Source organism: Diceros bicornis, chromosome 13, assembly GCF_020826845.1.
Source record: "Diceros bicornis minor isolate mBicDic1 chromosome 13, mDicBic1.mat.cur, whole genome shotgun sequence".
Taxonomy (NCBI): domain Eukaryota; kingdom Metazoa; phylum Chordata; class Mammalia; order Perissodactyla; family Rhinocerotidae; genus Diceros; species Diceros bicornis.
Window position 1 is genome coordinate 30,838,798 of NC_080752.1, and position 68,718 is coordinate 30,907,515.

At 55.3% G+C, this 68,718-nt stretch overlaps 3 protein-coding genes and 1 long non-coding RNA gene across 5 annotated transcripts in view; 3 read left to right on the forward strand and 1 right to left on the reverse strand.

Annotated features, from left to right (window-relative positions):
• The first annotated feature begins 11,732 nt into the window (after positions 1-11,732).
• On the forward strand, positions 11,733-23,015 carry DRAXIN (dorsal inhibitory axon guidance protein). Its single transcript, XM_058552014.1, has 6 exons — positions 11,733-12,190; positions 14,804-14,994; positions 16,268-16,379; positions 16,784-16,873; positions 18,432-18,521; positions 22,250-23,015. The coding sequence occupies exons 1-6, from the start codon at positions 11,740-11,742 to the stop codon at positions 22,360-22,362; spliced, it is 1,047 nt and encodes a 348-aa protein (XP_058407997.1). The 5' UTR covers positions 11,733-11,739; the 3' UTR covers positions 22,363-23,015.
• Positions 23,016-27,808: 4,793 nt separating this feature from the next.
• On the reverse strand, positions 27,809-35,540 carry LOC131412814 (uncharacterized). The gene is made up of 3 exons (XR_009221853.1): positions 34,952-35,540; positions 33,691-33,805; positions 27,809-30,315 (listed from the first exon to the last, which is right to left on the reverse strand). It is a non-coding gene; the product is annotated as an uncharacterized LOC131412814 (long non-coding RNA).
• AGTRAP (angiotensin II receptor associated protein) lies at positions 35,152-48,851 on the forward strand. 2 transcript variants are annotated; one of them, XM_058552898.1, is made up of 5 exons: positions 35,152-35,242; positions 42,242-42,276; positions 44,485-44,590; positions 45,452-45,647; positions 46,997-48,851. In XM_058552898.1, the coding sequence occupies exons 1-5, from the start codon at positions 35,216-35,218 to the stop codon at positions 47,110-47,112; spliced, it is 480 nt and encodes a 159-aa protein (XP_058408881.1). In that variant the 5' UTR covers positions 35,152-35,215; the 3' UTR covers positions 47,113-48,851. The 2 variants fall into 2 exon arrangements, with proteins under 2 accessions (XP_058408881.1, XP_058408882.1); XM_058552899.1 differs by having other exon boundaries at positions 45,452-45,626.
• A 9,269-nt stretch (positions 48,852-58,120) lies between these two features.
• Positions 58,121-68,718, forward strand: part of C13H1orf167 (chromosome 13 C1orf167 homolog) — a 21,964-nt gene continuing 11,366 nt past the window's right edge. The window contains 8 exon segments of the mRNA XM_058551921.1: positions 58,121-58,370; positions 59,391-60,857; positions 61,072-61,533; positions 62,214-62,350; positions 63,505-63,620; positions 64,087-64,237; positions 65,735-65,910; positions 66,396-66,585. Of these exon segments, the coding sequence (XP_058407904.1) occupies positions 58,218-58,370; positions 59,391-60,857; positions 61,072-61,533; positions 62,214-62,350; positions 63,505-63,620; positions 64,087-64,237; positions 65,735-65,910; positions 66,396-66,585 (2,852 nt within the window). The 5' untranslated portion in view covers positions 58,121-58,217.

Here is a 68,718-nt window from a genome sequence, read left to right on the forward strand (position 1 = left end):
CTTTTCTCCCTCTGCGCACTGAGGTCTCAGCTGCCTGCGGGAGCCGAGGTTTGAGACGTGAGGGCTCTTGGGTTTCCCGCCAAGCCTTCTTGCCTTCCTCCACTGGGTGCTCTCTCGGCCTTCACCTCTGTCGGGTCTCTCCTGCCCAGCGCACTCCACGCTGCCCGCCTCCCGGCCTGGGGGGACGCAAGAAGCGTCCCGGTACTGGTTCAGTACCACCCCTTTGGCGTCAGGCAGACAGAGGCTCTGGAAGAGATCTTGGACAAAGGAAGGCACTTCTTGGAGCCTCAGTGTCCCCTTCATAAAACAGGGATAATAGAACCTGCCTGTAGGAAACAGCCAAAAAAGCACACTGGATGCCAGCCCAGTACACGCTTTGTGGCCATGGGGGAGACTACAGTCCCTGGGTGGGGTGGGGCTGGGGGCTCTACAGAAAGGGGGAAATGGATCAAAAATACAAGGCTTACAGGCACTGCAGAAACCTGACTATGGCCCCCTCCCGCCTCACTGCCACCTCCCCCTGCCCATAAGGCATTTACTCTTACAGGCACTCTCTCTCTTTCTGTCCCTCCTCCTCTCTACTTGTCCTAAAATCAAAGTAAAAAATCAGGGTGAAAAGAGTCTGCTTTCAAAACGAGATCAGCATGGCTGCATCGATGTTGCCAACAGCTGGTCATTCATCATGATGCATCCGTATGACTCATTCCCAGTTCTGAACCTCTGTCTTGCACCCATTTCTTTTTTTATGGCGCTAGCTCACAAGCTATTTCCTTTCTTCTGGGGGGATTGTCTTGCTGGGTCCACGCCCTCTGACCATCATCTACGTCGTCATAAGAGGTGACAACCACCCCAGGAGTCCACAGTGATGTGGGCTAAGTGGCTTAATGAGGGCAACTCCGGAAGAGGAAACCTTCTCCCAGCTGGCAAGTTCTGGGCTCCCCTGGCTGAGGTTTTGTTTTCAGCCACAGCCAGAGCTGGCAACTAGAGCCTTTCTCCTTAGAGAGACAAGAAAGGGACTGGGGATCCCCCCCCCCCCCCCGCCACCACGTCCAGCCTCCTGCTGATGATCCTGCCTGGCAGACAGGCCCTGCTTTGGCAACCCAGGGCTTTCCCACCATCTCAGCCCCCGGCCTCCTCGGGCCACAGCCTTCCTCAGGACAGCCAGCTCAGCAGCACCTGCAACCCCCTAGGAACCTTGCTCCGAACCTCCTTGCCCCTCACCCACGTGGGAATGATGGCACCTTCTCTGCCTTCCTCCTCACCTTTCAATCCACCCCCTCCTCAATGGCTCCCTGTCGCCGCTAAATTAAGTGCTCTGCCTGCCTCCCACCACACCCCCATTGGCATCTTGGGTTTCAGCCGTGATGGAGGGCGGATCATCTCCATGCCCTCTGATTCCCTTCCCTCCATCTGAAATGTCTCCCCTGCCCCGTGGTGAGTCAAAGCCTGCCCATCCTGCAGGCTAAGGTCCCTGCCTGTAGGAAGCCCTCCTGCTCTCCCTTGCCTCCCTGTCTCTCCTGGTCTGCACTTCCCTGGGAGGGGCTGGGTCTTGTTCTACTTGTGGTCCCAGTGCCTGACCCACAGTAGGTGCTCTGTGCGCACTGGTTCTGTTGAATGGAATCCTGGGTCCAGGGGATAGGAATGAACTGAAAATTGCAAGCCACAGATTATCCCTGGGTTCCACTCTGTCCTGCTGGCCCTGGAGCAAAGGACCATGGCTGGGGAAGTTGGAGGGGAGCAAGCCGCCTGGAAAATCCCTGTGGTACTGCATCCCGCCAGAAGATGAGGATGATTTCTGTGGCTGATTACAGCAGAAGAAGCTGAGCCTAGACAGGGAAGCTGCTGCCTAAGTCCAACAGGGTGGGCATGAACCCCAGCTGACTGCATGGCAGCTATGTGACCTGGAGAGGGAGTTTCTTCACTTGTCTCAGCCAGGAATGTGGCAGAGCAGGGATTTGCATCCTGGTCTCCCTGACTCCTCAGCCTGGGAAAGCAGGAGCTCCCTCCAGAGAGGGGTCCTGGGCATGTTCCCAAGGGGAGAGGCGTCATGTGAGCATCCCTTCTCTGGCCCTCTCAGATGAGACCCGCCTCTCTTGCTGCTCCAGGCCCTCAGCCTGTCCTGCCCCAGCCCTTCCTGTCAAGTTGACCACTGTAGCCAATGGAGCACAGGCCCTCCCCAGGAAGGACATGGGAGGCGGCTGAGTCCTTGCCACTAGAGGCCCTGCTTTGGCAGCCCTCCACACTGCAACGCCATGGCCTGGCATTGACCATCTGGTGCATATCTTTGGATGGGTGTGGGGGTATGACGGATGAGGCCCCTGTCGGAATCCAGTTGAGAAGAACTAACTGTAGAACCTACGCATTTTTAGGGGCCCGCTCTGGGCCAGACTATGGGTGAAGGCCCCCAGCACAGTATCCCTGAGACTCCCAGCATCTGCGCTAGTATCGGTCATTGAGCGTAGCATAAGGAGTGGTCAAAGACCCTGCCTTTGGAGTCAGACGGCCGAGGGTTCAAATCCCAGCTCCACCACTTTCCCTGCTGTGTAACCTTGGGCAAATCCCTCAAATCTCAACATCCTGATGTTGAGCCATTGTTATCACCATCTGCAAAATATTGTCCACTTCAAAGGGCTAAATTAGATAATGCATAGAAAGCTCTAGGCCTAAATTAGTAAATGCCCAATAAATGATGCCCCAACACACATATTCACCCTTCAGATGTGGGACTGAAGCCCAGAGGACTTAATTGACTTGCCCAGGGTCACACAGCTATTAAGTGCTGGAGCCAAGATTCATACCCAGGCTTGTCTAACTCCAGATGACTTTCCAGTCCACACTGGACTGCCTCTGCCAGAGCCGACAGCAGGCGTTTTGTCACTTGATGATTAAGCAATGGGTCTGACCAAACAGCAAGTGGTGTTAAATTGTCTGGGCACCGAGATAATGAAGTTTGGGGAGTAGGGGGCAGGAGGACTGCTTAGGAGAGGAGGAGGAGGGGTGGCGAGTACCTGTAATATTGCAGGAGGTGGGACCCTGGCTCAGGAGGTGGGTGTGGGATACAGGGAGAGCAGACTTCAGAGCTGAAGCCTCCAGGTGGGTGGGGCCTCTGAGGACCGCCCCCCCTGCCAACAACACCCCTATACAGGTTTTCTGAGGTGTGAGGGCTTGGAGGGTGGGAATTCCCGAGGCTGCTGTTGGAAACAATAAAAACAGATGGGGCCGCCCCTGTGGGGAAGCCAAACCTCATTTGCCAAGACAATGGTCCCCTCCAGGCTGGCCTGGGCCCATCCTGCCCCACCCCACGGAAGCCATCGATCACTCCACCGAGGACTGAGGACATGGCCACCTGCGCCTGCCTCCCGCACACGCAGGCACAGATGCACAAATGCTTCTGGGAACCCCCCTTCCTCCTCCCCATAATGATGACAGCTACCATTTATTGTGCCCTTACTGGGAACCACTCACTTTATATACCTTTCCCTCCCCTCATCCTCACAACCACTGGCACTTTACAGGAGAGGAAACTGAGGCTCAGAGAGGTTGAATGACTTGCCCAAGGTCACACAGCTCTTCCCACTCTGCTCAGTGGGGCTCTCCCATGGCTCAGCTTCATGGGTTTGGGCTGACATCTGTGTGTTTGAATGGGTAATAGTTAGTCTGTGCCTCAACCTTTCCAAAGGCCTGTGGCCTCTTCGCCAGGTGAGAGTGGGGAACACCTGGAGGGCAGGGCTGTGTCTTTGCCTGCAGATTAGAAGCTCCTTCCAGCAGAGGGTAAGTTTTCCCCACGTTCTGGAACTTCCAAGGCAAAGCTGTGTCTCTCCCATCAGACTGAGAATCGCTAAGGGCAGCAGCTCGGTCTCCTCCTTTAGATTGGAGGCTTCCTTGGGGCAGAGGCTCCTTTTCTGGCTTAGACTGAGAGCTCCCTGTGGGCGGAAGCTGTCTCTTTCTAGGTCTAGGTGTCCTCCAAGCAAGGCCTGGGATCGCCCCTATCACCCTGGGGGCTGTTGTCCCCAGTGGGACTGGCAATTTCCAGGAGTGGGGACCAGGTCTCCCCCTTCAGACTGGAGCAGGTTCCCTTGCGTGGCAGCACCCAGAGGGGCTTAGCAAGTGGTGACCGCTTGGTTTCAGTCTCCCCAGCAGTCTCCACTGCAAAGAAGCTCCTGCTTCTCCGTGGGCTGAGAGGCAGAGTTCTCTACACGAGGCCAGGTTGGCACAAAGGTCTGTGGAGGGCTAGGCGGGGCTCTGGCTGTCCTGAGGCCTCAGAGAGAGCTGCGAGCCCTTCCTGTGGGACAGGTGGCACTTCGCGGGGTGCAGAGTGCATGGAGGCAGGGAGATAGGTAGGGATGAGCTCAGGACTGTCAAGACCTCAGTATGCTAGTGAGCACCCCTATGGCAGCTGTTTCGAGTCTCACCTGTCTCACCAGTGAGCTCATCTCCCCTACCTTCATCCCGCTTATACTGCCTGAGTCCCATCCATACCTGGAATCCCCCTCCCCCAACCACACACATACCACCCAGAAGTACTGACTTCCTAAAAAGTCAAATCTGACAGGCTAATAATCCCATTTCACAGACAGGGAAATGAGGACTCATGAAGATGTGTGGTGCTGGAAGGGATCATAGGCAGGGCGATCCCACTGTTCTAGGAACAGAAGAGGGGCCTGTGGTCAGCCGCCTCCCTTCTCCAGTTCTAGCTGTTCCGGGACGCATCTACCTGGGTGAGGAGTTGGGACCAGAGGGAAGAGTCAGGCAGAGCAATTCCAAGTCAGAGCATTCCTAGAATCTTCATGGAAGTATGGGAACATGAAATCAGAGGTGATTCTGCATTGAGCAAATCTGTCCTAAGCACTACTGATCCGAGTTCTGGGCCTACAGTCGCTGCCCCCAGGGCTCCCGGGCTGGGCGGGTCGAAGGCTGAGAGGGCGTGCGAGTTCTCTGTGTACTAAGGAGTTCATCTGTTGTCTGCTGTGTGTGTTGCAGAAATGTCCACTGAAGAGTTTTAAGCCGGAGAGCTAGTGCTCAGATTTGTTCTGACCACCAAGCGGAGAACGTTTGGTGAAAACCAGGGGCGAGGCAGAAGAGCAGTGTGAGAGGCTGTTTCGGTTCCCTGAAACCCGGCAGGGAGCATGGCGAGAGACTTGTGAGGAGGGGGCACTGGCACGGAGGCCGGGCCTGCCTGAGCCTGCTGCTCTGAAGGACAGAAGTCAGCCCTTAGTGCCCAGGGTCCCTGGAGGGGAAGCTGTGAGGTGCCCAGCTGTGGCCCAGCAGGCCAAGAAACCCCAGACCCATTTCCGCATGAGCCGGGAGGGCTCGTCTCCTGGGCCTGAGAATACCGGCTCCCAGATTGCCCCAGAGTAAGGCAGTGTGTGCGGGGCGAGTTCGGCGTGTTCTTTCCCCGCTGGCTTCTCTCAAGGGAGCAAGATCTCCTTGGAGATGTTTCTTGGCCTCTCAGGGGTCAGAGGTCCCTTCCGGTCCAGGTTTAGCAGAGGGCGGCTGCCTTCAAGTTCCTTATGAGCTGAAGAGGGTTAAGGTGTTTCCACGGGGAGGGTCATTTCAAGACCTGAGCTCCTGTGGCCAGGAGAGTGGCAGGAATTAGGACCCCTCTGTCTCCAGCCCCCCACCACCCCAGCACCTTGCATCCCTTTCTGAAGAGCCCTTGAAAAATGAGAGTGCCCCAGTTGTCCCAAAGAGACCCCCGTGCTGGTCTCAGGGTGCCCATCCCAGAAGCTTGGCGGGTTAGGGCCTCACTTGTGTCCGAGAGTCAGCCACAGGTGGAGAGATGGACAGAGCAAGGCAGGCCTCCTCCAAGAGCAGGTGAGAGGGAGGGCTGGCCCGGGAATGGGGTCATTATGATATATTGTTATGTTTTATCTTTTAACATTCAAAAATATTTCCTCTGAGTCCATTCTGCCTCAATATATGTCCTCAGCCCCTGGGGGCTAAGTCCCCAGTCCAGATCCTGAAGGATGTTCTCTGTCACCCCTCCCCATAAGGGGCTGGCAATTGGACAGACAGACAGATGGAGGACTCTTGTCACTGTGGATCATAAATTCCCAGACTCCCTTGGCTGACAGAGGCCCTGAGACCGTCTAACCCAACGGCCCAGTGGTCTTCCTCCACTATACTCTCCCCACAAAAATTTTTTGAGCAATGCAAATCTTTTCCCGTGAAATCTATCCCTCAATCCCAACATATAAAACCAATAAAGGCAGTGTCTTATGAGCAGCGTAACACCTCCCACCACCACCACCAGCAATCTGTTCCCTGAATCAAAATTTTCTCCATCTTATGCAGACACAACTGCGAGCGTCTCCTACATAGAGAGGCTGTTATGCCCCAATTTACAATATTGCCCTATTTTAAAGTAAATCAATGGGAAAAATGAAGCTGTCCTCAGTGTTATAAAAGAATGCAATGGCTGTCGATTGCACTTGTCGATATCAGCCTGAGCCTCTAACTGGCTTTGGTGGTTTGTGTCCAGAAAATCCTGGAGCGTGTAAATAAGTCGTCACAAACGGCAAAGAAGTTCTTTCAAACTGCTCGGCTTGCATCCCTGGAACACTCGTCAGTGATCCGGGAGAAGCCCACGATGTGATGTGCTGTGCTGGTTTTAAAATTGGGTAGAGAAGGCATTTGAGAGTATCTTATTTTTACTACAATTTTCAAAATAGTCTTAAAAATATTTTTTAAAGGTGTGGTTAGAATCAAATGCTTAGAGAACCCCTGAAACGTCCCTACTAAATGCCATCACTCAAATGTGTCACGGTCCTACACGAGGAGGAGACCCAGGGTCAGGGAGGGGGGTTGATGGACCCACATCCTCCCGGTGGGTGGTTGTCTGGCTCACAGCCTGGACCTGGCACCACAGTCCCTCGGCTCCAGCAGAGCATCACTGATATCCCTGGCCTGGGATTCCCATCGGACCCCCCTCACCAGCCCTACTGGCCCATCCCCCACCCCCGACCCCCACCAGCTTCCCCCCAACCCACCATGCAGCCAGTGGCCTGATCAGCAAGGCAGGAATTCAGGCCCTACAGCTGTCCTAGGATGCCCGGTGGCAGCCACGCTCCACAGTTGTCTGCCCGGCGGGTGGGGCAGGAGCCCCTCCAGTCTCCTGGCCCCCAAATGCGAGGCTGTTGTGGGGGAGGGGGCTCAGGAATCAAAGCAGGCTCCAGGCCCTATTAATTGCTTTCATTTGCATACGACGCTGCTTCCCCCGCAGCCTTCTGGATGGATGTTGCTCCATAGCCCAACTCTCCCCACAGTATGGGGACAGATAGGGACAAGAGAAAGCCCCTCTCCCCTCCTTGGTCAGCTCTCTCTTCCCAGCTGCCTGTGCCTGGTCCTCTCCCCAGGCCCTGACCGCACTCAGAAATGACAGGAGATTATGTGGGGGCACCAGGTGACCCCTGAAGAAGATGGGCAATGGAGTGCAAGGACTGTCCCGTGTGCACTGGGTGCAGAGAGAACCCAGGCCTGGAGGTGGGGCTTTGCCACCCATCGTGTCACCTTGGACTTCTGGCTTTCCCTCCCAGAGCCTTGGGTGCCTCATTTTAAAAATGTGGAAAACAACCTGACACACCGGGCAGTTGAGAGGATGCAAAATAAGAAATGGATGAAAGAAGCGTGTAAGAGCCTGGGCTTCCCAGCCGCCCGGGGAGTGGCAGCCCCTCTTATTACAACTGCTCTGGATTGGGTTTGTGTTTAAAGAGCCGCTCTTAGATCTCTGTGGTAGACAGCCATCTCTGGGCTGTGGACGGGCCTGGTGTCTCTCAGCAACTCTTGTCCGGGGCAACTCCAGGCTGTTGAATGTCCCCAGTCTGGTCAGATGCAGCCCCAGGAGAGCAGGCTTTGTGAGCAAGCCATAGGCAGAACCATCCAGAGCCGACGGGAGACGGGGGAAGTGGGGCACCTGCTGCCCCTTTTCGCCTGGATGCTCGGCGCTTTGTGACGCAGCCTCCAACTGGCTTCCAGAGAGATAGAAATGGATTGGAGCCCTTTGTCGCTGTGGATCCTTGGCACGACTTCTGTAGCAGCCCACGTCTCCTGAGTGGCTCTTTGCCAGGCTGGCGTCTTGGCTGCTGGGCTGTGCCAAGATCCGTGTACAAATGCTGTGGGCTTGGAGAGAGGGCTCCCTGCAGCCTTCAGGGCAAAGTGGTGCCAGGAGCCCCCGCCCTCATGCCAGCTCTCTCACTCACTCACACACACACACACACACACACACACATGCGCACACACATGCATACACCCTGGGAATTTATTTATGATTTTCTGCTCAGGGGTCAGTTCAATTGTGTTCAACCCACTTCCATTCCAATCCGTAGTTATCGGTGCCTTTTATTCACAGGATCCTACAGGTAGGATAGGAACCGAGGGAAAGTAGGATGGACCCCCCGAGGATCTTCCTTTCTAGTCAGGGGCTTTAAAAAGATGCTGATTGTCCAGCATGAAATGGCACGTGAGGTCTTCAAGAGCTGAGCAAAGCAGTGTGGGTACGGAGCGGGAGGCGCATCTAATTGGGGGACTGAACAAGGCTTCCTGGAGGAGAGGACATTTGGGATGGGTCTCAGAGGATGGGCAGGATTTGGACAGAGAGAGATGGGGATGGAGAGGAGAGGTTGTTCCGGGCAGGGGGAGCAGCCTAAGTGAGGATAGAGAGACACGAAAGGTGGGGTGTGTCTGGGGCCCGGGGAGTAGTCTCTGTTGGCTGTGAAGGGAGGAAGCAGGAGTCAGGGCTGCAGAGCTGGGCTGGGGCCACATTGTCCAAGGTCTGGAGTGCCAAAGTGAGGGCTCTCTGGGTAATGGGAAAGCTACAGGGAGCCAAGGACAGTTTTGAGCAGGCCAGGGTCATGATCAGAGTAATCTGGCAGCAGTGTGGGCTGGGTCCGGGGCAGAACAGTGCTGATAAGGTCTGGGGAGAGGGCTGGTGCCCCCCCAGATGCATCAGCACTGCACACTGAAATCTCTTCCTGCCCCAGGCTCACTATGTGCATGATTTGTGGGGTGCAAAGGGCAGGAGGGAACAAAGGCGGTGCTGAAGTTGGGGTTCCTGGGTACAGTGAACAGACCCGCGGCCATTGGCAGGGGCATGGCAACAGCATTTCAGTGGGAGAGAGAGATGGCAAGTACGGGTGGGGTCACGATGCATGGGGGTGTGGGGCCGGGGCTGTGGGGCTGGCCTTCATCTCCTGGCTCTGTAGGGGAGGAGCTGTCCCCTGAGACCAGTGCCCGGCCGGTCACTGAGCTCAGAGGTTGGCTCTGAGAGTCACTGGTTGGCCTTGTGTGTGTGCATAGGGACAGCAAGCTGCCCATACACGCCCGTGGGCCTGCCCACCCCTCACCCCTCTGCCAAGCCTCATCTGGTCTCTTTTATTGTTGCTATTGTTGAGGAAGATTGGCCCTGAGCTAACATCTGTGCCCATCTTCCTCTATTTTATATGTGGGATGCCGCCACAGCATGGCTGACAAGTGGTGTATGTCCACGCCTGGGATCTGAACCCACGATCCCGGGCCACAGAAGCGGAGCACGCCAAACTTAACCACTACGCCACCGGGCTGGCCCCATCGTCGGGTCTCTTGCCTGCACTTTTTGGGCAGCCTGCCTTGCACCTCTCTACCCCACAACGGGGAATCCCATTCATTGGCCAATGTCCCAAAGGTTCCCATTGATGGGGGTGCTCTGTGGGCTTCTCCCAGGCTGTCAATGTCCCTGCAGGACAGAAGGGCAGGGCTGGGTCACAGACAGCATCCGACCCAGACTCAGAGCCTTTCTCAGTCAGTCACAGGAAGAGGAGGGTAAATTCTGCTAAATGCCAGCCTGGAGAGTAGTCCGCATCTGCCTCAGGCCTAGAAACAGAGTTTGCGGGGTCCCTGGGAGCAGAAAAATGCTCCACTGACAGGCCTTTCGAAGGGGCCCCCTCCTCCCACCGGCTACCCCGGGAGTTCAGGAGTGCCGGCCCGGCTGCAAGAGCACCGGCCTCCGGGGCCCTCGCTATGGAAAGGCTGGAGGTGAAGTGCTGGGGCAGAAGCCTCTTGTTGCCAGTGGTGGACAGAGAGCAGGGCTGCAGAGTTGACAGTCTCGGGAATGGATGCATGTGTGATGAGATGGGGTTGTCACAACAAGCCCAGCCCTGTATCCCACACAACTCATCCAGGATGCGCAGTTGGCTCCTGAGATGGGGGACAAGACGGGGCGTGATGGGAAAGCCTCCTTCTCCCAGCCCTTGGTCCTAGGAAGGGCAGAGCTGTGGGCAGTGGAGGCCAGGGTCCTGGCCTCCCAGGGGAACAGGACACACCAGGCCGGGAGGAGGGGAGAGCAGGATGAAGGGCTGCTGGTGACCAGGCGAGGCGAGGGGAGCTGTTTCCCTCCCTTGGGCGCCTCCCCACCTCAGAGTGGGTCACCTGGTAGGGCTCCAGCCTCCCTGCCCCGCCTGCCCTCCCTGCCTGTTTCAAGGGCCCCTCACCTGGGGTTGGCTAAAGGTGACCCGGGGTGGAATGGTCAGGGTGGGGGCTGCGGGAACTGAGAGGGCTGGAGGGAGAATCATCACCAGCCCACCGACCTTCCTCAGCCCTGGGCAGTTCCTTGACCACAAATCACAAGGAAATGGTCATGTAAGCACCTTTGCGAGCCTAATGGAATACGCAGGAGGCCCGGGGAGGCCGTAAAAATGCAATCAGCCTGGCTAACCTGGTGCCGAACTTGTCTGGACTCAGTGAGGCTGGTGCGGGGTCGGGGCGGGGGGCACGATCTCCAGAGTTCAGCAGACACCCGTACCATGCCCCAGCTACAGGCCTTAGCTGGGAGATGCTCTGGACCATCAGGGGTCCACTCGTTCCCCCGGTATAGGGGGAGAGCACTGGGTCCCCTGAGGAGGCCCCACTTCTGGTGCAGAATGAGGGCCTGTCCCACCCTGCAGGGGTGAGTTAAGCTTCCAAAGCCAGCCCAAGCCCTCAGCCCCAGAGGGACAAGCCATGTCAGAACCTGCCCGGACCTCGGAGGAAAAGAAAGGGGCGAGGACAGACCATCTGAACACCAGTCACCCGGGACAGGCCCGGGACAGCCACGTGGGGTTCAGAGCACACGCTTACAATTACATAAACGCCACTTACTAGGTGTGACTCAGCCTCTCTGAGCCTTACTTTCCACTTCAGAGACTAGCAGCCACGTCAGAGAGCTGTTGAAGGGCCGTGACATAAGTTCCCGTGAAGCCCTGAACACGACTCCTGCGTGCGGCACGTGCCCAAATGCTATTCCATTTGTTTGAATTTAGGCTTTGAGTGAAGTCTCGGGGACTATGGGCGTGTTTCTGAGCTTGGAGGGTTCAGCACATTCCAGGGGACTTGGGGAAGGGCAGAGGTTTGTGCAGAGAAGGGAATTCTAGACTAATCTGGAACCTGGATGCTGCTTAAACTGTTTAAACCAGGGGTTCTCAGCCTCGGCCCCGTGGTCTTTCTGGGCCAGTGGGTCTGTGTCGTGGGGGGCTGTCCTGTGCATTGGAGGGCGTTTAGCAGCATCCCTGGCCTCCACCCACTAGAGCCAGTGGCACTGCCCAGTTTTGACAACCAAAAATGTCTCCAGATGTTGCCATATGTCCCCTGGGGGGCAAAGTTCCCCTCCCTCCCTGTTGAGAAACACTGGGATGTCATAATGTGAGTGAGGGGATTTGGGGGTGCGGGAGAGGAGGACGGGGGCTGCTGGGCCGCCCCTCACAGTGCTGCTTTTCTTGCAGGGAGGAGCCCATGGCTGGGCCCACCACCCACATTGCCTCCATGCTGTTCCTCACCCTCCTGCTGCTCCTGGAGCTGAGCCTGGCAGGCTCCCTGGGACCTGGAGCCCCTGCTCAGAACCTCCCTGAGAATCACATCGACCTCCAGGGCCCAGCACTGTGGACACCTCAGGCCAGCCACCACCGCCGGCGTGGCCTGGGAAAGAAGGAGCGGGGCCCAGGCATGCCTGGCCTGGCCCAGGATGGGTCTGTGGTCACCGCCACCAGGCAGGCCTCCAGGCTGCCTGGGGCGGGGGCGCTGCTGCCTGGGCAGAATCCTGCAGGCCTGCTGCAGGGCAAGGATCTGCTCCTGGGGCTGGCGCTGCCCGACCCTGAGAAGGAGAACCGGTCTCCGAGGTCTGAGAGGGCGAAGAAACGCGGCAGGGAGCACAAGAGACGCAGGGAGAGGTTGAAACTGCACAGAGGTAGCTGGGGGTCTGTGAGGGAGTGGGCTCCTGCAATGGAAGGGGGAGGGGGGCGGGGAGAGAGCTCAGACCAAATGGCCAAGGGGACTTCAGGGGCAGGACAGGGAGGCGGGGAGGGAGGTGTCAATGCTGTGAGATCCCTGGGAGGACATCCAAGGCCCCAAGGGGGCAGGCAGGGGATGCCCAGAGGAGGGGAAGGCTCTCACTAAGGTCAGAGGGGTCTGGTAAGAGGAAGAGGCTGGGAGAGGCCTGGGGGTGGAACACGGGAGGAGGAGAGGGATATGTGGCAACAGAAGCCCAGTCTTATCAGTAGATGATCTTCCTGAGTCAGGAAGTTCTACCTTGTATCTGACCTAAATCCATCTGTAAGTCCTGAGTGGAGATGGAACAGGTCAGTGCCCCCTAAGCACATCACTTAATGAACTCGGAAGCACAGAGCAGGGCCTAAGAGCTTAGACTCTGAAGTCAGATCTGCCCACGTTCAGTGGCCACACACCACTTCCTAGCTGTGTGGCCCTGGGTGAGTCACCTTTCTGTGCCTCAGTTTCTCCCTCTACAAAATGAGGATAATGGCCCATCTACCCTCAGTAGATTCAGACACGACCTGATGTGTAGAGTGCCGGGAACAGTGCCCGGCAAGTGTCAGGGGCAGGGAGCAGTCGTTACTGGTTGATTCTCGCTCTCTCTGGAGGCTGCATCAGTGTCCTCCGACCTGGACACAGGTGGCCCAAGGAGAGGCGTCGTCTCCTTATCCCGCCTTCCTTTGCCCTGCTTGTTTCATGGGGTGCCCCCTCCCCCTGCAGCCCTGGGAGCGTAGCCGCCCAATGGCCCAGCCACCCCCTCCCTTTGCCCGTTCAGTCTCTGAACAAACGTGTCCCAGCAGCGCCACCCAGATGGCTCCTCCCGTCCCCCTGGCACTGAGCCCACACAGCCAACCTCAGCTTCCAAGTCTCTTCACGCGACAACACTGCCCCTAGGGGCAGGCGGAGCGCCACAAACAGGGATGGGGCTGGGGCTCTGCGGGGGACATGGTGGAACTTCAGGCCCCCCTCTCCTGCAAACAGCTGGGGCTTGCTTCCCTACCAGGCCTACTGAGACCCCCCAATGGGCAGAACACAGTCAGGGGACCCCCACTTAGACTCAGCCTCCCAGCCCTGGAGGTCGTGTGTCGGGTTGGGGAGGGATCTGGCATCCTTGAGGACACAGAGGCACACATGGGCATGGACTCATCCCGGCTCAGCTCCAGCCCCCAACTGCAGTGGACCAACTGGACTCTCCTAAGAGAGTGGGCAAGGGGAGGAGGGGACAGCAGAGGTCTGGAGGCCCAGCCCAGCCCTGCTGACCAGCTGTGAGGCCTCAGGCTGCTGGGGCCTCAGATTCCTCATCTGCAACGTGAATGGAGCGGATTCAGTGGTCCCTAAGTCCCCTGTCTATGCCCTGGGGTTCATTTCTGGAGGGTGGGGTGACCCCAACTGACCCCACCGACCTTAAAGTCAGATCTTGCCTGAGAAAAGAGGCAAGGATGAGCCGGGCCCTCCAGATGCTCTCAAAGCCCCTTTGTTCCTGCCCCCCCGACCAACCTGCACACTCTCCCCCTCCCCCTGCCTCATGCCCACGTGTCTTGGAATTGGCACTGGTGGTTAAAAGCATTGGCTTTGCGGGGCTGGTGGTGGCGCAAATGGTTAAGTGCGCGCGCTCCGCTGCGGCAGCCCAGGGTTCGCCGGTTCGCACCGATGCAGTGCTTGGCAAGCCATGCTGTGGCGGCGTCCCATATAAAGTAGAGGAACGTGAGCATGGATGTTAGCACAGGGCCAGTCTTCCTCAGCAAAAAAAAAAAAAAAAAAAGAGGAGGATTGGCAGATGTTAGCACAGGGCTGATCGCCTCACAAAAATAAAAATAAAAATAAAAAGCATTGGCTTTACACTCAGAAGGACCTGGATTTGAATTCATTCTGTGCTACTCACCAGCTGTGTGCCCTCAGGCAAGTCACATAACCTCTCTGTGCTTTAGTTTCCTCCCCTGTAGATGAGGCTGCGGGAGCACCCACCTCCCGGAGCTCCTGCAATGTTAGGTGAAATAATGCTTGTACAGCAGGACCCAGCGCACAGCAGGTGCTCAGCACACGGGGTGATGATCACCACCACATAGGAAGCACTCACTAGTGTGTGACAAGCTTCAGCTCTCACCTTCCAGCCTTCTCAAAGGCCTCTCTGCACTGCAGTGCCTCTCAGCCTCATCACATTGCTCCCCTACTCAAACTTCACCTCCTCCAGGAAACATTCCATGGTTAAGCCTACTAGTTCCCATTTGTTGCACTTATACTCCTGGCTACACCCAGCCAACCCAGATCTGGACTTGCTGGAATGTTGGTTTAGAGGGAGAATCCTTGGGCCGTCTCCCCAACAACACTGCAAGTTCATCCAAGATGTTCTCCCCTAGTCCCCCGTTTTCACCTCCCCAGGAGGGTGGGCAGCGGGATGTTGGCTGAGCCAATGGATTGTCACATGGTCCCTGCTGCCGCCTTCTTTGCAGCAAGAAATGTGGGTTCTGCTGTGGGCTGATAGTGGGGGGCGAGCAGATAAAGCGCCTGTGTTTCCCACTCTGTGTCTCAGGCCGAGGCTTGGTCCGAGGTCCCAGCTCCCTGATGAAGAAGGCAGAGCCCTCTGAAGACCAGGCACTGGACGCTGCAGTGGAGGAATCCTCCACCAGCCTGGCCCCCACCATACTCTACCTAACCACCTTCGAGGCAGCACCTGCCACGGAAGAGTCCCTGATCCTGCCTGTCACATCCCTGTGGCCCGAGGTAAGGGGCCCTGGGATGGCCTCAGAGCTGGAAGGGCCATCTTGAGAGCACCTCGTGCAAACCCCTCTTAGTACATTTAGGGAGACCGAGGCACGAGGCGGGAGGGAGTAGGTGGAGGCCACTGGGGCTAGATGGAAGCCAGGTCTCCCATGCAGTGGGCACTCTGTCCTGAATTGCTGCCACTGTCCCACCAGTGGTCCTGGGAGCTCACTCTAGGGACAGCCAAGGATGCAAACGTCAGCTCAGCACACCGTCTCTGCACCGAGAAGAGCAAGGCCCATGGGGAAGAATTTTATACATACTGAAAAGTACAGAGAATAATAATTTTTAAAATCATGTCCCTACGACCCAGCATTAACAAACATTAGTTAACACTTTGACCCATCTGCTTCAGATCTTAAGAAAGACCTGTGGAGGGAGAGCGAGCAAGGAAATGTGGCAGATACGCTAACCACTGGTGATTCCAGACAAGGGGTGCAGAGCAGTGAATTGCAGCATTCTTGCAATTAACAAGAGGGCATCATCGCACCTCTTCTGTGGTTTTAAAATTTTTTTCAAAATAAAATCATTTAAGGTGGTCAATAAAATATATACGTAGAAGAAATAAAACTTTTTTTTAGTAGTAGATCTTATTCTCTTTTTGGGTCTTGCACCCCCTTGACACTCTATTAAAAGCTGTAGACCATCTCCGAGGACTACGTGGCTATCCACGCCATCACAGGCCCCCTGAAGCCCATTCGTTGAGAACCCAGCCCTAGAAGGTGCCATTATTGCCCACGTCCTCCTGTGCACAGATCCAGCCCTGAGACCGCTGGCCAGGGCTGCGAGGGGAACTGAGCCGTGGCCGTGGCCTCAACGGTGCCACGTGGGGCAGAGCCGATAACTGCTGTGGGGGAGGGAAGGGCAGGGGAGAGAGCAGTAGGCTTCATCCCACTCTCTCTCTCTGTGGCTGTAGAAACCCAGAGCAGGCACCATTGCCTTCCCAGCCCCTCCTCGGAGGGCCTGATGCATTACTCACCTGCCTGTGTCTGCTGCCTGTGGGCACCACCCCGCTAGAGTGGTGGCTACACAGTAAGGAAACTGCCCGAGTGGCTACTGGAGCTGGGGCCTTGGGCGGCCATCTCAACGTCCCCAGGCTGGGATTCCAGGCTGCCCAGCAGAGGATGAGCTGGCCTCTTGGGAGCCCCTCCTTTGCCCTCTGGTCCTGGAGCCCCACTTTCCTGCTTCCACCTGTTGGGAGCTCCAGGTTCCCTCCTCTCCACGCCTTCTGCAGGCTCAGCCCAGGCCTGACGGGGAGGTGATGCCCACGCTGGACATGGCCTTGTTCGACTGGACCGATTATGAAGACTTAAAACCGGAGGTCTGGCCCTCCACAAAGAAGAAAGGTACCTCCACCCACCCCCCCCAGACCCCCTGCCCGGGATCCCTCCCCCACCATCTGTTGTTGGGGGTCCCAGCGAGCCCAGCCTGACCTACGGAGTCTAGAGTTGGGGGGGCATGGAGTCTAGACTGCAACTGATGCCCTAAATGGAAAATGCTGTTGATGCTTATCCCATGCCAAACACTTTCCATGTATCAACCCATTTTACCCAGAAAAAAATATCCGTTAGGGCTGTACTAGTGTTGATCCATTTTAGAGAAGACAAGACTGAGGCAGAGAGAGGTATAGAGTCTTGTCCGAGCCACACTGCGGCAGTGGCGGTAGGAGCACTCGGACACCGAGTCCCTGTGCTTAGTCTCTCAGCTCGGCTGGGCCTCAGCTTCTGATGGCAGATCTCCTTGTCCCCAGAGAAACACCGGGGGAAACTCTCCAGCGATGGTAACGAAACATCACCAGCTGAAGGGGAGCCGTGCGACCATCACCAGGACTGCCTGCCAGGTACCGAACCTGCGTCGTGTTCTGGCACTAGGCTGGACGCTGGTGGGGACCAGTGTGGGACGGGGTGACATTCCCAGGCACACGAGCAGGGCCTGCGGGTCCATGATCCTTTAGGGATGATGAATAATAACAACCCCAGCCACCACCCTACTGAGTGTTGCTGTCATACCTTATGTAATCCTCACAGCAACCCAGACAAAGAGACCCTGTCATCTCCAGTTTTCAGGCAAGGAAATTGAGCCTCAGAGAGGCTACGTGTTTTGGCTGAGGTCACACAGCCAGGAAGTGGCTCAGACCTGAGTCCGTGTGGTTCTTAACCACTGCCCCACACTACCTTGAGTCAGGATGACCCCTCTCTCGACTACTTCCTCCTAACATCTGGTCCGGCTCAACCCTGTCCTTGTCCCATCACAACACTACTGGGCTTCTGGGGATACTTTCGATGACGTCTTCACCTGTTCAGCAGCCGCGCCCATCAAGACAGTCTGAAAATAAGGGGACCGATGTTTTGACTGATGTCCTCAACTGCTGGCTCCTGTTGGGTCAGTGGGGGCCTCCGGGAAGCAGACACTGAGGTGGAGGTAGAAGGACAGGAGGTTTGTGGGGTGGGGGGCATAAGGCCTATGAGCAGTGAAAGTGGGGGGAGGCGGGAATGGACAGGGCAGCCTGTGACGCGGTCTCGGCCAGCCCAGTGGGGAGCTCCAGAGCAGAGTGCCTGTTGGAAGAGGCCCCCGTTGGGCGGAAACGGCCAGGCCCTGGTATCCCTGCCATGCCAGTCGCTGGCTGGGCTGCTCGGGAACAGCGTGACATCGGTCCAGGTGGCTCCTGAAGGTGTTAACACCTGGAGGCCATCAGCTAACTGCCCTCCTGGCCGATGGACAGCAAGTGCCTTCCAGAGGGAGGTCCACGTGGCACACCTCCGTGGCACCTTCCTTGTTTATTCAATGGCCAGAATATTCTGCAAAGCAGCAACGAAACTGGCAATTTGGCGTTGTGTAAGCTGCACCATCAGCTCCCTGATGGGCTGTTTCCTTTCCACGCCGTTGTTTTGACCCTGAGTGGAAAGAAAAGGCTGGAGTTTGGGCCAACTGGACAGTTGCTTTGAGAGCTGGCTCCGTGGTGGGTGAGGCCGTGCCTCAGGCCTGCCCCGGGCGATCCCTCTGCTTCCCCGGGGCTGCAGTTTCTCCATCTGTCAAGAGGACATTGGCGTCAATGATCCCTGAGGCCCCTCCCGGCTCCAAGCTGATGCCACACCTGGCAGCCCCCAGCTGTTCCACCCACTATCCCTGGGAGGTGATCCCACACAGCCTTCGCTCCTCCCACGATCAATCAATTGCCCATCTGGGGCAGCTGGGGTCTCTGCCACCCGGCTCGGGGGCCTCGGCCCTGACATATATTGGTGGTTCCGGCTGGGAGCCTTGCGCACCAGATGGCCCACCCTGCCAGGGCACGGCCCTGCCACGGAAATGATGGATCTCCTGTCCGGTGGGACCGTGTGCAGGGCGGCGGGGAGGGTCCGCTCAGCTTGGCTGACCACATGTGCTTGCTGTGCCGGCAGGGACCTGCTGCGACCTGCGGGAGCATCTCTGCACGCCCCACAACCGAGGCCTCAACAACAAATGCTTCGACGACTGCATGTGCGTGGAAGGTGAGCCCGCCTCCCGGAGGAGGGCACTCCCTGTGCTCCCAGAACCACGAGACCTCCCTTTCTCCTAGACGCTGGTTCTGCACTGAGTGGGGGACAAGATTTCCCAGCAGAGGGTGGGCCGAGGGGTCTGCGGCAAAGGAGGGGGTGGGAGAATCCCTTGGGAGCTGAATACGTGAGCAGGAACAGCTTTGCGCGGTGCCTTCCCAACCTGTGACTTCATTCAGTCCTGCTTCCTGGCATGCTTTCTCAGATCTGCTTTTCTCCTCTCTTGAAATACAAGCTGGCACGATCTCCTATGATCTGGAGGCGGGAGAAGGGAGGAGGAAGGAGGGTGTCTCTTTAAATAAGATGGAATCTGAGAAGGCTGCTGCTTTCACCCCCAAATTCTATTCCAGGGAAGGCTTTCCAAGCGAGATAACAAGGCGTGGGGGTGGGTTTCCCAGCGCCGTCCCAGGGAAGGATGCCCTTGGCCAGGTACCTCTTTAACTCCTCCAAGCTACCACTGGAGCAGCCCTGCCCAGGTGTACACAGGTGTGCCGGGCTCTGCGCTAAGCACTTGACTCACATTATCTCCTGTAATCCTCCCAACCACCCCAGGAAGGGAGCTGTTATGATCCCCATTTTACACACGAGCAAACTGAGGCACAGAGAGCTTAAGTGACTTGCCCAAACTCACACAGCTAGGAAATAGGGGAATATCTTTAATTTTGTATTCTGAAAAAGTTCAAACATATACTAAAGCAGTCAGAATAGAGGTCAGAATAATGAGCCCCCATTGCCCGTCACCCGGCTTCAATAATTACCAACTCAGTCCATCTGTGTCATCTCTCCCCAGCCCGGTTCCCCATTCCCGTACAATTTTGATGCCACTCCTGGGAGTTTACGGATATTTCATCTGTGAATATTTCAGTATATAGATCTAAAGATAAGTACTCTTTTAAAAACAAAATACCAAAAATGAACAATAATGACTCAATATCATTCAATGTCCAATCAGTGTCCACATCTCCCAAGTGGGGGAATTTGGTCTCAGTCCCTCTATTAACCGTCTTGAGATAAAGGCCCTATTTTCACTCACATTAACCTCAAAATTATCTGCTATGAAAGCAATAAACCTACTTAGGTCCAGTTATGCATTCCTCAAGTCAGGAAGAACTATTTACTGAGTCCCTGCTATGTGTCGGTACCGATCTGGATGCTCAAGACTCAGAGACAAAGAGAACCGGCAAGTTCTGCACCCGTGGGTTCCATTCAGTGAGACGAGCAGACGATGAGCAGATAAATAGATAAGACGTCATTGGAAAGTAATGAGGGCTGTAGAGAAAATAACCCAGGGTGGTCGGATCAGGAGTCGGGGAGTCGTTTTAGAAGGGTTGGACAGGAGTGGACTGAGGAACCAGCCACCTGAAGACCCGGGTTGGGGGAGGGAGAGAGTCCCAGGCAAGAGGCGGAGCGGAGGCCAGGAGCTGGGGCAGCACCAGGCTGGCGCACTTGAGCGGGCCTGGCCCACAGTGGCCATGGGGGAAGGAGGCACAGGGGGAGGCGGGAGAAGGTGGTGGGGAAGATCACACAGGACCTTGTCGGCCTTGTCTCATTTGTGACTGGAAGCAGGGGGGTGACATGGTCTTTCAAAGCTCACTCTGGCTGCAGGATGGTGGGGGCAGGAGTGGAGACAGAGAGGACCACCCGGGAGGTGAGAGGGATGGAGGCAGGCAGGGGTGGCGGTGGGGGGTGCGGGGAAGCTGCCTTTGTTACCTTGTGCAGGTGGGGGCCCCATTTCACAGACGAGGAGACTGAGGCAGAGCAGGCAGGAGGGAACTCCAGTCCAGGGAGCCCAGAACAGCACTGGGGCTGAACCTCAGTCCTTGGCGTCCAGGTCCAGCCCGCCCAGGTGACGGGACGTGGCCCCACTGAGCTGCACACGCCTGGTCAGTGCCCGGCTGGACACCTCGTGGGCGGCCCCTCTGCCCAGGAATTCCTCCTCCCTTCCTCCCCACGTGCTCCTTTCCTCTGATCCCTCTCATACTGTTGGTCCCACCGAAACTCTTGCTTCCTCCCTGGAGACTCAGGCTCCAAAACAATGAAGAGAGGAAGTGACAGCTCAGCAGCTCATTAAAGATGGTCCAGGAGGAGGCTGTCACCAAGATGCCACACCAGAGGGATCCAGGGATGCCAGGAACCCTCATAAGGCCCAGGGGTCCTGAAGACTTCTGAGAAATCCCAAGATGTCCCAGGGCTGAAGTCCAGCAGTCAAGGCCAGCCTGGGTTCTGGAGGGTTCCAGAAGGGCTCCTGCTCATGAATCCCCTCACCCCTCCCGAGTGTGAATGGAGTGGCCACAGGTCTGAATGACGTGTGACCCAGGTGTAAATTCTAGGGTGCTGAGCACAGACATCACAACCACCCCTTTGTTCTCTTGACAGTGACACAAGTGGATCTTAAAGTAGCGATGTCCTCCCTCTGTGGTCACTCCTAGCCTGAAATGTAGGGATTGCTCAGGTCACACTGACACCACTTTCCCCCACCATCAGGAGGATGTGGCCTTAAATGAAAAACACACCTACCCATGTACCTCCTGGGATGCCTATGGCCATGAGAGAGAGAGCCACAGCCAGGAAACTCTCCCACTGAGGGGCCAGGAGGGCCACACCTACTTTAATGAGGGTGGTCATGGAGGTTCTCTTAGAGACCTGAGGGCCATGAAGGAGCCAGCTATGCAAAGAGCTTGGGGAAGGGATTTCTGGCTGAGAGAACAGCGAGTGCAAAGGCCCTGAGGCAGGAAATGGCTAGGTATAAGAGGGAAAGCAAGAAGACTGAGTGTGGCTGGAACTAGAGACTGAGGAGGAGAGTAGGAGGTAAAGAGAGAAACAGGAGGCGGGTCCAGGTCCCAGACAGTATTGTAAGCCACATTAGGAAGTATAGATTTCCTTTTGAGTACAGTGGGGAGCCATGGAGGTTTTGTAGGGGAGGGCAGAATCTGCACCCCTTTTTAAAAAAATTTCAATAGACTATTTTTTAGAGCAGTTTTACGTTTACAGAAAAACTGCACAGAAAAGAGAGTTCTCATATACCCTCTCTCCCCCTGCATTATCTTAGAATTCTCTTGCATTAGTGTGGTAATTCTTTACAGCTGATGAACCAATAGTGCTACATTATTCACTAAAGTCCATAATTTACTTGGGCTCACTCTTGGTGTTGTACATGGGGTCTTTTTTGTGGGTTTTTTTGCTTGTTTTCTGGGGGGTTTTTTGCTGAGGAAGATTCCCCCTGAGCTAACATCTCTTGCCCATCTTCCTCTTTTTGCTTGAGGAAGATTTGACCTGAGTTAATATCTGTGCCAATCTTCCTCTATTTTGTACGTCAGTCACTGCCACAGCATGGCCAAGGATGAGTGCTGTAGGTCTGAGCCCTGGATCCGACCCCTGGCCCAAAGTTAACCACTGGGCCACGGGGCCGGCCCGTGTTGGAGTTTTGATAAACGCGTAATGACACGCATCCGCCATTACAGCATCACACAGAATAGTTTCAGGGCCCTAAACATCCCCTGTCCTCCATCTGGTCGTGTCTCCTGTCCCCTCTGATGAGGGTGGGCTGGCTGTAGGGCAGGATAAAGAAGGGGGTGGTGGGGAGAGGGGGCAGGGGGTCCCGGAGGGTGCGGGGTGGAGGTGGAGGAGGAAGGGAAGGGGACTGGCCGGTCGCACCCCTGACCCCCTTGCCTCCCCTCCCTCAGGGCTGCGCTGCTACGCCAAATTCCACCGGAACCGCAGGGTCACACGGAGGAAGGGGCGCTGCGTGGAGCCCGAGGCGGCCGACGGCGACCAGGGATCCTTCATCAACGTCTAGCGGCCCCGCGCGAGGCGCCTCCCACCGGCCCGGGGACGGAGCGCGGAGGTTTGCAGAAGCCGGGCAATCTGTTCATAACTAGCGGCGGGAGGTCAAAGGGGGACCAGATGACTGAGGCTGCAGGTCGGGCCCAGAACGCGCAGCCCCGGCAGGGCAGCCCAGGAGCCCAGCAGCGGCGCAGCTGCGCCCACCACCCGGCCCCGGGGACGCACGGGCTGCGCCTGCCGGGGTCCCCGTTCTCCGCCATGGCAATGTCGAGAGTGCCCTCTACTGTCCGCCCGCACCACTGCAACAGCTTCCGGTTAAAAAACGAAGAGGTTGGTAAGCGGAAAAGACATGGAAACTGCTTGAGAGGTAGGGACCCAAGGGCAGGGGATGAATACTGAGCACCTGCTACGCACCAGGCCCTGGGCTAGGCGCGTGGCACACGTTGTCTCATTTGGTGATCACCTGATCTTGTAGAGCAGGCATTATCACCATTTTATAGGCGAGGAAACTGAGGCAGGGTTGGTTATATGACTTGCCCAGGGTCCCAGATCGATGCTCTTCAAACCTTAACCGGTGTAAGAATCCCCGGGGGATCTGGTTAAAATGCAGACTCCACCTCAGGCGATGCTGCGTTTCTAACAAGCTCCGGGGCCTGCTGCTGCTGCTGCTCCGGGGACCCCCGAGAGCACCCAGGCCCCGGGGTGAGTGGTGGAGCCGGGTTCCGCACCTGGGCCAAGCCCCACGTTCTTGCTCCTCCTCCACAGCCGAGGACTAATCCAGGTTCTCCTCTGCTCTGGGCGGGAGTGACATGTCCCCAGGTAGTTCCTGTCACTGTGGGGAAGCTGCAGTCCCTGACTGTCCTCCTCCTTCCCTGGACAAAGGTGGACCATCTTTAACAACAAAACAAACCGTGCCTGAAGCACCCGCCTGCTTGTAAGGCACGATCTGGGCGGATGGGCTCCTCCCCTAGGGGAGTTGGTGTTCCGAGATACCTCGTGTTTGGGGGAAACGATGATGCTGATCCTTCTGTTTGTGTGGCCCTGCTCGACCAGCCATGGGACACGCCCCTTGGAGGGGCCCTGATAGCTCCCCCCGGGACTCTTTCACTTTTGTAGCTCCTGCCCTGTGAGAATCGAAGGCAAGCATGAACTCAAAAAATACACACATTGCTGTGTGCACCCACTTTGCATACGTCTCAGTGGTCCCCAGGCCTCCCAGAGCCCATCCGGGACCCCCATCCCCCAGTTCTGCAGCAGAGCCCACTGCTGGGGCACCTCTGAGGTCAAGGTGCCATCTGAAACTAACTGCCCCCCACAGGCCAGACTGTGATGCCCACCCAGAACGTCCCTCCCAGCACATCTGGCTCTGGGGACCACCTCAGGAGAGCTGCTTACATCCCCACCTGCCATTTCACTCCTGGCCAACCCTCTGGTCCAGGGCAAAGCAGGCTGCACATGACAGAAGCCTTCCCCATCCAATTCCCCGCTGGCCTGGACACCTGGAGGAGGGGCCGTGCCCTCAGGGTGCCAGGGCTGCTGACTCCATTGGGAACATCAGTGGGAGTCAGGGGTCTGGCACCAAGGGAACAGAAGGATCTAGGAGAAACCAAACATGCTCAGTCTTTTCTCCCTATTCCAGTTAAATGGGCAAGGGAACCTTGGGGGATGGGTCAGGGGAACTGAAAGAGATCAAAGCCGGCTGTTTGGAAATCAAATCCGCCAACAGTTTTGTCTGAGACCAGACAACCCCCCTGCTGTGTGTACCTCTCATGGGGTGGCTGACCTGAGACTGTGACAGAATCCTAAGGGGGTGGCTGCAGGCAGAGAACCAGCATTACTTATGTCGAGGGCAGTGGTTAGGATGGCCCTGGGACATCAGCGATGGAAGACACAGAAGGTAGGGCAAAGTGAAAGTCCCCTCAGAACTGTCACTGCCTCCCAGGGGAGTCCCGTGGTTGGAAATTCAGGGCCTGTCTCTGCCCCAGCTCCATCTGTTTTGCATTTGCAAAGGGGGGTGGTTGGGTGGAATCCTCTTAATTCCAGAGTTAGGTATCCCAAAGCGCCCTCAGTGTTTAACAAACCTCTCTGCCAGGAAGTTCTTCCTTAGGTCTATCTTAAATTTCTCTTGCTCGTACAGAAGCCAAATTCCTCTAATCCAGGGTTCTGCAAAATTTTACCATAAAGGACCAGAAAAATAATTTAGGCTGTGTTCCAGTAAAACCATTCATGGACACTGAGATGTGAATTTTATATAATCTTCACATGTCACAAACTATTATCCTTCTTTGGATTTTCTAAAACGCATTTAAAAATGTAAAAACCTCTCTTAACCTCTCTACACAAAACAGGCAGTGAGGTGGATCTGGCCCCGGGCCAGAGTTTGCAGACCCCTGCTCTAGTCCATTGGTCTCGACCTTGGCTGCACATAAGAATTGTCTGGGGCTCCGACGTGCAGCCAGGCCTGAGACCTCCGCTCTCGTGCCGCCTGCTATGGGAGGGCAGCAGGTGACAAGCGGCCTGCTCCACCTCTCACCGCCTTGGTGACCTTGGAAAAGTTAATTAAGGTCTCTGTGCCTTGATTTCTTCATCTGTAAAATGGGGATAATAAGTCTCCCCTCATAGGAGTGTTGTGAGAAGTAGACGCAAAATCCTTCTAACGTGCTTAGAACAGTGCCCGGCACATAGGAGCCCCCGGCGTGAGCTGACTTATCTTCTAGGATAATTTTGGTAGGTGGTCTGTTCTTTGACAATGATCCATCACATGCTCAAAGATCATTGTGAAGTCACCATTCAGGCTCCTTCCCCAAAGCGTGTCCCCTGGAACACTGGGACCATGAGATGCTCTATTAGAAAAGAGGGGACAGGGTTCTGTGGTCAAAGAGGTTTGGAAAACTGCTCTGGACTCAGCACGAGGCAGCCTGTGCAGATTCTGGGCACTGAGGCAGAGCGGGAGGTGTGAGTGGCTTTGCAATAACAGGTTCACGACTTTCTAAAAATGCCCCCCCGGGGAGAGCTGAGCAGGCGCCAAGTGGAAATCAATAGCTGCTGGGACGGTCGCCTGTGCCCTCCTGTGTTCCCCTTGCAGGAGTCTCACGGTCATTCCCCAGAGATACCCGCGGTTCCCACGGGGCTGCCTTTCTGGGATTTGTCTGGTGATGCCAAGAGTGGCTCCGGAGCCTCCTGGGAAGGGGCCGAGGGTCAGGTGACGTGAGGACCAAGCCTCACGGGAAAGTGACAGCTTCACTTGTCCCTTGAGGGGTGACTGAGACACACATCAAATCCTAAAGTCACAGCCCCTTCCACCGCCGAGGTGCTACAGGTGGATCCTTACTTCAAGCCATGTTCCATACACCCAACAAAATCTGATGTCGAGATGGTGGGCACACAGCTCCCTGGAATGGGATTCGCTGTGCAGCTGGAGAGACAGTGAACATACATGTAACCTGCAAGGAACATGTTTATAACACAACAGAACAGCAAGGAAAGACGGGCGCTGGGAGAGACAGTGGGAGGGGCCAGAAAAGCAAACCATGCAGCCTCCCCCTTGGGGGTTTCCTGGGGCTGAAGGGGCGCCATCACCTCTACAATGACCTTCCCCCTCATGGGAGACAGTGAGGAGTGTGTGTGCGTGCTGTGCAGGGGGGGTGGCAGGAATTGCTGGTTTACAGAACCAGGGGCTTACCTTGCAGGGAGTGTATTTTCTGAACCTAAATCAGGATGGATGCTCTGATAGAGGATCAGCGGCCTCCTCTGGGTTCAAGAGGCTTTCTAGACCCCTCTTGCTTGTGGTGTGGTCCTGGACCGGCAGCGTGGCATCACCTGGGAGCTTGTTAGAAATGCGGATCCTGGACCCCACTCCTGACCTGCTGAATCAGAAGCTCTGGCGGTGAGGCCCAGCCATGTGGGTTCTAACAAGTTCCAGATTTAACAATTCTAGCTTCATGCACAATCAAGTTTGAGAGACACAGGTCTAGGATACAGAGGGGGAAACAGAAATATTGAACGTTCAGGGACATTTGGATGATTCAGGGACATCTGCATTCAGGTGTGAGTTGGCAGATCTGAGATCCAGTTTGCCCAGTTAAACCAGCAACGGCGACCTCGCAAGCTCCGCAGCCCTGCCCCGTGGCTGGAACTGGTCTTTATTTTTAGAGGAAATCAAGTGGAGCACCTGGGCCTAGGCCCTCAGTCACTGGGTTCTCTGACTCAGGAACTTCCCTGGAGGCTGAGGTTCCTCTTAAAGTGTGGGGGCAGGAGTGGGGGGGGGAGGGGCTACGCCCTGTAGTCTGGTGATGGCGGCTTGCACGTGCTCTCTTGAGCTGTCAATAAAGAGATGATGGTTACGAAGCTGACTTGTCGTCTCTCTCTGCCCCTCCAGGTGACGGTCGTCTGTGCGGGCAGTGGGCATTGTCAGGGCATGTGGAGGGGACTCTAATCTTGGCATGTCCCCTGCTGCTTCTCATTCATTCACTCCACACGTTTGATTGGGCATTTGCTCTGAGCTGAGCAGTCAACATGGCTGCAGGGTCTCTGCCCTCCCCTGCACCCCATCATGGTCCTGCAACCAGTCCTCTTGGGGGGCAGTTTCACATTTTTATCTCCCTCTCCCTTTGAGAGTTGGGACACCTCAAATCCCTATGAGGTGTCAAAGAGATGACGAGGCTGTCACAGCAGATCAGCCTCCAGCAGCCTCACCCCGGGCCTGGATGGCTGAGTGCAGAGAAAAGCAGACGCCAACTTCAGCAAAGTGATCAAAGGGCCGCCTGAAGCCGGGCCTGGGTGGGCTCAGATGCCATCCTGGGAAAGGGTGTGACCTGGTGAGGGGGTGGCCTGGCTTGGCACCTGGAGTGATGTCTCTTATCTCAGTGGCAGCCACAGCCAGCACCGCCCAGCTCCCTGACCAGGCCCTCCTAAGCGGGGCTGATCAGAGCAAGGCTGTTTTGGGTCTCAGTGGCCCTGTGACCTAAAGCCAGGGCAGGGTCCTGGCTCTCCTGGGGTCTGGGGTAACCACCGACAGGGGATGTCCTTAAGGGCCTGATGTGCTTGTGGGGATCTCCCTGTCCAGGCGCCACCAAGGCACTGGCTCCTGCCTGGATGGGGGAAACTCCCTAATCTAGGGTTTCCCAGAATGTGGGCCTGGGATTCCCAGCCTCAGGATCCTCTGGGGAGCTAACGCGGGTTTCTAAGTCCCCCTGGGTCTCTGACACAGAATCTCTTGGTGTGGGCTTGGGAATCTGCATGTGTGATAAGCCCCCCACTCCAGGTCTGAGAACCGCTGCACCAACCCTTCCTGAGAACTCACTCTCCTCCCCGCTCAAGCCCCAGGCAGCTGGTGAAGCTCTCCCTGGGGAGGTTCTGAGGAATCAGGCCCAGAAGATCCCCCTTGATGACGGCTCTGCAAGTCAGACCCTCTCTGTCCCCACTGCTCAACTCTGCCACTGCAGTGCAGAAGTGGGCACAGATAGCACGCAAATGGATGAGCACAAATGAATGAGCACAGCTGTGTTCCAATAAAACTTTATTTACGCAAAAGGGCAGCAGGCTGGATCTGCCCACAGGCTGTGGTTTGCCAACCTCTGATCTGTACTATTGACCCCTGGGTCAGTGGCTGCAGAAGGCCTACCGGACTTGTAAAAACCCCGTCTGTCCTGGGATGTCAGGTCAAACCCATCTCACTAACGAGGCTCAGAGCAGAGCCGGAGGGGGAGGTCACCCAGTCAGAACCAAGGCCACCGGGACTTCGGCTCTTGGTGCTGGCAGCCTGGGTGCTGCCCTGAGGCATCCATGGCTGGACTGGGGGGTATCAGCCAGGATCTCCAGAGACACAGAACCAATGGGATATTTCTATCTATATATCTTTAAATGTCTATGGATTAATATATTTCTTCTTTATATACATATTCAAGTGGATTTATTTTAAGGAATCGGCTCATACTTCTGTAGGGGCCAGCAAGTCTGACATCTGAATGGCAGGCCAGCAGGCCAGAAACTCAGGCTTGAGGCCACATTTCTTCCTCTCCAAAACTTCGGTTTTTGTTCTTAAGACCTTCAACTGGTTGGATGTGGCCCACCCCCATTCTCGAGGGTAATCTCCTTTACTTGAAGTCAACTGCTTGTCGATGTTGACCAAATCCGCAAATTGCCTTCACAGCAACACCTGGATTAGTGTGTGATTAAATCCTCGGGGACCAACGCCTGGCCAAGTCGACAGAAAACTGACCGTCACAGGGGCGCTTCTGGGGCGCAGCGCCTCAGCTTCTGCTCCAGATCACAGTACCAAGCCTGTGGCTGCGCTGTCTTTGGCATGTGGTGAAGCTCTGGGCCCCCTGACTCCCCTGCCAGCTTGAGCATAAGCTGGCAGCAGTGGTCACCATCTGTCATGGACGTGGGCAGGCATGCCCTGGTGTGCCCAGATGAGTGTCTACTCGGTGTCGGGACATGAAATCCCAGTTGGGTGGGGTGGGGGAGGGTGATGTGAATGGACTCGTGACTGGGTAGGCAAGTGGCTAACAGGGGTGCCCCGTGCCCTTCATCATACCCCCACAATGGTGTATCCTGAAATCCACACATTTGTGCCTGGGGACCAGGACAGGAAACCCGGCTCCTTCCACGCTGGGGACGGGTCAGTGCAGCAGGGCAGCTTGGTCAGCTCTGCACACTGTTCTCCTGAACTGTCTCTCCGTGTCCCCAGCTCTGACCTTGTGTCCGTGCCTGGCACGGAGCAGAACACATGTCATCTGAACACCACCCTGGCCCCTGTGTACTGAGCTGCATCCACACGGGAGGCACCCGTCCTCTTAGCAGACGGAAATTGTTGGACCCTATTTTCCAGAGGAGGAAAACGAAGGCACCAAGACAGGCCACTTGTCCAAAGTGGTGCAGTCACTTAGTGGCAGTGCCAGGGGCCCCCTCAAGTCTCTCTGACTCCAAAACCTGACTGAGTCCCCCGACCCCAGGTTGCCTCTCAGATGCCTCAAGTTTACTGAGCGAAAACTAGGAGTTGGTCACCCACCTCGCCCCCGCCCCCACCCACTCCCCAGCTGACGGGAGCTGTGAGCTCATCCAGGATCCCCAAGGCTGCCGTCGGGGCCAGCGGGGACAGGAGCTCGCAGGGCAGGCCTGGGCCCTGAGCTACCAGCACCGAGTCCTGCACTCACTTCAGGCCCCTCCTGGAGGGCTGCTCAAGAGGAAGGGGGTCGGGATGCCTCCCAGGTGCTTCCCAGCTGGTGGAACCCACAGAAGCACCCTGCCCGACCCCACATCTGCTTCCTCATTCTTCTCAATCTCTCCGCCTGCCTGGGCACAGGCTCCCTCGAGGCCCCTCAGCAAGGGAGGTGAGACCTCATGGAGCCGGCCCCAGAGCCAGCCCCAAAAGCCAACGGCTGGGAGCCGGCCTAGCAGAAGAGGGTGAAAGCAAACACTGAGATAGCCCCACACAGATAGGCATCCTGGGCGCCGCGGGGCTCGGAGGCCATAACTGGCCTTGTCTGCGTATCTGAGCCCTCAGACGCCTCCCTTGGAATTCTCACCCCGTCCACCTGGGGAGATGGGAGGCCTGACAGAGGGAAGGAGGCAGCAGCCTAAACTCGGGCAGACCCGGGACAGAGGGACAGATCCGGGACAGGCAGCGGGAGGCGGGAGGCAGTTGGCACACGCACACACATGTGCGCGCATCCACGTGCAGACGCACAGACACGTAATGACGGAGAGGATTGCGGGAGTAGGATGAGAGGAACGAGGACAACGCCACAGGACAGAGACTCAGACAGCGGCGGGGGCGGGGCTGTCTCTGTCTTGGGCAACAGCCTCTCACATCCACTTTCTTTCTGGCTGGTGGCCAACACAACCTGTTTCCTGGAAACAACAGGGCACAGGCAGTTTCCTTTTGTGCCTTTTCGACGCTCACCAAGGCATTCACCGGGCATTCTGATGGGTTCTCTCGTGTCCGACTTGAGTGCACGGGTCTCTGGAAAGACAAGGAAATATCACTAAGTGTTTGGGGCCGCCTTGCCAGGATGGGGCTTGCCCGGTACTAATTTTCCTAAGACTCTGATGAGGTGGCGAAGCAACAGGAACATTAGGAATTACTGGCTGTATTTCAAGGCTCAGGGAGGAGTCTTCTAGGAGCCTATAAAAGTCAGTGATGGATGCTGCTGTAGGTCTGAATTCTGTGCCATGAGGACAAATATTTGAGAATCAGCCCCCCTTCCTCTGACTAGTCACAAAAACAAACGTCCCCTCTGGAGAGGGGGCTCTCACCCCTCCCACAATGTCCAGGCTCCTCCAGAAAACCCAGGAAGAGGGGAGTAGCAGAATCGCCCTCCACTCCCTCTAGGCCCGTGCTTCCCCAGGATCACGTCCCCTCCTGGCTCTGAGTGAACGGTGCTATGGACACGGCCGATTTTACTAAACGGGCATATAGCTTTGATACTTTCAGGATTTTGGCATCAACCAGAGGCCAGGCCAGAGGACAGGGATGAAGTCTGGGAGTCCAGGAGAGCCACCCCGACTCCAATCCTACAGGGTTCCATGGGGTTCCTTCACCTTCTCCACGCCCTTTCCTGCTGTCTTTGCTCACGGCAGCTGGTACTCAGCAAGAGAGAGAAGATCACATCTACAGATACAAAGAACAACCAACAGAACACCAGGGCTCTCAGCCCTCCAGACTCAGGCCAAGACACACAGCCCTGCGTGTCTGTGACAAGCTGAGCAGAAACACTGGGGAAAGGGCTCCAGACCGAATCCCAGCATTAATCCCTGTGCCACCAAGAGGCCACGGCTCTGCCTCCCAGGCCCTTCTCTGTCATACTTCTTGTGGAGGGCCGTGCTCTCTCACAGCCACAGGTGCCTTTCAGACAGTGTTTTGGTTATTTTCTCTGCCGTTTCCTCCGGTTTGATTTACCCACTCAGGAATGGAAGTGGCTGGACCACATCAGAATTGTGGGCTGTCCAGTACGCTGTGGCCCGAAGGACAGCTGGAAACCATTTCAAAGCCTTTCCCTATTCAGTGCCTCCTTCATGACTCACACAGCCCCAGAACTGATTGTCACTGTCCCCATTGTCTAGATGCAGAAAAAAATTCAGAGAGATTAAGTGCTAACCCAAGGCCACATGGTTACAAAGTGGCAGCGCTGGGGGTTGAGGTCGGGGAGGCGGCAGCACGCAGACATGCTGAGGTCCGTCTCCCCGGCTTTGCTAGTAGGAAAGGTGCATGGTGTCTTCTCTCTGTTTCGTCTGCTGCTCCAGTTCAACAGGCGTTTGTCATGGGCCAGGAGATGCTGAGAGATGCTAAAGGATGCTGCCTTCTTTCATAGGAGCAGGACAGCTATTTGCTCACTGAGCATTATGAAGTGCCAGGAGTTGTGCCAGGCATGCTGTGTAAATTATCCCACATGAGCCCCAGAAGCATCCTGAGGCTGGGCATGGCTAGATAACTTACCCCAGATCACTCTGCCGGGAGGAGGCAAGGCAGGGATGTAAAATATACCTTTATCTAAAGGACAGAAGCAACCATGAGAAAGCAATGGCTTCATCAGCCATTTGCATAATGGCTTCATAACCAAATGGCATTGACTGAATGGCTTCCAGGGCAGAGCCTGGACTACAGTGGCATCCTGAGGACAAGCAGAGTCGGGTGGCAGGTCCTCCAGGTGCCTGTGATGGGAGGAAGGGGCACACACATATTGTTCAGTTGGTCTACGTCAGTTCATTCCCTGAGCACCTGCTGTGCACCAGGCACGGGGCTGAGTGTTGAGGTCGCAAGACCCTCCCAGCGCTTGCAGTCTAGTTGCGGGGACAGACCATAAACAAGGAAACAAGTCAACTGATAGGGCAATAACATCAGATCTTGATAAGTGCTAAGAAGATGGTACAACCATCTTGGAAAACAGTTTGGCAATTTCATAAAAAGTTAAATATACACCTGCCACATGATCCAGCCATTCCACTCCCACATATTTACCCAAGTAGGTAACCATTCCCAATGAAAGAATGAATGAATGAATCTATTCCGCATGTCAGTTTCTTTGTTGAAGGTACAAAGATAAAACTTGTCTGTCCCTCATGGGTGAGGAACATGAAAAATTTAAACTTCACTTCCAAAAGTGTACTCACTGAAAACATGACCCCAAAGCCTTGTGGAGTGTGCTTTGTGGAGTCCATGTGTCCTTCCATAGTCAGGACTGGTCATGGCAGGAACTCTGGCTCCTTTGAGAACACGGATAGTTTCTCTTTCCTTTGTTCTTCTGGCCTCTCTCACCCCTCACCGCACCTCCTGCTGGGTCTGCCCCTCCCCCGTGTCTCTGGCCCCAGCTGGAGGGGATGAAGGCAGGGTCACTGTGTGAGCTGCAGGGACACTCCACACACCCAGCCCTGTGCTTCATTCAGCTCCAAGCTGTCTTCCCCTCCTTCCTCGCTCCATCCTTTGCATCTCAGGCTGCGTTTTCCTGCAATGTAGGCTTGGAGCTGAGTGGCTAAATGTCAGGGTCCCGGAGCCAGACCTCCTGGGTCCCCAGCCCACTTTCAACCCAACTAGTGGTATGCCTTTGGGGGAGCCTCTGAATTTCTCTTCACCTTAATCACCTCACTGTAAATCAAGATAAGACGAGGATCCACATCATGGGGTTTTTGTGAGCATCTATTATGAATGACTTTTCACACTGTCTGCCACAAAATAAGTACTTAATAAATGTCCCTGTAACCCCAGTTGTTTGTTTTGCATTTTCTCCTTACAAGGTAATCACAGTCTTATTACACAACTACAGACTGGAATTAAACACCTCAAGGATCTGGGGTGGATGGGGAACATTTCTTAGAAGGAATTGATAAATAGTAATATGATAATAATGTTATAATATCCACCACTTATGGAGGAATTACTCTTTTCTAGGTACTCTGCCAATAACAATAGTTAACTAATAATAAAAATAGTAGTCAATCCTGATTTAGTGCTTACTGTATACCAGGCACTGTTCTATGAGCTTTTCGTGTATGAACAAATCCTAACAACACTTCTAGGAAGATACTATTGCTATCCTCATGGTACAGATGAGAAAACTGAAGCACAGAGAGGGAAAGCGACTTGCCCAAGGTCACCCAGGACGCGGACAGAGCCAGGACTCAGATTCTTGCTGCTCTGATCTAGAGCTAGTCCTCTCTGCTCTATATCCCGAAAAACCAAACTTGATGTCGCCTCTTGGCCGGTCTCTAGAGCTCACCAGCTCTCAGTGCCAACGGCAGATGTTGCACTGCTCTGTCCCCTGGGCTGGAGGCCTGTGTCTCCAAACGGGCCATTCAATTAGGCGGGTGGGCCCTGCAACCCAGCAAAAGTCCCCTCACTCACCCAGAAAAATCCTTTCTCTGCTCCTGGAGAGCGCCCATTTGATACGCTGAGCATGTTGATGTGCTCTCAGGACCCAGCAGGCGGTCTGGCCTGTTTCCATGTGGTTTCTCCCCTCCTGGAAGGAAGAACAAGCACTCTGATGGACCCCGAGGGGACCCTCCCCCCAGGTGACTCTAAATGAAAGCTGATGTTCTCCAAATGAACGTTTTCTCTGGTTATGGGTGAAGGATGGGGTGGGGAGGAGGATGGAGGTAGTGGGAATTACAGTTCCTTTTTGGGGGTGGAGGGTAGTCAACAGTGTTTGAGAGACATCCCAGGTGAGACAGCCCTTTCCTTCCCCAATTCCCTCCATTCACAGCCGAGGGGCAGACAGTGCGTTGACAGAAGCTTTTTCTTCTCCAATCTTCCTTCTTCTGGACACAGTGTGTCCCATAGCTTTTCTGCTCATTCTTCAGCTAGATTTGTTCTAAAGCTTCTGGTATATTAACTCATGTGGGCTCCAACCAGTTGGTCCTTGCGTCTTGATAACGACAATATCTTATGTGTGTTCCCCACTTCCTGAGTGCCAGGCGCTGTTCTGGGCACTTCACCTTGACAAAGACTCTCTCCTTGACCCAACCTTAGTAGGCCCCTCTGAGCGCTCTTCTCCACTAGGCCTAAACCTTGGCCTTCTCTGACCCTCCTGTCCTTGCTGTGTATGCATAGCCCAGTTTTAGCAAGAATCTTGCTGAGTCAGCTTAGCGAGAATCCCCCTACTCTTGAGATCTGATCAAGCTCCTCATCCCCCAACTTGGATGTCTAAGCCCGGGGTCTGCCTTTAGCAAGAATCCTGTTAGGTCAGTTTAGCAAGAATTCCCCTTGCCTTGATGTCTCCTCTTAGCAATTGTCCATCCACTGACCCCTCACGCTGCCGCTCGGCTAGAAATCCCCACTTGTGCTTGCTGTCTCCCCGGAGCTGAACTTGACGTCTCTCCCGTCTTGTAAAATCCCAATTGCAATAGTCTTGAATAAAGTTTTCCTTACGTATTAACAAGTGTCAGAATGATTTTTTCTTTAACAGCGTGAATTAGTTCCTTTATCCTCACAAGGATCCTATGAGGTAGGTATTGTAAATGTCTCCACTCGAACACACGGAAGGAGAGAGGCCCTAAGGGATGAGACTTCAGCTGTTGCCGCATCCGCAGTTTGCACCTGGACATTCCCCTCAGATTTCCCGGACACAGCTGGTCCCATCAGTCCACCTGCTGAGATATTAACCTACCAAGATATTGCCCCGTTGCAACATAAATCCTGATGATTCTCCAAGCGCGCCCGGGAACTGCCTGGGCTGGAGAAAGGCGCCAGAAGCCCGACGCCGTCTCCTAGCAACCGGGCCTGGGTCACGTGATCCGCTTCACGTGGTCTGGAGCCAGACTGGGGTTAGAGCTGCCGCGGCGGGCGGGGCGGGGCCGGCAAGTTTCTTTCCCGAGTTCGGAGCCCAGGAGTCCCCGAGGCTGTGGCGCAGGTGCCCTCCGCCTTGGTCGGGATGGAGCTGCCCGCGGTGAACTTGAAGGTGGCGACGGGTGGGGCGGGGCGGGCGCGGGGCGGGTCTCCTGGCGTCTGTTGGGCGTTTGCTCTTTTAAAGAAGAATTTTAGAGGTGAGAGGACCGAGGGTTTGGGGAAGAGCGGTGGTAGGGAGATAGGAAATGTACAGACCCCAAGTGAGAAGGAGGCGGGCAGACAGACCATAACAGGGAGAGAGATCCAGGAAAAGGCCAGCTGGGAAGACCGAGAGGGAACTGGAGGCGGTAGGGGACCGAGAGGGCCGCGCCTTCCCAGGTCAGACCCCGCCAGCTGGGAGCGCCCGGCCCCTGAGGATCGCTTTGGCCTGTGCGCCCATAAGTCCCCTGGAGAAAGAGGAAGGCGCTGGGGGTGAAGCGTTGAGGGGGAGGCACTGAGAGCCGGAGGTGGGGCTTGGAGGCGGCCACCTCCCCTCCACGGAGAGAGAGGTCACCTGAACGCGCAGCACCGCCCCAGGAGCCTCCTTTGTTTGCTGAATCTGGTTAAGAAAATCAGATGTTCCCAGACAGGTGGTTTTCCAAAGTTTATAGATCTCGCGTCCTTATTTTCTAAGAAACACGAGCCCCATGGAAGTTACTTAAAAGCAGAAAACCCCAACTTTGTGCACTTGGGACGGCACCGCGGGGCTTCCTGAGATGTCTTCATTTCCTGAGCCGATTTCTCAGCTGTCAATATGCCAGAGGCTGTTCTTCTTTTTCTCCCCGGCCACCCCCAGCCGGCTGTGCCTCCCTGCTCTGTGTGGACAGAGGGACTGAGGCCTTGAGCTTTGGCCAAGAAGGTGTGAACCTTGGACCACAGCTGCCATTTTGGGTCTCAGTGCAGGCTCTTTCCAGACTATGTCCAGGAATGTCCTTTTACTCAGGAGTGACAAAGCATTTAGCACCCATGGTGTCAGGTGCGAAAGGAAACTAAGAGAGATGACTACAAAACAATGCATCATCCATATTTGGATGATTAGACGCTGGGCTGTGACTTCACGTGGCAGATTTCCTTAATCATACTGGCTCCGGCAAACCGCCCCGAAGCTTCCAGTCAACAGCTGGGTTGGACATTTAGCTGGGAAGAAATTTATGTGAGGGCAACTGAAGTTTGTTATTAATACTCACTGTGTTCCAGGCAGTGTGGGGTTAATGCGACTGCCGTTTCTCTCATTAGAGATTTGCCTAAAATAATTGCTAAGAGGGGGTCAGGTGAGGGACAGAGCTGCAGGAATTGAGAGGGCGGAGGGCTCTCACTCATGGGGCATCTGTGGTGTGCCAGGTTATTTATTTCATGACAACAGCTTTCTCAGAAAGCTGATATTGTCATCTTTTTAGAGATGAGCAGACTTCAGCTCAGATCAAGTCAGTAACTTGCCAAGGTCCCACAGGGATTGAGTGGCAGAGTCAGGATTTGAACCCACCAGGGTCAGACTTCCAAGCCGTGTCCTCTCCTGGCCACCAGTTAGTTGGGCTGACTTCTGCCTCCACAATTTATGTCCAGTGGGAGGGCTTAGTCTGTTTTGAGCCACTTGATGGGCCTTCACGGCCACAGGTGTGAGCTGTGCTGGCTTCCGGTGCCCAGGATAAAATGACTGGTCCTTCCCTTGACTTGGGAAACAAGACTCCATGTCTCCAAGGGTCTTAGCTGCTCCCAGTCAGAGACAAGTAAGTACTGGGAGGCCCTGAGGGGCTAGGGTTGCCAGGTAACATGCAGGACATCCCGTTGAATTTGAATTGCAGGTCAACAAGGAATAATTTTTAAGTATAAGTATATCGCAGGCAATATTTGAGACATACTAACAAATTATTCATTATCTGAAATTCCAAATAAACTGGGTGTTCTGTATTTTTGTTGTTGTTAAATCTGGCCACCCTAGGAGGGCAGCTGTTGCCTCCTTGCTCAGAGGCAGGTGAGTGGAATGTTCTGAGATCAAAGCCCCTCCGGAACTGGGGAAAGGCACCCTGTGGCCCTGGGCTCCCTCCCACTCCCTCATTTCATACATTTCTTGGGCATTGGCTGAATGCCTACTTGTGCCCAGCCCAGCCAGAGTGGGCAGTGGTGCCAAGTGAGAAGAAACAGCTGCCCCAGGCCCTTTGCACAAAGGGCAGTCCCTAACTGAGCCCCATCCATGAGCCAAGTCCTGAGCTGCAGGAATAACACTGTGACAAGCTTTGAAAGGACTAGCCTTGGGTTCATGAGGTCTGGTGAGAAAAGGCCCTTGGGAGGAGGGTCCAGGGGGTAATGGAGCATTAGAATTAAGAACTAGGGACACCAGCTTCATAATCGTAGTGATGAGGACGGCGCATCAGGGCTACCTACCTGGCAGGCACGCTGTCAAGTGTTGCATACCCCTGTGCACCTCCCTGTGCCGTCGGATCCACAGCGACCCTATGAAACAAGCACCATTGTCCCTACTTTACAGAAGAGCAGGCAGCATTCTGAGAGGTCAGGCGACTTGCCGAAGGTCACACAGCTTCTGCATCATGGAGCCAGGCTCAGATCCGTGTATTTGGCTCCAGTGCCCACGCAGTCAGCCACTGCCTGAATCTGCGTCCCCTCTATGGCATTCCTGACTGGTGTCCCTTAGCCTCTGCCACCCTCGGGGACCTCACTACCTCATGTAGCAGGTCACCGAGTGTTTGCACAGGACCGGTAGGAGTATATTCTGTGTGCTGATCTGTCTGTTAACCTTAGGTCTGTCCACACCTGTCTGGGAAGGGCCCCCCATCCCCCATGGGCCCTCAGGGCTGGACAAAGGGTCTAAGGCCTGGTCCACGTAACCCTTTGGTTTCCCCTCCTCCAGGTTAAACTTCCTCGTTCCCATCCACCCTCCCCTTGCTCTTCCAAATCCTCACAGTGTAGCACAGAGGGCAGAGCACGGGCCTTGGGGCCAGACAGACCTGCGTTCAAGGCCAGGCTTTGCTACTTATTAGCTGTGTGCCCTTGAGCAGGTTTCTTTGCCTCTCTGAGGATCAGTTTTCTCACTGTAAGAAGAGGCTAAAAATAGGCCCTGCCCTCTAGGGTGATAAGAGGAGGATCCAGTGGTCCAGGGGGCAGTGTGGCATTACATTTTTATTAGCGTAAAATCTCTGGCCAGACAGACTGAGTCTGAGATACGCATCTGGGATCTCTTGTTTATAAGCATTACGATTTGGGCCCATTTACTTAATCTTTCATGTCGTCAGTTTCTTCAGAAGTAAAACAGGATAAATACTCTACCCCGTACAGCTGCAAGGATGTGGGCCCAGTCTTCAGGGCAGTGTAGACACGTGGCAGGCAGATCCTCATCGGGGGCAGGAGCTGCTGCTGATGCTGTTACAGGATGCCTGTCCCCTCAAGGACTTGTGGTTATGAAGCGAGTACCCACGGTGACCGTCAGAGGGCGGTCTCTCTGCGGTCAGGCGCCCCCGTGGGACGTGTGGGTGATGAGTACCACCTCCATTTCAGAGAAGCCACCGGGGCTCAGACACAGAGGACATGGTCCCCGGGTCTCCTATCCCCAACTCCGGCATCCTACAACCCCCTGCTGCCTTGGCCCATTGGCCCTCCCCTCTCCCAGTCTTCTGACACGTTGGACACCGACTGGATGCCGAGCACTGTGTGAAGAGTCCAGGAGCTCAGGGCCTTCTTTCCTCTTTCCAAACAGGAAAGGTCGGGCTGCCCAGGCACATCCTCAGATCCTGGTCTCTCCCTCCCCCAAGTAGCTCCGGTCCCTCCCCTGCTCCCAGCTCCTCCCTCCCTGTGGCAGCACCTGAGAATCCCGGGTTTCCCCTTGGTCACCAGAAACCTCTCGCAGAGCCAGCAGACAGGTCTGCGCTGAGATGAGGGCTGTTGGGAAGGGCAGGGCTGGTTTGGCTGGGCTTCTTGTTGGAGCTTTCCTGGACATTACCCCTTTCCAGGCCAGGTGGGTGTGCCCTCCCATTACAAAGATGCAGACACTGAGGCAGGGGATGCTTGGTCTTCCATGGGTTTCTTTTCCCAGGGGCTTAAGAGAAGCGATCAAATGGTGCTGAGTTTCTAAATATTTATAAAACTAAAGTGATGTCACACAGAGGGGACTGTATGTCTTTTGGGGATCTGCAGTATTTCCAGGTCGTACTCTTTTCTTCCCTAAGAGACGGTGTGGTTTTGGACCTTAGCCAGGTGCTCACTCCGGGTTACAGGCCCTTCTGGCTCCAGGAAAAATCTTTGTCTCACTGGTTGTAGGGAGTCATTTCCCGAGGCTTCCATGCAGATCAGCTGCCCTGCGTCTCAGCCTTTCATCTTTCTTATAAAGCAGGGCTCTGCAGGATAAGAAGCACCGATGCGTTAAAGGCCTACTGTGTGCCCAGTCCAGACGTAGGACCGGGGCCCTGGGACATGAAGACTTTCTGAAAGAGAAGCCCACAGTGGGGAGGACTAGGTGTTGATTTTCAGGAGGACGGTGCTGTGAGCTGTCCTCCGGGGCCTTCTTCCTCGGTGTCTTCTCTTAGTCTACAAGCCGACACCGGGACCGCTGTGGCTGACCACGTGGCGTGGCCAGTGGCAGGTCCCTTCCCCTCTGTGGTCAGGGTTTCCTGTTAGAGGGGAGGGTAGTTTGCTCTCAAGATAAAGATCAGAATTCTTCCTCACATATCCCAGGCCCAGCCCACCCTACAGCTTCCTGTCCCTCCTCCACCCTCTTACCTTCCCCTGCAGCCGATACCTTGTCTTGTTTTCAGTTTCCAGAATGTTCCATGCTCCCTTCTGCCGGTGCTGTCCCTTCTGCTTGAAATGCTCTTCTCTCCTCTCTATCCTGGTTAACCCCCTGCCCACCACCTTCCTCTTGGCTGAAATGTCTCGGGACCAGCCCACTCCCCCCTCCCTGTTGTAGCATGGGGTTCCTTTTCCTTGGCTGTAAGTGTCCTTCAGAATTGCCTTCCCTCACTGGATCCCACATTCCTGAGGTGATTATCTGATTGGTGGGTGTCTCCGCTGGATACAAGTTCTGGGAGGGGAGCGCAGCGCTGCGTCTGCTCTCTCACCGCTGAATCCCTGGTGGGCGTGAAGTGGCTGCCAGCGATGCCGGCTAAACTGTAAATCTTTAAGAACTTAGCACCATTTGAGCACTTCTCTTGAGCCTCTGGGAAAAGACACCCATGGAAGACTAAGCTTCCTCTGCCTCAGCTTCCCCATCTTTGTAATGGGGAGGGCACACCCACCCAGGCTCTGGACCCATGACGACTGGCTAAGTCGGGGTGAATCCTGGCTCTGCCGCCGACCAGCTGTGCGACCTCGGGCAAGTTACTTACCTCTGAGCCTCAGTTTCCTCAGCCGTAAAATGGGGAAATAGTAGCTCGGAGGATTGTGAGGACTAGATGCGCTCCTGTATGGAGAGTGCTCAGGCTGGAGCCCAATGCAGGGGAATTGCTCGGTGATAAACGCACGTGGAGGTCCCGGAGCCAGCCTCCTGTGAGGCATAGACTCGGCTTCTCAAGGTCCCGGGCCCACGTGGAGCCGGGTGCATCGGTCCTTACGGAATTACGTTCCTGGTCTTCGGTAGCTGGAGCAGGACCCCTTTGGTTCATTCGCACTGGGCACTGGGGGTGAAGGTAGAGTCCCCGCTGTCTGCTCCGGATTTCTTCAGCCCGTGTGCAGAAAACGTCCCCGTTTGTCCCCAGCCCACGTAGCCCCCCTCAGCTGAAGGCCAGTCCTCCAGGGTGAAGCCTGGGGCACTGGCTCTGGAGTCATAATTTAGTTCGAGTTTTGCCCCTTGCCTGCAGGAATCTCAATCAACTTGATTTACCTCTGAGCCTGGTTTTCTCGTCTGTAAAATGGGAATGATAGTAGTATCTGTTCCAGAGGCCGTTGTGAGGCTCAGAGGTGACATGGGCGTTGGACACAGGACCTGGCACATAGTAGGTGTGCAGTGAAGAGTAACTCTTCTAGAAGTGCTTTCCCTCTCAGCAGAGTTTGTTATTGCAGGTGGCAGCCTATCCCTCTGTTCTCTCACCAGGCAGGAAGCTAGGCCTTTCCCTCCAATCCTTGCTGTGTCCGCCCTTGCCCTCTGGTCCAGGCATACTGCCCCTGCCCCCGGTTCCTGGCTTCCCCCTCCCAGCTTGACTCCTCAGTCCCCTAAGTAAACTCCTTCAAGGGTACCCGTCGGCCACTGGGACCCGCAGAAACTCCTGACTTGGGGCTCCTGAGCCCCCCACGGTCTCAGTGCCACCCCCAACCTCAACCCTTGCCACTCCCCCTCTCCCGGCCCGGAACACTCTGGAACGCCTCGCTCACCCTCCCCTTTGCCTGGCTGATCCCTGCTGATCCTTCAGCACCAGCTCCGGAGTCCCCTCCTCCTTAGAAGGAAGCTAGGCTGACAGCTGCCCTCCCTCCCCGGAGCATCTGCGCCTTCCTTCTTTATTTGCTTTCCACGCAGGGCCCTTCTGATTACCAGGGGTAGAGACCAGTTGCAGTGAAGGGGCTGTTATTTTAAGGGCATATAGGGTAATGAAAAGGGTGGAATATTGCAGAAATTTGGAAAAAGCCAGAGGGATTTTTTCCTTGACATAAATCGTACCACATTACCTCCCTGCAGAAAAGCCCCGCACGGCTTCCCCCAGTGCTCTTAGGAGGAAGTCCCCTCTGGCCTGCACAGCACCCCAGCCCCAGTGTCCCAAGAAATCAGCCTTGTGTGAGCCCCCTCCCTCACCCCCAGCCATTTCCCATCGAGGCCTCTCTGATTGCAGAGCAGATGCCCCGGGGTCCCCACAGGAGCCTCCAGCCTCTGGAAGCAGGAAGAGGCGTGGGTGTCAGCTGCCCCAAGGGAGCAGGGAGGGGTGGCGTGGCAGCGCCCCCTGGCCTGTGCTCTTCCTCCACCTCTGGTTCATCGCGGTCGTGGTGTTTCTCTTCAGTAGACATCTGTGAAGGCCTCTTAGATGCTAGGCAGGGGCCTCCTGGGTTTTCTGGCTCCAAAAGCTTCCCCGCCCTGCCCTCCCCCACCATGGTGGTCACATTCACAGGTCTATTTTTCTCCTCCCGTTTTGTGCCACAGGCCATCCTCCTGGTTCACTGGCTGCTGACGACCTGGTGAGTGAGTGTCTGGTTCTGTGTCCACCTGTCTCCTGGGTCTTATCCACCTGTCTCCTGAGCAGTTCCAAGAGTGAATAGCACCTTCGTCAAGAGCATCATCACCAAGCTCCCCACGTCCCAGGACTGTCGGAGGGGCAGGCAGTTCCCAGAGGCCTTTGCCATCCCTGCCTCGTGCGAGTTCTGAGCCCTCATCCCAGGGCAGGCAGCGGGCCCGGGGCGGTGCCGACAGCTCAGAGCATCCTCCAGACACTGCCCAAGTCCCCTTGAGGGGGCACGACTCTGCTTCCTCCCCAAGGCCTTTGCATCTGGGAGGCCTGAGGTGCTGAAGCCAGGGGGCCGGGCTTGCACGCAGTGCCGGGGTCCCCGAGCAGCCACGGGGTGAACACCAGTGGAGCTCTGTGTGTCTGTGATCTCGACTGAGTCACTTGCTCCCTAGTCATTTTCTTGGCTAAAATGAGAGCGTTACTGACCCTCCCGCTTATTTTGTAAGGTCACTGGAGGTGAGCTCTGACTTTAGAGACTAGTAACCACTAACGTTCCCTGAGCGTGTCCTGCTGCCAGCCGCGGGCTGAGCGCCTCTGTGGGTTAGCTCATCGGCTCGGCAAGTAGATGCACATGAGCCCGAGACACAGGGTGAGGTCACTTGCTTGGGGGGACCCTCACTCTTACATCACACTCCCTGCCCAGAGACGGCAGACTCAGGGTTCAGGCCGACCCTGCTCCGGTCCTGGCTCTGCACGTTCCAGCCGGTCACCTTGGGCAAGTGACTCCACCTCTCAGAGCCTTGGTTCCCATCTGTGAAATGGGTGTCGGGGGCATGCCCCTCGGGAGGGAGGAGCATGGCAGCGCCCTTACACGTCCCGGCCTGCCGCAGAGGGAGCCGAGGAGCGCGGCGCTGAGTTTCAGTGTCACCGTCTGTTCTTTCTGTTGAGCTTCTGGGGAGATTTCTCGGCCAACAAGGTTGGAGACCACTGAGTGCATGCGTGCGTGTTGCAGACTTTCAAGTGTGGTGCACGTGTGAACAGTTGTGAGTAATGTGAACAGTCATAGTCCTGGGTAATGACCTACAGATTTTGCAGGCCCACACCCCAGATTCTGAGTTGGTGAGTCTGGGCTGGGGCCCCAGCACTTGCTTTCTTAAATCTGAAGGATGAGATTACTTACCAAAGCCTGTTGAGCCTGGTTGCTATCCACACTCCACTGCTTTGCTCGTGTTTTCTGTGTGCTACGCTTCAGTGAATGTCATTTAAACTTGTGAAGCGCCCCACTGCGTGCTGGTACAGTTGAGGCCCAGTGGATGTGGTGGGTAAGAGCATGGCCTCTAGAGCCAGACTGCCTGGGTTCAAATCCCAGCTCTGCCACTTAACAGCTCTGTGACCTTGGGCAAGTTACTTGACTTCTCTGTGCTTCAGTTTGCTCCTCTGTAAAATGAGGATAATAATAGTGCCCCCTTCCTAGAGTTGTTAACACAAATGCACATAAATGAGTTAATTTAAGGCACTTAGAACTGTGCTGGATAATAGTAAGGGCTCTGTGTTAACTGTTATTTTTATTAACAAACAAATAAGTAACATATCAGTTAGTGGGAATACCCTAAAAAATAAAATAGGCTGGGCGTTGTGTTAGAAAATGACAAGGTAGTACTTAAAATTGGGCGGTCAGGGAAGGAGTCTCGGAGTTAACATTTGAGCTAAGACTCAAATGACAAAAGGGGCCGAGTGTTCAGGGCAGAGGGAGCAGCACGGGCAGCGGCCGGGAGGTTAGGGGGCTGTGTCGTGGGCCGGATCCCACAGGGCCCCTTAGGCCGTGGCGAAGAGTCTGCATTTTATTCCAAGTGGCACAGAAAACTGGGCGGAGTTTTAGCAGAGGAGTGACATGGCCTGGTTTCCATGACTGCTTGCTGTACAGAGGATGGCCTGCAGGGGGCAGGAGTGGGAGGAAGGAGAACAGCGGGAGGGGCTGTGCTGATAAATCCTGGCAGGAGAGGATGATGGTTTGGACGTGGAGGGACGTGGCCGTATTCGGGATCCATTGGGAAGCAGAGCCCAGTGGGATTGGCTGACATGCAGATGGGGAGGAGAACAAGGGCCCCGCGCGCCTGGCCCACTGGGGCCTCGTCTCCGCGGGGCCCTGAGACCTGCGGGAGGCGGTGGGCGCCTGTGGGGTGGTCACCTCCTGACGTGACTCAGGTGCCTCTTCCCGCAGGGGCTGCATCGTGTTCTCGGGCCCCTACACCTGGGCCAACTTCACCATCCTGGCCTTGGGCGTGTGGGCCGTTGCTCAGCGGGACTCCATCGACGCCATAAGCATGGTGAGCGGGGGGAAGCTGCGCGGGGAACTGGCTCAGGGTCATCCGGGCCCCACTCTGTCTTCCCCTCACCCGTCCCAATCTTCCCTCTTCCTGGTGCCCCACTTTCCGTCTCTAAAGCCTGTGAATAAAGCGCCCAGGCGCCAGCCCTCCTGTCTTCACTGCCTGGCCTGCTTGCCTGCCTCCGAGAGCCCAGACTCTCCACTGTCTTCCCCAAGGAAGGCGTGGGCCCCCCCAGTGCCCCAGATGGGCCCCCCAGGGGCATGGAGCCGGCACCCAATAACCCGCCTCTGGGGCCTCCAGTAGGGACGGATGTGGCCGGGAGACCCGTGAAGAGGGAACCCCACTACTTTGCGAGGTCCGAGTGGACGCGGCCCTGCTGCCCTCTCCCATGGGGGGCTTCCGACACCCCCTAAGCCCCGAGGGGAGTGAGCACTCCAGCCCTGGCCTCTCAGGTGACTGAGCAGGGATTTCCTTGGTGCTGGAGACGGTTTGGGTGAACTCCGAGGGACCTTCCATCTCGGAGGTTCTGGAACCAAGTCTTGTGCCCTGTCATGGCCTCAAGGGTAACAGGGGATGAAAGGGGGCTGAGGGTTCTGGTGGAGCCAGCTTGCGGGGTCCAGACCTGGCCCCCACGTCCCTGCTCCCTGTCCTGTAGTCCCCAGTCAGGCCTCTCATCCACAGGGTCCCGCCTCCTTGCTGGATCTGTTTTCCAGCAAACCCTAAGGAGACAGGAGGGCGCAGATGGAGGTTCTGGTCTGGCATATATGGTGGGGGAGCGATGGGGGCGTGACAGGGCGTCAGTGTGCTTATGTGCTCCCATAACATGTGGTCACCCCTGGGCCCTGCCGGCCTGTCTTGCAGTTTCTGGGTGGCTTGGTGGCCACCATCTTCCTGGACATCGTCCACATCAGCATCTTCTACCCTCGGAACGGCCTCACGGACACGGAGCGCTTTGGCGCTGGCATGGCCATCCTCAGCCTGCTCCTCAAGCCGTTCTCCTGCTGCCTCATCTACCACATGTACCGGGAGCGCGGGGGTGAGCTCCCACTCCACACCGGTGAGGCCACCACCTCAGCCAGCTCCCCAACTCCCCTCCTGCTGGCCCGGTGCTGGCACTGCCATCCTTGTCTGACCCACAGCCCCTCCCCCAGTGAGCCGACCTCGCCCCATGGGACAAGGGCTCCAGCTGCAGGGAGGGACATGACACGGGTGCTGAGCACCAGGCCACAGGGTGCACAAGCTTCCAATCTCTGCTGCAGGAGCCCAGGGGTCCCCCAGCTGTTCCAGCCTGGTGTGACCTTTTCGTGGCTTCAAGCTACAGGCAGAGTTGAGGGTGGCGGCCAAGCCCCCATCTCAGCCCGAGCACAGGTGCAGCTGAGGCTGTGATCCAAGGGCAGCTCTGGGGAGTCTGCAGTCTGACGCTGGTTGGCACCTGCAGCTTCACCGGCCCCCTCCCTGGAGCCCCCTCTCCTGCCCCATGGGGTCTGGGTGGCCAAAGGGAGGTGGTGCTGCCATGGGCCCTGGGAGCCTCGGCCGAAGACAGCGTTGACCTGCGGGCGCTGTCCCTGCCGACCGGCCCTCTCGCCTTAGCCCGCCCTCGCTGCCCCCCCCAACATCCTCTCTGAGCTGCGCCCCTTCCCGTGGGAGCCGAGCCTTTTCCCCGCTCTCTGACACACGTTCTCCTGTCTCTCTGAGAGACGTGGAGGAGGCAAGCATGATCCTCTACCCCTCACTCCTGAGAAGAGAGGCCCAGAGTGGCCCAGGCCTGCCCCGGGGTGAGGGCAATCCAGTGACAATTGTTCCATTGGACAGATGAGGAAACTGAGGTCCAGAGCCCGTGGGACTTTTCCAGGATCACAGCACAGATGTGCAGCACAGGGATGGCAGGGGGCGTGGACACTTAGAGCTCTCTGGCCCCAGCTTTCGGGGCTCTGTGACTGTGCCAGGCTCTGGGGCCTTCTGGACACAGTAACACAGCGTCCATGCTGCCTGGGAGAGGCACTGGAGGGGAGCCTGGGGGCCCAGATTCCTGCCCACATGCAGCCCAGGGAAGCACGGAGGCAAAGCAGCTAAGAGCCCTGGCTTTGGGGTCGTGCCCTGGGGTTGAATCCTAGCTTAGGGCTGTGCAGTCTCAGGCAAGTCAGTTCATCTCTTTACCCCTCAGTTTCCTCATCTGTAAACACCTCATCAATAAAATACCTGCTCTGTAGGGTCAGGGGAGGATGGAATGAACAGTACGTGCTGAAGGCTTGGTGCATGGGCCTGCTGCCACCGTCACTGTCCTGGGTGCAGGACGCCTGGCTCTGGCCTGCTTGGAGGGGGTAGGGTGGATCTTGGTTTGGAGTTGGTGGAATGTCCTGAGTCCTCGCCCCTCATTTTTCCTTCTCCCCATCTCCCTGCCCCTAGGTTTCCTTGGACCTTCACAGGAGCACAGCGCCTATCAGACAATTGACTCGTCAGAGGCGCGCACGGAGCCCTTTGCCAGCCCAGATGGCAGAGGTCACACCTCCCAAGGGTACTGAAGGCAGCCCCGCTGTCCTCGGCCCCAGCCCAGGAGCCTGTTAGATAAACTGCGGGGAGGCCTGGGCTGCATCGCCTTCCTTGTGCCTTGGATGGCGTTCCAGGGGTGTACCTGACCCCGCTTTCTTGGACCTAACCTGGAATGTTCTCTTCTGTTCCCCGTATCGGCCGTTGCCTGACTGAAGTGCCCTGAGAGGCCAGGAGTCCCCGTCTACACCCATCCCAAGCTCCCCGAGGCCTCCCCTCCCTTCCAGGTACCCCACTGGTCCCAGGCTGGGGACCCTGGTTGCTTTCTTCACCTGCACCCTTAGCTGCTCCATGCAGGCCCCGGCCGAGCCACGCCTGAGCCTGCAGGGCCAGGCCTCTAAGGGCAGTGATGCCCCTGCCCCGGGCCTTCCCCGCAGTTTGTGGAGCCCTCTGCAGAAGCTCTGAGAGCTTCGGGTCATGCTCAGCCCCGGGAGCAGACCAGCATGGGGGTCAACTCCCTGTGCTTCTCACTGTCTGGCCACTTGGTACGTGGAGCCCCTGGGGCTGGAGGCAGGGGGTGTCTGTAGCACCTGAGACCCACCACAGCTTCCAGCTGCCCTTCTCAGAACCAGGGCATTAAAGCTTGGGGAATGTTGTAGCTGGCTGTGTTTGGAGGCCTGTTTGATCTCCCGGCTGGGCTGGGGCCCGGACCTGCCATTCCTAGGAAGATTTCTCCTGTGAATCCCCAGGGCACCTGGGCTTAGCTGCCTGTTCTGTTGTGGCAGGAGGGGGCAGGGGCTCGCGACTAGCTGGGCCTGCCCTGTGCCCAGCTCTGGCCTGGCTGAGGCCCCAGCAGGGGAGGACACTGTTCCGTGTGGCAAATGGGTCTCCATTTCTCTGAATCAGACAACTCGGGTATTGGTTTGAATCCTGCTCTGCTACTGACTGGCATGTGCCCTTGGGCAACTTAACGTCTCTGACCTCAGTGTCTTCTGGAAAAGGGCTGATGCCTGCCAGAGGGTGATGATGCAAATGAAATGTAAAGTGCCTCCCCTGGGGAAGGGCTCTGTAAACGACAGCAAAGTTGTTAGTGGGGTTGCTCCTTGAGCCCGTGATGATGTTGGGTCAGGAGGCATGGGGTGACCTCTTCCTGGTGGGCCCTGTGTCTTGGCCTCAGAGCTGACTGGGACTGACCCCTGCCCAGAAGCTCCAAGGGTCCCATGACCGGGGCCCTACCCCACTTCGACTGGGTGGGCATTGGCCACTGCGCCCCAGGTGTCTGGGCTTTCCCAGGCCATCCTGGCTTGTCCTCGGCACGAAGAGGTCAAGACCTAGCGCACAGCCCCCACCGTGCCACCGTTTCCATCGATCCGAAGAGGCTGAGCACCTCCCACAAGTGGGCAAGGGCTTAGGGATACAGGGGTGAACTCCGACGCCTGCTCTCGGGGAACAGACCTTAAGAGTCCTCCGTTGGGAGACAAGAGCCCTAAAAGCAGGGAACACGGGCCTCTGGGCAGGGACTCGTGCTCTGGGGCCAAAGGATGCTGAGCGGCTGCAGCTGCGGAAAACTGGAGACAGCCTCACTGCGAGAAGCGGATGGACAGATAAGCCGTGGTGCGTTCACTCTATGGGATCCTGTGAGCAGTGCAAGTGAATAAACCAGACCTGTTTCTGTTGATGTTGGTCCCCCCAGATGTGAACAAAACAGACTGCAGAATGGCGTGTGCAATATGAGAGCATTAGTGTGTATTTAAAACCTCACAGTGATACGGTATATTATTCTTGGGTGTTGATGTGGTGAAATGTACACGTATGGACTAGAAGGACACATGTCAAGTTCAGGATTGTGGTGGCCGTGGTGGAGGAGGGCTGTGGCCTGAGGGGATGGGACTAGAACTTAAGTTCCTGGCACATGGGAGGCATGCCGTGTACAAGCTGCATCTGTGTCGTGAACATGTCAGATTTCCAGAGGGAATGAAAAGGTGGGGGGTCGGGGGGGGAGCAGTGGGGGCACAGATAATAGAGCCTGTGCCAAGCAGAGGGGAGAGTGTATTCAGAGACCCCAGTTCCTCATAGCCCCAGACTCCCAGGTCGGACCGGATCTTTGTGGAGGGGATAGAGGAAGGCTCCTGTCTTAAGTGTGTTCCCAGAAGCAGACCCTGAGATGAAGTGTGTGACTTGGTGCAGAGCAAGGGAGCCGGGATTTCTTGGTCATTGGCCAAGGGCTGCTCTGGGGCTGGGGGTGGGTGACTTAAACTTCCAGGCTACTCCGGCTCCCTGACCATGCAGGCAAAGTGGCCCCAGGAGCCCAAGCACCGTCCTGCAAGGAGAGGGCCGTCAGAGGCGTACAGAATCGGTGAGGACCACCAGTGTGGCCACCCCCTTTCCACACAGCCGGTCTCATCAGAGAGAGCTTCTAACATTCATTCAACAAGCAATCGAGAGCCTATGGGAAGTCAGCAGTGTTCTAGATGCTGAAGATGCCAGAGTGGAAAAAGCACCCCCAGTACCCAGAAGATTCCATCTCCATGAGAGGGGAACAGGTCATAGGAAGGCCTGAGTGGGCACATGGTTGCCTGGCCTGTTTGGGGCAAGGTCAGGAGGCCACGGTGGCTGGAGGTGAGGGGAGGGGAGGGGATGAGGTCGGGAAGTCAGCAGAGCTCGGATGGCGCAGGGTTAACAGGTCATTTTGAGAACTTTGGCCTTTACTGAGTGAGATGGGAGCCCCTGGGGGGCTTTGGGCAGAGTTGGACATGGTCTGGCTCACATTTTAAGAGGACACCAGAGGACAATGTTGGCGGCTTGGACGAGGAGGTAGAGGTGGGGTGGTGACAAGTGGTCTTGTTGAGCAGAACACTGTGCACTGGTTGTCACTCCTGGGGCAGGAACCCAGACACTTCTGCCCATCGCATCTTGGTAGTGGAGGTGCTAAGGAGAAAACAGTGCGGCCGAGTACTGGATGGACGATGCTTTACTCACGCCGAAGAGACAGCAAGACCAGCTTCAGTAGTGGGCGTCCATCCCCATGGCCAGCGGGTGTCCCCCGGCAGCTGACGGTGGCAGTGTGCTTACTCTCCCCCTCTCATGCCGCAGTGAAGGACACTGTCCCCTCCCCGAGAAGGACAGAGTCAGGGGGGTTGGCCACGTGCCATGTGATACACACTTAAGCAGAACTAAAGGGGAGACATGGGGCCAGAGACAGGGAGAGAGATTCCCACGCAAGGGGACAGACTTGGCACAGGCTGTGTGGGCTCCTTATCTCTTGGTAAGGAAGTGTTCAGGCCTAAGGCCTGTTGTTATGCAGCTAAGTGGGGTGGAAAATGCATGCAAGAGACCGCCTTTCCAAGTCCAGGAGACTGCCTGTCCCAACAGGGCAGCTCCTGGGTACGTTTTGAAGGCAGAGCAGCAGGATTCACTGATGGACTGGATGTAGGAGAAAGAGGAGTTCAGGATTGCAAGGTTGTGGGACTCAGCAGCTGGAGGCTGGAGCTGCCACTAACAAGGAGGGAGGACAGCAGGAAGGCCAGGTCCAGGGCAAAGCCAGGAGCGCAGTCTCAGAGAGGCCACCCTTGAGGCAATGGGGCCACCCTTGAGGCAATGGGGCTACCCTTGAGGCAATGCGGCCACACTTGAGGCAATGGGGCCACCCTTGAGGCAATGGGGCTTCCAACCAGACTATCACCACCATGTTCTTACAAAAAGGCCAATTTCTGTAGGCAATTGGAAATAGTCTATATTTTAGTCTATAGTGTCTGACATTCTAGAAACTGTCAACCACAGGAAGCAAATTTCTCTTGCCTCTGGTCTCCTGCTGGTGAGGGCTGAAGTCACTCGTCTAGTTTGCAAACCTTGTATTTCTTGTTTTCACAAAGCTGAGCTTTTCCCGAGGAGGAAACCAGAGAAATTGCCCCAGGGGAGGTCACTGTCTTCTCCTGTTGGTCAAAACTGGACCAGAGCCCCCTCACCCAGTGGCTAGTGGTTAGGTTTGCACACTCCACTTCAGCAGCCTGGGAGTCACAGCTTTGGATCCTGGGTGCAGACCTACATACCGCTCATGTGCAGCCATGCTGTGGCGGCGTGCCGTATACAAAGTGGGGAGAGACTGGCACAGAGGTCAGCTCAGGGACGATCTTCCTCAAGCAAAAAGAGGAAGATTGGCAACAGATGTTAGCTCAGGGCCAATTTGCCTCACCAAAAAAAAAAAAAAAAAAACTGGACCAGAGTCCCCCTCAGAGTCTCCAAAACAGGCCTAGAAATTCCAACTCACAGCCTCCCTCCAAACCAGCTCCAGAGCCAGCGAGCCTTGGTTTAAATCTGAACCACACCCTGTGACCGGCTGTGTAAGAGACTGGACAGTCTCTTCACCTCACTGTGCTCAGTTTCCTCATCTGAAAAATGGGGATAATAATGGTGCCTGGCTCGGGAATTAGTGGAGTCTGAAAATGTGTAACATAGAGTTTAATAAATATTAGATCTCATTACCTGTGTTACCGTGTGAATTTTTCAGAGGGAGGGAGGGAGACCAGTATAGGGGAGGAAAGGTTCTCCTCAGCCCTCTTAGGGTACCTGTCTGGGTCTGAAATTAAACTGACAAAGATTAACAGGATAAAGCCATACACATTTTATTGAATTTTTACATGTACTTGGGAGCTTCACAGAGAAAAAGACCTGAAGAAGTAACCAGAACAGGAAGCTTTTATACTTTTTAGAGAAACAGCAAATGTGTGAAGAATTGATAAGACAGAAGGGTTTGGGCTAAATGGTGAAGAAGTGACTAGGAAAGATGAGGGTGAGTTTAACAAGATTGTTCATACAGATTTCTCAGCTGTAATTTCCCCGTCTCTGGTGATAAGAATGTCTTCTTTCCTCCTAGGATGGGGAGGGGACCTGTCGCATGGGAGATTTATGACCTGTTTCAGGGAAGAAGGGTGGGGGTGAAGGGGGAGGTCAGAGCGACCTTCCTGCTTCTGCCATTTTCTCAAACTCCTGCTTTAGATAGTCAGCAAGCCAGGGCACCATACTTTGGGGCAGCATGTCCTGAACCCCATCACCAGTCTGACCATCCATTCATCTATTCATCTATTATTAATTCTATGAACATTTATTGAGTGCTTTCTACAAGTTTTCAAAAGATTGAAAAAATTGTCAGGAAGTAAAACAGAGGTTTTCCTTCTTGGCAACAGCAGAACTGTGAGGGTCCAGTTCTCCAGGTGGTTGGGGGCTTGTGTGCACACCTGTCAGTCCAGAGACTATCAACAGGGTCAAGAAGTTGTTATAAAACATTGTCATATCTGACGTCTAAACTCAGAATCATAGATTTGAACTTGAAGGGAACTTAGACCTCCCAGAGAGATCTTGAATTTAGAGCCTGAATGTGACAATGTGGAGGGAGACTGGAATGCCAGGTAGAGTTTAAAGAAAATAATTAGAACATCTACAAATGAAAAACACAGTGATTGAAATTAGAAACTCAATGGACAGGTTAATTCATGGAATAGATACATCAGAAGAGAGAATCAGTAGCCTTGAAGATAGATTTGAAGGAATTACTCAAAATGCAGGAAAAAAAGAGACAGAAAATCTGAGAGGTTAAGAAACAAAGGATAGAGTGAGAAGGTCAGACATAAATACAGTCCGAGTTCCTGAGGAGGCAATGGGAGGGGCAACATTCAAAGAGACAAGGGCAGAGAATTTTCCAAAGTGGAATGACACAAAACCTCAGATTCAGGAAGCCAAATGATTCCCAAACAGAATAAACAAGACGAAATCCACATTTACAATCATCTTAATGGAACTTGGCTCACTTCAGCACCTGGAACAGCACCGGCACCCAGGAAGTGCTTTATGAAAGGCACAGAATGGATGGATGAATGAAAACCGCAGAGCCCCAGAGACAAACATTAAGATCCCAAAGCAGCCCAGTAGAAAAGACATTGTCCTAAAAGGAACAACAATTACACCAGAGGCTGATGTCTCAGCAGCAACAACAGGAGTCAGAAGACAGAGGAATGATATCTTCAAATGGGGAGAAAAATACCGGTCAACCTAAAATTGTGCACTAGTGAGTATCTTTCAGGAATGAGGGTGAAATGAAGACATATTCAGAGAAATGGCAACAGAGTTCATCACCAACAGACCTGCAATACAGAAACATCTAAAGAATCTTTTTGTGGAAGAAGGAAATTTTTCCATAAGGAAGATCTGAACTACACGAAGGAAATAGTAACCATGTGGTTTGGTGATCAAGAAAATAATGATATATTCAGGAGGAGCTGACCAGACACGAAGTGTTCTAAAGCCCTTTTGTGTCTGGAAGGAGGGTAAATACTGCATTAACTTTAGACTTTATCAAATTAAATATACATATTAAAATGTCTTGGATAACCACTGAAAGACTAGAAATAAAATGTGTAATTCCCAAGCCAGTAGTGGGGAAAAAAAGAATGAAAAAGAAAATTGATCAATTCTAAACAAGGCAAGAAAGGAGAAAAAAACATGAAGTTTGACCCTTAGCAAACACAAAAATAAGATGGTTTATATAAATATGTCATAATCATACATTTGTAAATAATTGTTTTAGAAAATTCCAGCCATATAGTGTTTATAAGAGACACACCTAAAATATATGGAGACAGGAAGGCTGAAGGTAAGAGGAAGAAAAAGTTAAACCAGGCAAAGAAGGAACAGAGCTGGTGTAGCTAAATTCATATCAGACCAACTTGACTTTAAGGCAAAGGTATTACTAGAGATAAAAAGGGCTACGACAGAAATCACAAGGAGTCAGTCCACCAGGTTTAGGAGCAGATATTATATGCATAGGCTTAAGAAGGAATCACCCCCTCCTTCAAGAATTGCTTTAGAGTTTAAAAGGCTCTTTGGCATTTATTTGTTAAACATCTGACTCTCACATCAAAGCGTGAGACAGTAGAGGAGGTGTTACCACCTCCCTTTTACAGATAAGAAGCTGAAACCGAGGATGACAGAGTTAAAATTTCCCTGGACTAGGGTGAAACTGTGCCTTGTACCCACAAGGTTAACGAGGGAAACAGAATAACCCAAGTTTCTGAGCTTGCCTTGCAGAACAGCCGGACCGCTGATAAGAGAGGAACTTGGTAACAGCCCCCTGCCTGACTAAGCCTCTTGCAGGAACATTGAGAAGCTAAAATGACTGACTATAAACTTTAGATGTCAAAGACTGAAAATCCACCACATGCAACACATAGAACAGACAGTCACACCTGTGCCGAGGACTCTTAGAACTTCAGCCCCCAAGGCCACATGCTCCCCCTCCCCTACCTAAAACCCCAAATAAAAACCCTGTTTGTAGCTTTTCCAGGAGTTCGGGATTACAGCATTAGCTGCCGGTTCTCCTTGCTCAGCACTTTGCAATAAAATTCCTATTTTCTTCCACTACACCCAGTGTCAGAGATTGGCTTGCTGCGCTAGGGGTGAGCGAAGTCGAAACTTCAGGTTCGATATAAAAGCCTGAGGTTCAGAGAAGTTAGGGACTTGCCTAAGGTCACATAGCAGTAGAACTCATCTTGATCACAGGTTTTCTGACTCCCGGCCCAGTGCTCTTTCCTGTCCCCGCGGGTGTTCAGAAAGGAGAAAGCATCCACTCCGGACAGAGGGAGGAAAGGGCACGGACAGCAGGGGTCGGCGGCGAACAGCACGAGCAAAGGCTTGGCCGGTGGAAAGTGCCTAGAAGGAAGTGTGATTGGGCCAAGCACACAGCACGGAGACGAGGGGTAGGGTGGATTCCGGCCAGTTTCGGAGGGACCAGAAGGCCAGCAGAGTTCTGTCTGTCTTGCATGTGCAAGAAGTTTGCACAAGGCCACGTGCCTCGCCACCGATGCGTGGCGCCGGGCCAGAGCCCTCGCGGAGGGCCAAGCGTCCCCGCGGACGCCCCCCGCCCGCGCTCTCAGCCCGCGCGCTCGCGCAGACACCGGCGGCCACGCTCACGACTCGGGGCGTGGGGGTGCCCCGGGCACCTCGAGACAGCAACGGGGCGCAGGCCGGGCACGCCCTCGGACGTTCCCCCTCCCTCCCCCACCTGCCTGGGTCGTTAGCCGTCCCGCCCGCCCGAGATCCCCTCTAGGTTCAAATTCGACTACGTGAAGGAGGACCCGAGGAAGACACACTCACTGGGGGACAGGTCCAGGAGGGCAGCAAAACTGACCGCAAGTTCTGGGGGAGGTGGAGGGAGGCTCTGATGTCCTGAATTGGACGGATGAGTGTGGAGTGGTGAAGGGGCAGACTGGTGGGGGGTGAAGAGCAGATAGATGAGCCCAGGCGGGGGATGGGGGGTGAGGAGCATTGGGGGTAGGAAGGGATACTGTGGGCTGAGCTGTCTCGAGTCTCCTTTGGAAGGAGGTGGGGGCGGGGTGGTCCTGGTTAGGAGCATGCGCTGTGGAGTCAGCCCCCCAGGGTGGCTTCTCTGCACCGCTGACCAGCTGTGGGGCCTTGGACTGGGCAGGTAGCCCCTTTAAGCTCCAGTTTTCCTCATCTCTAAAACAGGGGACCTATTTTTTAGGGCTGCGGTGCTGCCTGATGCCTAACAGGGTTCAGTCGTTCATTTAACGCGGTGAATAAGCCCCTGTTATGTGCCAGGTACTATTCCATGTGCTGCGAACACGGCAGGGAAGAGAGGCAGTGGCTCCTAGTCCACTGGAGAGAGAAAAGCAAACACGGATTTCTTCAGTCTGTAGGTGGTGGTAAGCCATGGAGAAAAGTCACGCAGGATAAAGAGAGGAGGGAGTGGGGAGGGTGCTGCGGTCAGAGAGCGTGGTCAGGGAAGGGCTCCCCGTGATGTCTGAGGTGATGTTTGAGGCAGGACTTGAAGGAGTGAGAGAGAGAGGGAAGGAGTGCCAGGCAGAGGGAACAGCGAGTGCAAAGGCCCTGAGGTGGGAACACACACATGGCATTTTGGAAGAAGAGGGAGGAGGCAGGTGTGTTTGGAGCAGAGAGAGCAGGGGAGAGGAGTAGGGATGAGGTTGGTAAGGTAACCGGGAGCCAGGTAATGTGGGGCAGGCGTCAGCAAGCTTTCTTAAAGGCCAGAGAGTAAATGTTGTAGGCTTTGTGGGCCATAAGGTCTCTGTTACAACGACTCTGCCATTGTATGGAGAGAGCAGCCATAGACCAGCCATAAACAAATAGACGTGGTTCCAATAGAACTATATTTACATAATAAACAGGGTCCCTGATGTAGGGCTGTGAAGCCTTTGTTGAGGATTGAGTGGGTTGGGGAGGGTTTGGGGGTGTTTGAGTTGAGTCTGATCTGATTTCAGTGTTCACAGGACTACTCTAGCCACTGGGGAGTAGACTGTCAGGTGTGGGGATGAGGGCAGAAGCGTGGAGACCCAGTTAGGAGGTAAGAGGTGATGGTCGCTTGACTTGGGGAGGTGGGGATGAGGTGGTGAGCAGGGGGCAGATTCTGAACGTCTCTGGCAGGTATAGCTGACGGGATTAGCCAATGGATTGATTGCACGTGGTGTGAGGAGAGGCATCAGGGTGGCCCCAGGATTTCCCCCTGAGCCACGGGGAGGCTGGAGCTGCCGTTCTCAGAGAAGGGGAGGGTAGGATCTGCATTAGACAGTCTGAAGCTGAGATCACCGGGTTTGGGCGTCAGGGAAGGGAGGGCCGAGCCCGGGGCCTCCAACACTCAGAACTCAGGAGGAGAGGAGGAGCCAGCAGAGGAGACGGGGAAAGAGCAGCAGGCAGGAGGGAGGGAACCCGGGAGGGAGTGTCCTGGAGTTGGGGGAGCGAGGGCCCTGAGGAGCGCGAGAGGCCACAGTGCTGCTAACGCTGCCGCCTCAGGAAAACGCAGGGCTGAGACCTGGCCCGGGGGGTGGCACCAGGAGGCCGCCTGGAGGACAGCAGCTTTGGGGTGGGGAGCCCGACTGCAGTGAGATCAGCAGAGGCGGAGGTGGGGAACTGGGATCAGGGTGTGATGAGAAGGGGAGAGATGGCCTGGACCTGGAGGTGCAAGAGGAGAGGGTTTTGTGTTTTTTTGATGTTTTTGCTTTTTGTTTTTAAAGATGGAAAAAATAACCACCTGTTTAAGTGCTGGTGGGAATGATTCAGTGAAGAAGGGGGACGTGTTGGTGATGGGGAGGGGACTTGGTGAATAGTATCTAGGAGGGAGGGGGAGGGGGCTAGAGCCGGATCCTCCGGATCCTCCTGCTGCCTCTGTGCCCTTGAGAGAGAAGGTCGTGATTTGGGGGCGGGGCCATCAGTGCAGTTGGGGGGTTTTCTTTGACCAGCGTTGTGATTTCACTGAGCGAGTGTGGCAAAGGGGGGGAGCAGAGGGTGTGCACAGGGGGTGATTATAACGCTGCAGAAGGAGGGGAGAGAGACATCAAGGGGCGAGGGACAGTCAAAGGTGGTGGGGTCAGAGGGTGGGGGTCTCATGAATTGGGACACTAAAGGGAGTGAGCTGGAAAGTTGGGGTGGGCTCTGAAACTGAAATTCTGGAGGGGGTGCAGCTATTAGGATGACAAAGCCTGGGGGACCGTGGGAGTGGATGGCTGAGGTCGGGTGAAGGGCAAGGTGGTGGGAGGGGAGAAGGTCAGGGACCCCGCAGGATGGGAGTTGGGGGACCGTCTGTGTGGATGGAGAGATCACCAAGGACTTAGACAGGTGTGTGCTGGAGAAGGTGACAGCGAGCCAGCGGCTGAAATCTTTCAGGAGTGAGTGACATGACCTGAGTTTCCTGGAGCCTAGGACAGGAGAGTTTAGAGAGGAGGGAGGCAGAAGGGTCGGAAATGGCGACAAGAAGCAAAGAGGGCCCCACCCCTCCTCTGGGCCCAGTGGTCTGAGAGGAGAGCCCCCATCTGAGAGGGCTGCCCGAGAAGCAGGGTCCACAGGGGACGGCTGGGATCTGTAGTCAGTGTTAGAAGGAGTGGGCCCTGGAAGACACAAGAAAATTACAAGGGAAAGGGTGGTACAGGGGGCGGGGAGAGGGACCCCAAGGGGCGTGACCAGGACACCTGGAGCTGGGCCCCGGGGCAGCCAGGGGTGCTGGTGAGGGTGGGGGTGGGGATCTGTTCTCACCCTCCAGAGCCCATCCCATCAAACAGGCCAGACCGCTGGCTGTGGTGCCGACCAAGGACGCTGCCATCCTGCCTTTGCCCTGGACGCCATGGAGCTGAGACCTGACACCAGCCACAAGGAGAATGTGCCCCTCAGGCCTGCAAGCCCCCTGAGGCCAGGCAAGGGGCTCAGTGGGTCTGAGTGGGAGGTGGCAGGAGCAGGGTGCCCTCTAGGTAGTGGCCCAGAGCTGCTTTCCCCTCAGGTCAGCCCAGGGCCCCGCTAATTCCAGAGATTAGCTGTGCAGAACCAGCCGGGCCTGGGCAAGGTCTTCCCAGGCTGGGGCCGAGGGAGGTTGGGGAAGTCAAGGAGTGAGGTCAGGAGGAGGAGGGGCTGGGAGTGGGCCTGGCCAGGGCCCCTGGCTGAGAAGGGGGCGGTGGGCTGGGGAACCTCCCTGCTCAGGGACCTGGGGCCTTGAGGAGGCCACAGAGCTGGTGCAGCCAAAAGTGGGAGCAGCCCAAGAACAAATTCAGATTCCCATTCACACGCCAGTTTCTCTGTGTTCTAGCTGTGTGACCCTGGGGTAATTGCTTAACCTCTCTGAGCTTTAGTTCCTATCTACAAACTTTTATGGCCCACTCTACCCGCCAGGACCTCACCAGCCCCCAGGAGGCCTCGTCTCCCGAGCTTTGGAATGGCCTTGGGAGCTGGGGAGACCAGCAGAGAGGGAGGGGCTATGAGCACCACCACCCCACCCCCCGCCCTGTCCCCTGAGCCTTTTGATATGTTGGGTCTTGCTTTCACCCCCAGCTGCTGCCCGCCATCACCTCTGTGCTCAGGCTGGAAATCAGGGGGTCACCCTGGACTCCTCTTTCCTCACCCCCTCTTTTCAGCCTCCACTTCCACAGCAGATCTGAATCTGCCTCCTTCTCTCTGCCTGCCCTGCCACCTCTGATCCCAGCCCTGTCATCTCTCACCTGGGACCCCCTCACCAGCCTAACTATCTCCCCGCTTCCTCTGCCCTCCTCTCAGCCCCTGCCCGGCCCCGCTCCATGCAGCCAGGCACCCGCTCAGACCACGTCACTGCTCTTGCTGAAGACCCCAGGCACTGCCCATCGGTCCACCCGGGAAGACAGAGCTAACAGAGACCCCTAAAGTTCAGGCTCCCTCCCACCTGGGGCCCTGTCCCTCCCGGTTCTGAGGCCTGCTGGGCCCCACCTATCCCACCTGAGCGCTGACTACAGAACCCTCCCCCAGGGCATGACTGTCTCTCCTCTCTCTAGAGCCACGCGGACTCCTGAAGAGCCTGAGTGTCAGCCTGGGCAGTGGACATGGCAGGTGCCAGGCCAAGAGGGGAGGGCCTGCCGCCACACCCTCCCCAGGGACAGTGCTCTGCCAGGACCCCTGCCGAGTCCAGACCAACCTGGCCAGCCCTGGCCCCGGCCTGGGCCTTGCTCTGAAGGACACGACTGGCCGGCTGATCAACTCAAGCTTCCGGCAGCAGAGCAACCTGCAGCCCCTGGCTGGGAGGCCCCACAGGAAAGCCCCAGAGTTTGCCGTCCAGCAGAGTAACCTGAGCATAAGGGAGACCAGCTCGGCCAAGTGTGGAAGTCATGCCAGCCCCCATCTCTGGTCGGAGCCTCAGGAAAGCTTCCGGCCCCACATGATGGCCCAGGGAAGCCCCCTACCCCGAGGACCACTGGCTCACCCACCCTCCAGCCTAAGGCAGTCCTGGTGGCTGGCCTCAGACACCCCCTGCCAGGGCTTCAGGCCAGCTGCAGGCTGTGTCCTTCTCAGTGGTTGCACATGGCCAGGCCCCAGATCCTGGGGTGGCCTGGGGAGCTGGACCTCCAGGCTCACGGGGGAACCCCTCACCCTGGAGGACCTGGCTGTCCCTGTGCAGAGCCAGGCTCAGGCCCCATCCCAGGCTGCTGTCTGCCAGCTGTTGGCCTCCGTGCGGCGCCTGGAGCACAAGGCAGCCCGTCTCGGGTGCCGGGCATCCCAGGAACCCTCGGGCCCTTGCCGTGGCCGGGCACTCGCTGCTTGCCCCCAGCCCGGCCTGCCTGTTCTTGCTTCCCGGGATAAGAGGAAGAAATACCCTCGAGGTCTCAGGGAAACCGAGGATTCCCCAGAGACCCCAGGGGCCCAGGCTGGTCTCTCAGACTCTCAGGCAAGCAGTAAGCCTGCATCGCCGGAGCCCACGTTGGGGATGCTGACTGGGGACGTCCTGGATCCTGAGCAGGGCGTCCTCCCTGCCCACCCCCCAGGATGGGGAGGGAACTGCTCCCCAGAGACTGCATTCAGCAGCGGGTGGAGGGGGGAGCCCCTGCTTCCTCGAGGGGCTGGCAGCAGAGGGGCCAGACTCTGCTCTTCAGCCTTCTCCCACGCCGCCTGGGGCGTCCTCCCTGGGCGGGAAGGAGGGGAGGGGGCCCCGAGGGAGCAGGTCAGCAGGAAGGAGGAGAGGACGGCTTCCAGTCCCCCAGACACGGCCCCGGCGAGGGGTGCCCGGCAGGTGAGGCCAGAGGAGTCTGGGAGCAAAGTTGGGGGGCTCCAGGGGGCCCCACTACCTCCTCCCAGAAATTCTCACTCCAAGCTGGTTGTCACTACGCTGTCACACCCCCTTCCCCAGAAAGGGAGGCCCTGGGCGGGCAGGCTCAGCAGGGCGCGTCCTGTCCTGCTTCCTTCCTGGTCTGAGCGCTGGGTCGCGCCCTTAGATTTCCAAGAGCAGAGCCAGAAACGCTGTGAGCCTGGAGCCTGACAGAGCTCGGTGAGGCCGGGGGCTGTGGGGTGGGGGCCATGTGCCTGGGGGAATGGAGACGAGGGCCCGATAGAGGTAGGGCCCTGCTGGCAGCGCCCCAGAGGATTTAAGGGGCGGGAATGTCCTTCACGCTGTCCCTGCTGGGGAATGAGGGGCCTCCTGGGCCCGAGGACAGGAACATGGGGACGGCTGCTGCTGGGAATCTTAAACTCCTAAGGCCGCCCTGTACTCTCAGCAGTCAGTTGGGGCATGCTCCTGCCTAGGGGCTCTCTTGTCCGGGATTTCGAGGCTAGCCATCAATAGAGGGATGTCTTTCCAGTCTGCAGCTAGTCCTTCTGCTGCAGTGCGGAGCATCACTCCTGTCATTGCTGGAAAGGCAACATGGGTGGTGCCCAGCCCCCAGCTGCTCCCTGGGGCTGAGGGGCTGGGCCCACCCCCTGATCAGCCCTGGTCCCTCCCCAGCTGGCAGCTGCTGTCCAGATGTTTCAGAGCCTGGAGGGGCGTGGTGCGGAGGCGGCAGGCAGTGGCGGCGGCGGTGGCACTGGGCCGCCGGCAGCTGTTGCGTAGGGGCCTGCGAGCGCTGCGGTCGGCACTGTGGCTCCGGGAGGCCCAGCTGGAGGTGGCGTGGGGACGACACACACAGGCCCTGCTGGCCCGGAGCTTCCAAAAGGTCAGGGGCCTCCAGGTTGGGTCGTGGGTAGGTGACAACACACTGGTGTGTCTGGGGAGGAGGCTCTACTGGGGCCCAGGTTGTACCTCCTGAGTGCTTGGCAGTAGAGGGGATGGTTGTCAGCCCAGATGCCTGAACCAGCTATGCCTGAGTTCAAATCCTGTCTCTGCCACTTTCTTTTTTTCACACTTTCTCGCTGTGGGACCTTGGACAAGTTACTTAACCTCTCTGTGCCTTAGTCTCTTCAGCTCTAAAATGGGATAATAATAGTACATACCTCTCAGGGTTATTGTGAGGTTAAATTAATAAATATAAAGAACTTAGAACCCTGCCTAGCACATAGCAAGCACTCTACCGTATAAATGGTTGCTATTTTTCACTAGTGGTTTGCCAACCGGGACTGGAAGGGCACTTCTGTGTTCTTTTCTCCTTGAGAAGAGGATGCTGTGGGAGGGCCCAGCTCCAGATTTTCTCTCCCAGGGAAAGCCCTGTCTCTTGGGCTCCAACTTTCCATTCATGCATTCATTCCAAAGAGGCAGGGTAGTCTAATGGTTAGGACCACAGGCTTTGGAGTCTGACAGAAATGTTTGACTCCTGTCCCTGCCCCTTCCTGGTGCCCCCTCTTGGGGCACATTCGAGGCTGCAGCCAACATCGCTTTTGCCCTTCTCTCTTGACCCAGTGGAGAAACCTGACTCAGCAGGAGAAACGGGGGCAGCCCCACGTCCAGGCTGGGCCAGGACCCCCATCCTCTGAGGGAGGCCAGGGCCGAGGTCTCTCGGGAAGGAAGCCAGCCGTGGACCCCGCCCCAAGAAGCAGGTAGTCTGGGACACCCCAGGTTGGTCGGTGTGGCCCGGGCAGTGCTGGTGGCTTCCCTCCTTGTCCCCCATATCCCCTCCCCCACAAGAGAATGAGGACGAAACCAGCAGATGTGGACAAAGATCTGTGCAAAAGGATGTCCATCACGGCATTATTTATACTCGTAAAACCTTCAGAACAGTGTCAACGCCCAGCAGTGAGAGAGGAAATCGTGGTTTAACCATGAGATGGACATTTCACAACCATTCAATATCATGTCGATCAAGACTTTAAAAATTCCTCCCCACTCTTTTCTTCTTTATTTTTCATTTCAATATCTTTATTGGTGTTGTTTCTAATCATAACAGTAATGCATGCTTGATTTGAAAACCATTCATAACAGTGGGGAGTACTGTATATCAACTAACCTGGAAGTTCCCTGCCCATGGAGCCCCCTTCCTGGAAGCAGTTTTATGGATATTTGCATAGAATTTTTAATGACAAGGAAAAATGGCTATGACAATGTTAAATGAAAAAAAAAGAACCATAAAAAATAGTATCCAAGCTATTTTTCCTATGAATGTAACACAGTACATAGAAAAAAGACCAGAAGGAAAAATGCTAAAGGGTGGCACAACAATGTGAATTACTTAACAACAGTGAATTACTAAACTGTTCACTTGAAAATGGTTATGATGGTGGATTTTATATTCTGTGTATTTTACCACCATTAAAAATAAAAATAAATAAATATTTCGTCCCCCACAAAATGCTAAAATGCGAATAGTGCTTATCTCTGGAGCAGTGGAGTTAAAGCTGGTTATTTTCTGTTTCATTTCCTCCATTTTCCGTTACAGTGATGCATTGTTTTTGTGCTTATTTTCAAATTAAACAAATGTGTTTAAAATAATTTTTTAAATAATATTTATTTTAATACATGTGTGTTGTAAAAAATCCAAATACTGTTGAAGAGAATGAAGCAAAAGCAGATCCCCCTCCCCAATCACTGATGTAATCAGGAATAAATGAACTGTCTGGAAGAGAACAGGGGGTGGCTCAGCACACCTCTGCTCCTGCGGGCGGACGACACCTGCCTGGGGCTGGGGAGGACAGGGTGGGACAGTGTGCCCTCCCTCGGCCTGGGCATCAGTTTCTCTGAGCAACTTCTCTCTCAGCCCAGGAAGTCTGAGGGAAGAGGCAGGAGCCTGGTCAATTCCACTGCGTTCTGGGCTGAGACCAGACGGAGGAGACGGGGGCATCCAGATCCTGCAGGCTCTGCAACAACTGGCTGGTGGGATGTGGGGCACTGGGAAAGCGGGGGAGATGGAGCCTGAGCCCCCACACTGGACAGGGCAGGGGGTCCTGAGTGAAGGAGTGTTTTTGAGCATCTACTCTGGCAACTGCTGGGACACATTCTCATTTGAGCCTCATGGTGACCTCGGCAAGGCATTGTGCCCATTTTACTGATGAGGAACTGAGGCACAGAGACATTCATGACCAGCTCGAGGACACGCAGAATGAGAGGTGCACATCTTGCATTTGTGTGCCATTGACGCTGGTACAGGCCTGGCAGAAGCTTGAGTGTTAGAACTGGAAAGTCCGTTAACATCACTCACTCATGGGGAGACTGAGGCCCTGAGACAGGGAGCAACTGGCTGGAGGCCACACAGCCTGGGGTCCCAGGTGTCAGTGGACTCTCTCGGCCCTGATCCTCCCCTCTGCTCACTCTCTTCTCTCTCTCCTCCCTCCCTTTACAGTCTCCCTCCTGTGGCGCCATCAGAAGGAATGGGCCAGGCGGGAGAAGGGGCTCCAGGGAGAGGCCTCCCAGGCCACACAGAGGACTCAGAGGATGGGGAGGTGCTCTCCTGCTGCCCTGGGCACCCAGCCCCAGGGAGCCTGGCTCTGCAGGTGAGACAAGTGTGGGAGTGGGGACCCCCCGCCCCGAGGCAGAGGGTGGGATGCAGCTGGGAGGTGCCCTTAAGTCAGCTCTTGATTCCTTCTAGTATTGAGAGACAACGATGAAAATAAGAAATGCAACAGCTGCCGTTCACTGAGAGCCTAAAACATGCTCGACAGCACCCCAGGGGCTGGGACTCGGTTATGAGCAAAGCTTAGTGCCAGCCGTCACCGCCCTCATGGCACCCATGGCTGGGTGGGGGACAGGCAGGAAACCAGCAGTCACAAAGGGCGTGTGTGAATGTCCCCTGAGTGAACTGTTGTGAAGGGAAGGAACACAGATCTATAAGAGTTTTCTCTTTCCTCATTCATCACTTTGTATTCTGGGACATTTGTATCTTACACAAAAGTAGAGAAAATAGAATACTAAGCCCAGGTACCCATCATTCAGCTTCAAGAAAATCTCCTCCTGAGAAAACCTGTTTCCTCTGTACCCAACTACTTCCCCCTCTACGTTATTTTGAGGCAAATCCCACCCATCATACCATTTCATCTGTAAATATTTCTGTAGCATCTCTAAAGGATGAGGCCTCTTTTAAACCACGTAACCACAATACCACGATCACACTTAAAAAATGAACAATAATTCCTTAAGACCAGCCAATAGCTGGTCAGCATTCAAATTTCCAAGTGTTTTATGAGCATATATTTTATTTGAATTGGGATCTGAATAAGCTCCACATGTTGTAAGTGGTTGCTGGGTCGTTCAAGTCTTACTAAGCCCTGGGCTGCCCTCCGTGTTTTTCCTTGCAATTTATCGGTTGAAGACACCAGGTTGCTGGTCTGGTAGAGTTTCCCGGGTCTGCATTTGCTGATTGCATCCCCCTGGGGTAGTTTTCTCTGAGGACTGTGAACAAAGGGAGCTGACTTCGACCAGGGTTCAGCGGAGATGTGAGGATGAACGGTTGACAGGCGGAGGGAGAGTGGACAAGAGAGCGCCAGGCAGAGGGAACAGTATGTGAAAGGCCTGTGACAGGGGGACAGAGAAAACTCCAAGAACAGCGGTCAACTTGGCGCCATTAGTCGGGGGCGGGGGCCCCGGGGTGGTTTGAGATGAAGTTGGAAAGATGTGGGGGCAGGGCAGATCAGGCATGGCCATGTAAGCTGTGGGAAGGAGTTGAAATTTTATCATAAGAGCAAGGGGGCTGCCTCTGGAGGATTCTGGCAGGGGAGTACGATGGTTTGATTTGAGATTTGAAACAAATCACTCTGGTTACTGAGTCGGAACTGACTGGAGGGGCCAAGAGTGCATGCAGGAGGCAGGGAAGAGGCTGCTGAGGCCATCCAGGCAGCCAGGGGTGATGGTTAGAGCAGCCCCATTTCACGGATGAGGAAGTCGAGGCTCAGAGAGGTGACGTGGCTTGCCCACGGAGTGTGCCTGGCAGGTGGCAGGCGGCTGTGGCTGCAGTCATTACCTTTGGCACCAGCACTCTCTCTCGGCTCTCCCAGGTGCTTTGGGGCCTGGCAGCGGTTGGTGAAAAGAGGGGCCCGGTACCGTGACCACATGGCCAACCGCCGGGCAAGGACCCTGAGGACGTGCCTGCAGCAGTGGATGCAGATGAAGTGGCTCCGGGCCTCAGAAAGGGCGAAGGTGACTCAGCTGTCCCTCTGCTGGCAGAAGGCAGGTGAGTGAGTGGCGGGTGGAGGGGCTCGCTTTCCCTCCCACCCCAGCAGACAGTGTCACTTAAGCTGCTTCTGCAGTGGGCCCAGTTGAGGTTATGGGTTCTTGTGATGGAATTGGGAGCTTTCTCGGTGGTGCAGCCTGGCAGGCCTGGGAGGGCCCCGTGGGGGTCCCTGGAGAGGCAGGCCTTCACTGGGCACCATCCTCACCCCCATGGTGAGCTCTTCCAGGCTAGAGACTGTTCCATCTCCCCCCAGGAAGGGATGGGCTCCCTGCTCTCGGGAAGCTCCTGGTCTGAGGGGGACACACAGCCCCTGCCCCCACCCCAAAACCTGACGGGGAAGATGGGATCTCTGAGGTGTCCTGGAGGGGAGGGTTTGGAGGCGGCGGGAGGGGGCAGTGCCCATGAGGGGAGAGGTCCTAGGAGGGGCTTGGGGCAGAGGGAGCCCACTGGGGACGTGGCTGACTTATCCCTTGATTGCTTCTCAGGGAACATGGCACTCTGCAGCTCAGCCCCTGGAGCAGCCACAGACCACGGCCTGGGGGTGGTGGCCCAGGCCCCGGGGCTGCCCCAGGAGCTAGGCCGGGGCTCCCTGCAGGACGCCTGCCCGAGGCTGGCCCTGCACCCTGAACTGCTGCTCTGGAGGACGCGGCTCTTCCAGTGCCAGAGGGCTGAGTAGGTGTCTACGAGCCTGTGGTCTGGGGTAGGGCCTGGGGGGCATGGAGTGGGCATGTGAGCAGTGCTCGGCACTGGGAGGAGTGTCCCATAGGGAATAGGCCATGTCCTGCTCCTCCCCGTGGCCCCAGTATGAGGCCTGGCACACTATGGTACCCAGTGGGTCCAGGGCTGGGGAGGTGGCCCAGGGACACTGAGACAGCGATTGAGCAGAGAGCCATGGGGTCCGTGGCGCGGCCTGGGGCACAGACATGGCGTTCTACCAGGGTGGCTGGAACCTGATGGGGAAGTTGGTTTAATGCTGTCCTCCCCAGAATGCAGAACTGCCTCGTGCCCATCTCCAGCTCGGTGGGAGCCCCCTGGTGGCAGGAACCATGCCTGTCTCCCAGCACCCTGCAGGAGCCTGGCATGCCGTAGGCGTGGAATAGACACTGTGAAAGAACAGGTGGAGGAACCACGGAGCAGCGCTCTCATTCTCCTGCCTCCATTTGCCTCCTTGTTCAGCTAGAGAAGCTGAGGCTCAGAGGCTCTAAATCCTGCTGTGAGTCAGGAGCAAGAAGGGCCCTGTAGTGAGACCTTCTCGGTGCTGCTTTTCCTCAAGATGGTCATTGCTGGGGTTCAGAGCCCAGGCTGATGGTTGTGGGTGAGGTGGGTAGTGAGGGTCAGGAGGGGCCAGGTTCCCTGACGGGATGTCAGGAGGAACTTAAGCCAGCAGTTGCAGGGTTTAGAATTCTATCCTTAGGCCATACGTGACAAACCTACAGCCAACATCATACTTAACAGTGAAAAGCTGAAAGCCATCCCTCTGAGAACAGGCACAAGACAAGGGTGCCCACTCTCACCACTCCCATTCAACATAGTACTGGAGGTTTTGGCCAGAGCAATTAGGCAAGAAAAAGAAATAAAAGGTATCCAAATTGGAAACGAAGAAGTGAAACTCTTGCTGTTTGCAGATGACATGATTCTATATATAGAAAACACTAAAGAATCCACCAGAAAACTGTTAGAAATAATCAACAACTACAGCAAAGTTGCAGGGTACAAAATCAACTTACAAAAATAATTTGCATTTCTACACACTGATAACGAACTAGCAGAAAGAGAAGTCAAGAGTACAATCCCATTTACGATCACAACAAAAAGAATAAAATATCTAGGAATAAATTTAACCAAGGAGGTAAAAGACCTATACACTGAAAACTATAAGACATTATTGAAAGAAATCAATGATGACATGAAGAAATGGAAAGATATTCCATGCACATGGATTGGAAGAATAAACATAGTTAAAATGTCCATATTACCTAAAGCAATCTACAGATTCAATGCAATCCCAATCAGAATCCCAATGATATTCTTCACAGAAATAGAACAAAGAATACTAAAATTTATATGGAACAACAAAAGACCCCGAATAGCCAAAGCAATCCTGAGGAAAAAAACAAAGCTGGAGGCATCACAATCCCTGACTTCAAAATATACTACAAAGCTACAGTAATCAAAACAGCATGATACTGGCACAAAAACAGATACATAGATCAATGGAACAGAATTGAAATCCCAGAAATAAAACCACACGTTTATGGACAGCTAATCTTTGACAAAGGAGCCAAAAGCATACAATGGAGAAAGGCTAGTCTGTTCAATAAATGGTGTTGGGAAAACTGGACAGCCACTTGCAAAAGAATGAAGGTAGACCATTATCTTACACCATACACAAAAATTAACTCAAAATGGATTAAAGACTTGAATGAATGTAAGACCTGAAACCATAAAACTCCTAGAAGAAAATATAGGCAGTACACTCTTTGACATTAGTCTTAGCAGCATCTTTTCAAATGCCATGTCTACTCAGGCATGGGAAACAAAAGAAAAACAAATGGGACTACATCAGACTAAAAAGCTTCTGCAAGGCAAAGGAAACCATCAACAAAATGAAAAGACAACCCACCAACTGGGAGAAAATATTTGCAAATCATATATCCGACAAGGAGTTAATTTCCAAAATATATGAAGAACTCATACAACTCAACAAAAAAACAAAAAACCCAATCAAAAAATGGGCAGAGGATATGAACAGACATTTTTCCAAGGAGGATATACAGATGGCCAACAAGCACATGAAAAGATGTTCAA

Bases quoted from the DNA above. Each gene is read 5' to 3' on its own strand.
- DRAXIN (XM_058552014.1), top strand. From the start codon at position 11,740: ATGGCTGGGCCCACCACCCACATTGCCTCCATGCTGTTCCTCACCCTC. The intron at 16,380-16,783 runs GTACCTCCACCC...CCTTGTCCCCAG, and splicing joins GCCCTCCACAAAGAAGAAAG to AGAAACACCGGGGGAAACTC. The intron at 16,874-18,431 runs GTACCGAACCTG...CTGTGCCGGCAG, and splicing joins TCACCAGGACTGCCTGCCAG to GGACCTGCTGCGACCTGCGG.
- AGTRAP (XM_058552898.1), top strand. From the start codon at position 35,216: ATGGAGCTGCCCGCGGTGAACTTGAAG. The intron at 35,243-42,241 runs GTGGCGACGGGT...TTTGTGCCACAG, and splicing joins TGCCCGCGGTGAACTTGAAG to GCCATCCTCCTGGTTCACTG. The intron at 42,277-44,484 runs GTGAGTGAGTGT...CTCTTCCCGCAG, and splicing joins CACTGGCTGCTGACGACCTG to GGGCTGCATCGTGTTCTCGG.